Raw genomic sequence first — 72,089 nt, 5'->3', positions numbered from 1 at the left:
AGACCCACTTCAGACGTAGGGACACATACAGACTGAAAGGGAGGGCATGGAAACATATTCTATGCAAATGGAAATCAAAAGAAAGCTGGAGTAGCAATTCTCATATCAGACAAAATAGACTTTAAAATAAAGACTACTACAAGAGACAAAGAAGGACACTGCATAATGGTCAAGAGATCAACCCAAGAAGAAAATATAACAATTGTAAATATTTATGGACCCAACATAGGAGCCCTCAATACACAAGGCAAATACTAACAGCCATAAAAGAAGAAATCGACAGTAACACAATCATAGTAGGGGACTTTAACACCCCACTTTCACCAATGGACAGATTATCCAAAATGAAAATAAATAAGGAAACACAAGCTTTAAATGATACATTAAACAAGATGGACTTAACTGATATTTATAGGATATTCCATCCAAAACCAACAGAATACACTTTCTTCTCAAGTGCTCACAGAACATTCTCCAGGATAGATCATATCTTGGGTCACGAATCAAGCCTTGGTAAGGTATCTTTTCTGACCACAACGCTATGAGACTAGATATCAATTACAGGAGAAACTCTGTAAAAAATACAAACACATGGAGGCTAAAAAATATGCTACTAAATAACCAAGAGATCACTGAAGAAATCAAAGAGGAAATCAAAAAAACACCTAGAAACAAATAACAAAGAAAACACGACGACCCAAAACATGGGATGCAGGAAAAGCAGTTCTAAGAGAGAAATTTATAGCAATAGAATCATACCTCAAGAAACAAGAAACAGCTCAAATAAACAACCTAACCTTACACCTAAAGCAAATAGAGAAAGAAAAACCAAAAAACCCCAAAGTTAGCAGAAGGAAAGAAATCATAAAGATCAGATAAGAAATAAATGAAAAACAAATGAAGGAAACAATAGCAAATATCAATAAAACTAAAAGCTGGTTCTCTGAGAAGATAGACAAAATTGATAAACCATTAGCCAGACTCACCAAGAAAAAAAAGGAGAAGACTCAAAACAACAGAATGAGAAATGAAAAAGGAGAAGTGACAACTGACACTGCAGAAATACAAAGGATCATGAGAGATTACTACAAGCAACTATATGCCAATAAAATGGACAACCTGGAAGAAATGGACAGATTCTTAGAAAAACACAAGCTTCCAAGACTGAACCAGGAAGAAATAGAAAATATAACAGACCAATCACAAGCACTGAAATTGAGACTGTGATTAAAAATCTTCCAACAAACAAAAGCCCAGGACCAGATGGCTTCACAGGCAAATTCTATGAAACATTAGGGAAGAGCTAACACCTATCCTTCTCAAACTCTTTCAAAATATTGCAGAGGGAGGAACACTCCCAAACTCATTCTACGAGGCCACCATCACCCTGATACCAAAACCGGACAAAGATGTCACAGAAAAAGAAAACTACAGACCAATATCACTAATGAACATAGATGCAAAAATCCTCAACAAAATACTAGCAAACAGGATCCAACAGCACATTAAAAGGATCATACACCATGATCAAGTGGGGTTTATCCCAGGAATGCAAGGATTCTTCAATATACACAAATCAATCAATGTGATACACCATATTAACAAATTGAAGGAGAAAAACCATATGATCATCTCAATAGATGCAGAAAAAGCTTTCAACAAAATTCAACACCCATTTATGATAAAAAACTCTCCAGGAAGTAGGCATCGAGGGAACTTACCTCAACATAATAAAGGCCATATATGACGAACCCACAGCCAACATCATTCTCAATGGTGAAAAACTGAAGCCATTTCCGCTAAGATCAGGAACAAGACAAGGTTGCCCACTCTCACCACTATTATTCAACATACTTTGGGAAGTTTTAGCCACAGCAATCAGAGAAGAAAAAGAAATAAAAGGAATCCAAATCAGAAAAGAAGAAGTAAAACTGTCACTGTTTGCAGATGATATGATACTATACATAGAGAATCCTAAAGATGCTACCAGAAAACTACTAGAGCTAATCAATGAATTTGGTAAAGTAGCAGGATACAAAATTAATGCACAGAAATCTCTTGCATTCCTATACACTAATGATGAAAAATCTGAAAGAGAAATTAAGGAAACACTCCCATTTACCATTGCAACAAAATGAATAAATTACCTAGGAATAAACCTACCTGGGGAGACAAAAGACCTGTATGCAGAAAACTATAAGACACTGATGAAAGAAATTAAGGATGATACAAACAGATGGAGAGATATACCATGTTCTTGGATTGGAAGAATCAACATTGTGAAAATGACTATACTACTCAAAGCAATCTACAGATTCCATGAAATCCCTATCAAACTACCACTGGCATTTTTCACAGAACTAGAACAAAAAATTTCACAATTTGTATGGAAACACAAAAGACCCCAAATAGCCAAAGCAATCTTGAGAAAGAAAAACGGAGCTGGAGGAATCAGGTTCCCGGACTTCAGACTATACTACAAAGCTACAGTAAACAAGACAGTATGGTACTGGCACAAAAACAGAAGTATAGATCAATGGAACAGGATAGAAAGCCCAGAGATAAACCCACGCACCTATGGTCACCTTATCTTTGATAAAGGAGGCAAGAATATACAATGGAGAAAAGACAGCCTCTTCAATAAGTAGTGCTGGGAAAGCTGGACAGCTACGTGTCAAAAAATGAAATTAGAACACTCCTTAACACCATACACAAAAATACGCTCAAAATGGATTAAAGACCTAAATGTAAGGCCAGACACTATAAAACTCTTAGAGGAAAACATAGGAAGAACACTCTATTACATAAATCACAGCAAGATGCTTTTTGACCCATCTCCTAAAGAAATGGAAATAAAAACAAAATAAAGAAATGGGACCTAATGAAACTTAAAAGCTTTTGCACAGCAAAGGAAACCATAAACATGACAAAAAGACGACCCTCAGAATGGGAGAAAATATTTGCAAAGGAAGCAACTGACAAAGGATTAATCTCCAAAATTTAGAAGCATCTCATGAAGCTCAATATCAAAAAAACAAACAACCCAATCCAAAAATGGGCAGAAAACCTAAACAGACATTTCTCCAAAGAAGATATACAGATTGCCAACAAACACATGAAAGGGTGCTCAACATCACTAATCATAAGAGAAATGCAAATCAAAACTACAATGAGGTATCACCTCACACCTGTCAGAATGGCCATCATCAAAAAATCTACAGACAATAAACGTTGGAGAAGGTGTGGAGAAAAGGGAACCCTCTTGCACTGTTGGTGGGAATGTAAGTTGATACAGCCACTATGGGAAACAGTATGGAGGGTCCTTAAAAAACTAAAAATAAAACTAGAATATGACCCAGCAATCCCACTACTGGGCATATACCCTGAGAAAACCATAATTCAAAAAGAGTCATGTACCACAACATTTATTGCAGCTCTATTTACAATAGCCAGGACATGGTAGCAACCTAAGTGTCCATCGACAGATGAATGGATAAAGAAGATGTGGAACATATATACAATGGAATATTACTCAGCCATAAAAAGAAACGAAACTGAGTTATTTGTAGTGAGGTGGATGGACCTAGAGACTGTCATACAGAGTGAAGTAAGTCAGAAAGAGAAAAACAAATATCGTATGCTAACACATATATATGGAATCTACAAAAAAAAAAAATGTTTCTGAAGAACCTAGGGGCAGGACAGGAATAAAGACGCAGATGTAGAGAATGGACTTGAGGACACAGGGAGTGGGAAGGGCAAGCTGGGACAAAGTGAGAGAGCGGCATGGACATATATACACTACCAAACGTAAAATAGATAGTGGGAAGCAGCCACATAGCACAGGGAGATCAGCTCGGTGCTTTGTGACCACCTAGAGGGGTGGGGATATGGGGATATATGTGTATGTATAGCTGATTCACTTTGTCATACAGCAGAAACTAAAACACCACTGTAAAGCAATTATACTCCAATAAAGATGTTAAAAAAAAAAAAAAAGAATTGGAAGATCACTCGGGGATTAGAATTAGAAAAGAAAAAATATTTTACTGTTCATTTTATACCCTGCTGTATTGTTTGAAATTATTACAATGAGGAAATATTATTTTTAACTTTTAAAAATTGAATAAAGATTTAAAAACAACTAAAAATCCATTCAAACTTCAAAAGATGCCCCCCAAACCCAATCTCAAAATGATTCAGAATATAAAGAGAATTCATGTATATTTTAAAGATGTCCTTGAAGATGCTTGCTTTAAGTTGTTGCATAAGATACATTTATTTGTCCTGAACATTAGTAGCAAATTTGAAGGAGAGAAAATCTAATCTTTTGTTATTTTCTTTGCTTGTTATTGAATTTGAGATCCTGAAGACATTCATATTTTCTTTCACATGCACCGTATTTTTTTTTTCTTTTCTTTTAAACAGTACAGACAAACCACACTTTGTTTTCTATTAATCAAGATCCAATTGATTGATACATAATGCCATCCAAACTTGATATCCTCCTGTGAAGAAGGAGGATATCAACTCAATTTCTGTATGTGTAATTCATTTAAAAAGCCATTACCACAAAGAACCTTTCCCTACGACTTCCATCTTAAAGAGAATCACCTAGGGAGTGGGGGATCAAAAAATAGCCACATTCCTTCTTTTTCTTCCCCAAGCTACTCAATAGCAGGGGTCATGAAATATTACTGGGGCGAGTGCAAATTATTCACAATTGTCTCCTTATGCGTATTTTACAGACTTGAGATTTTATTCTAGAATACTGCAGACCTGACTCCTTTTTTCATGAGCATGCCTTTTATTACTTTGTAATTAACAGGTATTTGTCCTAATTACAAAAGTAATGTAAGCTGAAAGTAGAAAGGTTAGAAAATATCTTTAAAGTGTGATGAAAATGTTAAGTACTAAGAAAGGAAGGAAGGAAGGAGGGAGGGAGGGAGGGAGGAAGAAAAAGTAGCCTGTGACACTCAGAAACTGACCTGCCACTCACTGCTGGCCATGTTATTCTCCTTTGGGATATAAACCATCTTACAAAAGACCAACCTCAGACAAGACCACTCTGAGATCATAATAAAATGAGACAAAGCAAGGCCACTTCATCGTTTTGCCCCAGCATAGATGATTACAAGGTCACTGTGCCTCCCACAAAATATCAAACACTCCCTCCCAGCCAAAATGGATGCCTGCTACTTCTTTACCAATTACACGTCTATCCTCACTCTCGTCTGCCCTCCCTACAGATAACATTTATTAAGATGCTCAGTCATAGTACTGCCCGCACTTTCTGACAGCACCTTTGCTTCCTTAGAATCTCCCACAAGTCACCCAACCAAAACCCAAACTCTACAATAATCCTTTCTAAAACACTCTCGCTAAGACACCCCATGATTCTCCATGGTGTCTGCCCTCCTTGGCTGTGACTTGTTCCGCTACCGATGTGATCCCAATGGTCTTTGATTGACAGCACCTGTCATGTTATCACTGCAATATTCTGGTATATTTCCTCTCTTTCTTTGCACTGTGGCAGACAATAGCTAACAATAAGTAACCCTTACTGCATGACTAACCATGCTCCAGTCACTGTTCTAAGTGTTTTACTTATATTACCTAACTTAATTCTTACCACAACCCTATGAAGTAGGTATTATTATTTCTGTTTTAAAGAAGCGGGACAGAAAGGCAAAGGTAAGGCAGTTATATGTTTTAAATCAAGGATTCTCAACCATGGCAATATTGACATTTTGGGCTGGATAATTTTTTGTTGTTTTGGGGAGTTGTCATGTGCATTACAGAATGTTTAGCACCATCCCTGACCTCTGTCCACTAGATGCCAGAAGCAGGCCCTCCTCTCCCCAGTGGTAATAACAAAAGTGTCTCCAGACACCACACGTGTGCACTGGAGACAAAATCACCCTTGGTTGAGAACCTCTGCCTTAAATGATTGGGATTTAATTCTAGGTTTCTAGGTTTTTTATTTAAAATTTTATTGTAAATATTTCTGACTGTTAACTTGCTTTTTAAAAACAAAATTTTAAAGGCATAAATTTTAATGGGTACAGAAATGTATACACTCCTATTTATTTAAACATTACCTACCATGGACTATTTCCTTTGTTTTCCATTTTTTGTTATTGAAAATAATTCCCTACAGAACACCTTAGCACACACATTATTTTCTATTTCTCTGACTTTTCTCCTTAGACTCATTTATTAGGAAAAGGAATTATGAGGCTTCAGGGTATCTTTATTTCCTTCAGGAAAAAAAAGGTATATCCTTTACTTTCATTTTACTCATCAATTTGTTCCACTAAAATAATTAAACAAAATACATGTCTCTCTTCCAACTCCCTGAACAACATTAAGTTTCAAGACTACTCTTTTGCTGAAATATGTGTTATCTCAATATTTGCTGTATTCAGAGAATACTTCATTTGGAACCAGGTCTAGCTTCCATCCTGAAGCAGCGACAGGTGGCAAAAATATATGATGAATCGGATGAAGTGGTTGGAAGATGAGGCCTAGGAGACTATGAACAAACTTGCGAAGAATCTTTCACGCCAGATACACTGGGTTGAATAATGTTCCTCACAATTCAGGTCTACCCAGCACTTTGAAATGTGAACTTATTCAAAAACAGTATCTCTGCAGATGTGACTAGTTCAGATAAGCTCATACTGGATGGGGGGATGGGCATAATCCAATGACCGGTATCCTTATAAGAAGAGAGAAATTTGGACACAGAGGGAAAATGACAATGAAGACACAGATACACACACACAAGGCCACGTGAAAACGGAGGCAGAGATTGAGTGCTGCTTCCACAAGCCAAAGCTTGCCAAAGACGGTCAGCAACCACCAGAGGTTAGGAAGAAGGAAGGAAGGATCCTCCCCTAGAGCCTTGGGAGACAGCATGGGCCTGCTGACTCCTTGATTTCAGTCTTCCTGCCTCCAGAACTGTGAGGGAATAAATTTCTACTGTTTTAAGCCACTTCAGTTTGTGATACTTTGTTACAGCAGCTTAAGGAAACTTATACACTACATGAGGGTTTGGCCTTTACTTTGTCAATGAAAACCCACTGAAGCGAATTCAGTAGGAAGCTGTTAGTAGCCCAAGGGAGCTCAGTAATCTGAAGGTGGGGGAGGGGGAACTGATTCCTCTTTTATTTTCTAGGAAATAATGCTTATATGTGTGTTGTGTGTGTGTGTGTGTGTTTTATTACTCTCACCATCATTTTATAAAGGAAAGAATATTTTAGCACCAGTGTAGGTTGGAAATAAACTTAGAATATGATTAAAATTCAAATATAATTTTTATAATTTCTTCATTTCTTCATTTTGCTAAGGACTGGTAAAAATTCAGTCGGGGATCAGTACAACTTTACCCCCGCTTCATTAAATCCTTGCTAACTCTAGCCTATTCGCAAGTTTAACCATCCTCAAAGTCTTCCTTACAGAGGGTCATTGCCACATACATAGGAAGGGACCCACAAAACATACCAGCATTTTAAAACCTTCTAGCAATCAAACGTACTCTCTTGCATTTTCTCAATATTTTTACATGTACAATTGATTTAGGTTTATTGAAGAATAAATCATGAACATTTGGAACTAAAATAAATTCTGGAGAGCCCAATTCAATTTGTTCCTTAACCTAAAGAGAGGCTCAGTTACTCAGAAGGACGTAGGCCCAGCTACTCAACTAGTGCTTAACATAGCTAGTACTGCTTGAAACCATATATTTTAACTCCAAACTTATGGTTCTTTCCTCTACTACTCTACTTTGACTTTGTTGGTTTTCTGCCTACTTCACATTTCTCATGTTTTATCTCCCCAACTCAATGTCCTTCTGTTGAAAGTCTAAGACCTCTTCTTGGATATCCCTCCATGCGCCTCTTTCTAGCTAAGCACTCAGTACCTGTTTAAAAGACGTGGAAGAGAAGAAACAGATATAAAGGCCGATGATCAGCTGTGATCAAAGTTCTTCTGCCACAAGTAGTAAGTCCTTTCCTTCATCTTTCCAAAACTCTCTTTAGCTAAATCAGGTCCTTTCCTCACACCCCAGGCTCTTGTCCTCTGTCAGCGCCTCACTCTTGTTTTATCTTCCTTTGTGCATCAGTGATTCATATTTCCTCCCAGGTGTGCTATGGCTATATATGATTGGGTTGGATAAAAATGGTAAAGTTTTTCCAGACTGCTTTAATCTATCATGTTTTCTTTCTATATCCAAAGGAAGACAATCTACAAGAAGAGCAAGGGAAAGAGAAGGAATGGACTATGGGATAAAAGCTGAGGGTTTTGTTGGTTTTTTTTTGTCTCACCAGAGAATACTTTCTTTTTTTTTTTTTTTTTTATAAATTTATTTATTTTATTTTATTTTATTTATTTTTGTCTGTGTTGGGTCTTTGTTGCTGCAGGCGGGCTTTCTCTAGTTGTGGCGAGCAGGGGCTACTCTTCGTTGCGGTGCGCAGGCTTCTCATTGCGGTGGCTTCTCTTGTTGGGAGCACGGGCTCTAGGCGCGCCGGCTTCAGTAGTTGTGGCTCGCGGGCTCTAGAGCGCAGGCTCAGTAGTTGTGGCGCACGGGCTTAGTTGCTCCGCGGCATGTGGGATCTTCCCGGACCAGGGCTCGAACCTGTGTCTCCTGCCTTGGCAGGCGGATTCTTAACCACTGCGCCACCAGGGAAACCACGAGAATACTTTCTTAATCATCTAACCTGCACTGCTCTTTCAGTGTGTGTGATACACTGGGAAACACCCCAGTCAAGGGCTCTAAGGACTTAGGTTTAAATTTAAATGAGGCCCTTAATTTCTCTAAGACTCAGTTTCCACACCCGCAGTGATGGGATTCTAAATTGATCCTATTTATCTAAAAGGGTGTTTGTGAGTATCAAATATCATGAAATTGTTCTATAACCTATAAGGTGCTGCATAAAGAAAATAATGATCAGCTTACTAGTTAAAACAGGTAAATAACTCTCTACTAGGGGGGGAAAAAAAGCAAATTGCTAAAATAAAAGGCACTAAACAAATACTAAGTGCTCCTGGTAAAGAAATATTGCTTGCATTAGCCAAATCTGTTTGTCCAATTTCCTTGATGCCTTTTCTTGCTTCTCTGGAACTTTCATTGAAAAAGCAATGACATTCCTCAGTTTGCAAGGCCTGTCACGTTAACATATCAATCCAGTGATGGTTTTTCCAAGGGCCTTGTGTGGAAATGTCCATTCACGAGGAGCCTATTACGTAAAGAGCATGAAATAAATGAATATGAATGGTCATCTTTGCCATTCTCCAGCCCTGTTTGCTGAAGTAAGGAATCAGTTTTTGTCGTTCAAATTCCAACAACTTCTGATCTTAACCATTAGTACTGGACGGAAGATTGAGGCTCCGCTGATTTACTGTCAAAGCCCAGAAAGGTATTTCAGAGATTTGTCTTTAAACCTTTTGGATAATGCACCCTGTTAATAAAATAAATTTGAGTATATACCCCTAATATACACACTTCGTGGTAAATTACACATGTACTATTATATTTGTATATTATGCACTTTAGAAAACATACAAGCGACTTCCCTGACGGTCCAGTGCGTAAGACTCTGCACTCCCAGTGCAGGGGGCCCTGGTTCGATCCCTGGCCGGGGAACTAGATCTCGCACGCGTGCCGTAACTAAGAGTTTGCACACCGCAGCTAAGAGTCCACATGCCGCAACTAAGACCCAGCACAGCCATAAATAAATAAATAAATACATGTATACATACATACATACAAAAAGTTCAGAGGATGAAATAAAAGTATGTAAATACAAAGTCCTTACTGAAGAGCACCTGAATAGTCTTACCTCCATCCAGTGTGAGAACCCACATTAGAGTTGTCTTATCACCTGCTCGTGCCCTGTCTTGTCCCAAATAATAACTATGTTTCATGCTGTATGCTTATGCTAATAGGAATCATCAAGAAATCGATCTCGTCACCACTGTACACATTTGTTCATTACCCACTGGAGCACTGGGGCATTGTCTCATGTCCAGATTTCTCAGTGGGCATTGATTGGGCTGCAGCCTCTGGTGACTTATCAGTCTTTCCAGATGAAATAGTCAACCTCGCATGCCCTCCTTGTCTACAACTTACTTTTCTTTGGGGGCTGAAAATACTGCAGTTTGGTTGAAAGTACTTGCAAGCTTTTGCAGCAAAATATTTTCACTAGCAAGGGAGAAAGAAGCAAACCCAGAGTCTGGGATTGTAACCCGAATGGCAGTGCTGAAAAATACCCACGTACCTATAAACTTTAGAAAGTACTTACCAAATGTAATTTTGTAAACTACCAAATTCCTTGGCAACTTCATTTTTACTTGAATTTTATATTCTGTTCTTTATTAAGCCATTTTAAATTTTAATACAAAAATAATGCTTTAAAATCATGAACACCACATAAATGAATTCCCCTTAGGGAGATAGTCCATGCTTACTCTATTGCTGTGGGTATTCTCAGCATTCCCAGGATTTTGCTCACCTAGGTACAGAAACTTGAGAATAATGGATAAGGACTCAAATGGGAGATGGGAATTCAGCCAAGTTCCTGCTATGTCGCTCAAGGTCCAACGGTGGGACCTTTGCAGGTCACTTAACTTCTGTAAACCTCATCAAATGGTATCAATTCATGTAATGAGAAGTGGGGACAATTCATGTCTACCAACAGTCTTCTTTCCAGGTCATACCTCAAAGACCTCCTCTTGTAAATTGAAAGCATGAGAACTCAAAGGAGGCCTAGCAATCATCAAACAACATATTAAAGATAAGGAAATAGAGGACCAGAAAGGTTGACTACTTGCCAAACTCATAGAGCTAGTATTTTCAAACACTAGAAATGATAGTTTCGATTTAAGGAGGAAAACTGTTTCACAAAAGAAATTAATTTATTGAGGACTTTCAGGGAAAATTAGGAAGTATACCTCGTGTCCCAACTACAAGTCCACTGATCTTTCCACAGTATATGTCTTTGTCTCTAGTCTTTACACATGCTAGGTGCTCAAAGCATACGTGTTAAGACCACAACATAAGCTCTTCATATTAGAGCTTGATATGGCCTGATACTACTTATGCCATCCCATTTTTCACAAATCCTAAAGACACACTCTTTATTACAGTTATTTAATGTTTTTACTATACACAGAGTATGCTGATACATGTGTTTTGGATTTTGCTTATATTTGACTTTTGTGGACATGAACTGTGACAGATATTTACACTGGTCTTTGGAAATAGTTTGGAAATTTCCAACCTATATAAAGCTTTATATAATAATTGAAATGAGTTTTATAAGCTTTCCAGAGGCTTCTGTGATAGAATACAGCTGTGACATTCATGACAGATGTAATTCAAGATATCCATGAGTCCATAATTTGTACACATCATATTCCTAAAATGTGTGATATCAAAAATGTAATAAATTTTAATTAAAAAAAAATGCATACGTGTTAAAATGAGCTCAGTCGTTCTAGCTGAAGGGCGACTGAGAAGCTACTGTAGGTTGCATTCTCATCCCTGCCCCTTTAAGCTTAGTGCATTTTCTCAGTATTTTCCAGTGGCTTCAGAGAAGGTTTATACATGTGTGGATATTTTTCAGCAATGCCTCTGATTATGGGGAGTTTGAATCAAATTCCATCTGTTGATATAACCAAAATTTATTATCTTTCTCAAAAGGGCTGCTCTCTCTGTGAGTTTTCTTTCTAACTTAAGCAGCTAAAATACTCTGAGGTTTCACACTCCATTTGTGTTCTGAGTCTGACCCCCGCCTGTTCTTCAGCCTCCTCATCTTGCCTCCATCTCTTTTCAGATTCTCAGCCCACTAGCCCCCTACTGCTACTCCCCAATCAACACTCACACATGCTCAAATCTTTCCCTTCCTAAAATAAAGTAAAACAAGGTGAAACATTTTCCCTCCTGTGCACTCCCTCTGCTGCACCCCACCCTCCTTCCTTAAGAGATAAACTCCTTAATAAAGTTGTCTGCACGTACTGCGCCACTCATTCTCAGTTTCTGCTCTTACCTTCACCTACTACAATCTGGCTTCCGCCGCCAGGACTCCAGAGAAACTGCTTTCCCTCAAATCACAACCGGTCCTTAGTTGTTAAATCCACCTGACATTTTCAAGGCCTTCCTGCAACACTGTATTTTTTTAGTTGACATTTGTTTTATTGAAGTATAGTCGATTAACAATGTTTTGTTAATTTCTGCTGTACAGCAAAGTGATTCAGTTTATATATATATATATGTATATATATATATATGTATACATATATATATACACATTCTTTTTTTATATTTCTTCATTAGGGTTTATCATAGGATATTGAATATAGTTCCCTGTGCTATACAGTAGGACCTTCCTGCTTATCCATTCCATATAAAAGCCTGTATCTGCTAATCTCAACCTCTCACTCCATCCCTCCCCCAAGCCCCTCCCCAGTGGCAACCACCAGTCTGTTCTCTACGTCCGTGATTCTGTTTCTGTTTCATAGATAGGTTCATTCGCAATACTGTATACTGTGGATGTGCCTTTTTTTCCCTGGCTCCAATGACCAATATCCCTTGAGTTTCCAACCTCCTCAGACATTCTTTCTTCATGTCCTGGGCTCCCTTTTTCAGTTTACCCGTTAAGTTTTGGTATTGCCCAAGGTTCTGGTCTAATTCTTCTTTTTACACTGTTATCATACCCATGACCTCAACTATCTTCTCCACAGTAGTGAATGCCAAGTTCACCTCTCCAATCCAGACTTCTCTTCTTACCTTCAGACACATATATATAGATTGCGTCCCAGAAAGTTTCCCTTACCAGAGTGGTGGATACGCCAGGGCTCCACCCAGATCCCTTCATAAAAGCTGGCCTAGCTATCTCACTCTACTTTTTTTTTTTTTTTTTCTTCACACACACACATTGTATTTTATTTCTACAAGAGATAAATCGACTGACACCAAGCATTGTAAATGGATGACCACAACAAAAGCAACAATGATTGCAATTACCAAACACGAAACACACTCATACTATGTCATAATATTGACATTCAGTCCAGTAATCCTCCACTGTAACAGCTCCTTTACTTTGCAGTGAAAATTGATTTGTATATTTTTTGCCTCTGAGTCCTTGTGGGATTTTTTTTTTTATCCCACTCTCCTTAGCTACTTGGAATACCGGCTGCTGACGGCTCACAGCTGCATTCCTCACTGGACACTGCTCTCCTGCTCAGAGAACTGCATCATTCAAGGTTATGCCCTCTTCCAGAAGGCAGCCACAGAAAAGGACTGGTTAATGTGCGGATAAAAAGACCAGGCCCTCCTGCCTCAATGTTCAGTACTACGAAATGCCATCCAGAGCTCCTGACTGAATTGGCTGACTTCTCATTTCACATTTGCTTTTCCCTTTGTCCATTCCTCCTCTCATCACTTCTCTACAGGATTATCTCCTATGGGAACTCCCAATAAATCTTCTGCATTCAACTCTCCATCTCAGAGTCTCTATCTCAAGGAACCATCAAAAGAAAACTCACCATAACCTCCTATAAACTTATAAAAACTATTTTTTCCTTATTTAAAACTTTACTCTTTAATTAGAAACCATATAAAAAATAGTCATGTCAGGACTCAGAGGCAAAGGCAGAGACTCCAAAATAGCTGTTTTTTCCTTAACTTGTCAGGCTCGAGCAGAGTTTACACCAGGCCAGACTCATCCCAGCTCCGGCTACAGCCTACTCTCTGCGTTCCGGTCCCAGTCACGTTGGTTGGAACCTGGCTGCACTTCATCCAAGGGCCTAATTCAAGGCTCTCCATGGCTTCTTCCTTCTCCTTTTCCACCTCCTGCAATATTCACCATCTTAGTATATGGCACCATCATACAGCCAGGTGATCAGGTCAGATACTTAGGAATCATCCTTGACTTCTTCCCCGTATCTCAGCCACTCACCAAGTCAGGTCAATTCTACTTCCCAAATATCTTTCAGGTTAATCTTTTTTCCTCCATTTTTACTATAACTTCCTCAGTTCAGGAAAAGAACTTCTCTCCCAAGACTGTTGCAGTGCATCCCAAGCAGCAAGCCAGAGCTAGGAGTTGATCATCTCACCCCTGGGCTGGCCTGAGGCAGCCAGGACATACCACTCATTTGTATCTATCCAAGAATAACTCCTCCAGGCTTCCAAATTACCAACAGGGTCCTGCCATTTGTCATACAATATTATCATCTTCCGTGTATGTCACGCCATGAAAAAGACAGGAAACTGCTACTGCCACTTGGTCCTAGTTGGTCACTTTGCCTTGGGTCTCCCCTTCCCTATGCTAGATGATAAGTCCCTTAAAGACAGGAACTCAGTATCTTCTCTCTGTTTCCCAGAGTTCAGCCTAAGACCGGCACATAGTAGTCACTCACCAAATATTTGTTGAATAAATCAGTAACCTAGTCAATCCATCCTTCGAAAGAAGTAACGAAGCAGAGTTTGAAAGGGTAAGGAGGTAATAATGAAAAGAAGAAAGGGAAAGGAAAAGAAACCAGTTTCTCATCCTTCCAACAATCTTGTTCCTGGTGTTGAATTGATTGCCACAATGAGTGATCTATTTTAGAAGGAAAGAGGAATGCTGGTAAAGTTCTGGAAAACAAGGTTTTAAATTATAGCCACATTTTGTCATTTTGCCCTTTTTAGTGTGTAATCTCTAAGAGGGCTTATAATACCAGCTTGTGCAGTGAAACAGTTTACCCAACAGAGGAATCAATAAATACAAATTAATGACAATAATTAAGGAGGACAGACTAGAATTCCTAAGTAAACTTCATCTGAGGCAAATCCCTCTCTGGAATGGAAGTTTTATACACTTGGTCCTGCCTGTTGCATTATAATTCTTTTTGACAGTGGAAAAACACTGGTCAACGAGTGGAAAAAAAGGTGTTCATGTCCCAGCTCAACCATATACTAGTGATGTGACCTTGAGGGAGGTACTTAACTTCTTTGAACTTACATGTCTTTGCCTGCAGTAAGAAAGGATTAGATGGGATGATGTTTAGGTCCACTTCCAGCTCCAAAATTCTATTCTGATCTGTCCTACGTTCTTTTTAGCTCTCTCCATGTCTGCCAACCCAGTGGTCTTTTTTGCAAAGTGGAAAATGAATTCAAATTGGCTAGTGTTTTATTAACATTATCTAAAAATAAACTTCAAAACAGTGACCAGGAAATTACTCTGTGGAAGCAATGCACGTCAGCAAGCTAGAAGCTTTTTACAGGAACCAATTTCAGTCTTATTCTTCTTCACCTCTTAAAGCATGTGCTTCAAACAGGATAGATAATGAGAGAACATATATACTTATTAACCAAGCCAATCTATGGAAGAGAAGGGAAAAAATAAAACGTGGAAATTTAGGCAACTTGTTGACTCTAGGGATCACACAGAAGGGAAGTCTGAGAGAGAAACTAGATCAGAAATGGAAATCCAATTTGGCAGGCACTAACTGGATCTAACCAAGGATTAATTCACCTCTCTTCCACTACTTTCTTCCTATTAGGTAGAGATGAGGTAGGAAAGGCAAGTTTGATGTTCTAGAAGTATGTGGCCTCACAATTTCCTGGATATTCTATATCATATCACTTTTAAACTCTATGCTGGTCATCTATATTTATTGGTGAGTTTTCAGAAGACCATTATTACTGTTTTCTTTCTTTTGTTTAAAAGAGAGGCACATTCATATCAGAATGTGTATCTCCTGAGCTAATATATTTTTGATTCTTTTGAGGGGGGTGAAATATGAAAGAGAATCACCTGAATAAAAATTTGGACAATTTGTAGCATGTGGCCATCTGGCAAATGCCCCCGAGGCATTAGAGATCAAGAGAAAGGTAGACAAAAAATATAACGCAAACATATGATATTCCTAACAAAGTAAACAACACCATTAATTCCTACTTCAAGAGAATTCTCCTCTGCAACCAGGCACACTGAAAAAAGCCCAAGGGCTCTTTGAAAAAGTCTTATTAGTGGTGACATTAGAACAGCTCGACCCTTTAAAAAAAATAGGTCCTCCTTTGGGAATAGACGCATCTCACAGCCAGCCTTCATACAGGCACACACTTTTGGCCATCTTTCCACCAGAGCAGGCTCTCTGCTGGGTGAGAAGGGCGAGTCCTCTCCTGAGGTGCTATCTTTCAGCCTGCTATCTCAGTATTTCTAGGAGCAAAGTTCCCAGGGACATTTTATTTGCTATCTAGAAAAGTTTACTTTCCACTTGCCTAGGCAGCAGGTGACGTTTCCATTCAAAATACATCCCTTAATTCTCAAATCTCAATCCTCAACTTCGCTTGATAACATTATTCTAAGTACCAATAACATCTAATGAGAAGACTTAGCACTGAGTCGTTCACTTGCTATGGGTGAGACCCTACGTTCAATGTTTCACATGCAACCAACTTCCATTCTCTCCTCACCAGTCCTGCGAGGTGGGTCTATACCACCAGCAACTTCATTTAACAACAGGGGACAACAAAGGCAGCCCCTCACGTGGCACTATTCCCCGAAGGAAGACAAGGTAATCCCTCTCAAGTAGTAATGGGTAAGAAGTTCTCCAATTGGCCATGATCAAATGGAGTTTAGAGGTGAGATGTGTAACCAAAGATCACTGCAAATAAGAGGGGTGCATGTCTAGGGGTTAGAAGAGAAAGTTATGGCCAAAATGTCAAATTCAAATGCAAGCAGCCTTTTATGTATAATGACTGATTTTATTTTCATTACATGAGAATTGGAACTGCTCAAAATATCTGTACTTTCTTTTTTTTTCACATATTTATTGGAGTATAATTGCTTTACAATGGTGTGTTAGTTTCTGCTGTATAACAAAGTGAATCAGCTATACGTATACATATATATCCCCAAATCCCCTCCTGCTTGCATCTCCCTCCCACCCTCCCTATCCCACCCCTCTAGGTGGTCACAAAGCACCGAGCTGATCTCCCTGTGCTATGCGGCTGCTTCCCACTAGCTATCTATCTCACAGTTGGTAGTGTATATATGTCAGTGCAACTCTGTCACTTCATCCCATCTTACCCTTCTCCCTCCCGGTGTCCTCAGGTCCATTCTCTATGTCTGCATCTTTATTCCTGTCCTGCCCCTAGGTTCATCAGAACCCTTTTTTTCTTTTTATTAGACTCCATATATATGTGTTAGCATACGGTATTTGTTTTTCGTTCTGACTTACTTCACTCTGCATGACCGACTCTAGGCCCATCCACCTCACTACAAATAACTCAATTTCGTTTCTTTTTATGGCTGAGTAATATTCCATTGTATATATGTGCCACATCTTCTTTATCCATTCATCTGTCGATGGACACTTAGGTTGCTTCCATGTTGGGGCTACTGTAAATGGTGCTGCAATAAACATAGTGGTACATGTTTCTTTTTGAATTTCGGTTTTCTCAGGGTATATGCCCAGTAGTGGGATTGCTGGGTTGTATGGTAGTTCTATTTTTAGTTTTTTAAGGAACCTCCATACCGTTCTCCGTAGTGGCTGTATCAATTTACATTCCCACCAACAGTGCAAAAGGGTTCCCTTTTCTCCACACCCTCTCCAGCATTTATTGTTTGTAGATTTTTTGATGATGGCCATTCTGACAGGTGCGAGGTGATACCTCATTGTAGTTTTGATTTGCATTTCTCTAATGATGAGTGATGTTGAGCACCCTTTCATGTGTTTGTTGGCAATCTCTGTATTTTCTTCGGAGAAATGTCTATTTAGGTCTTCTGCCCATTTTTGGATTGGGTTGTTTGTTTTTTTTGATATCAAGCTGTATGAGCTGCTTGTATATTTTGGAGATTAATCCTTTGTCAGTTGCTTCCTTTGCAAATATTTTCTCCCATTCTGGGGCTTGTCTTTCCATCTTGTTTATGGTTTCCTTTGCTGTGCAAAAGCTTTTAAGTTTCATTAGGTCCCATTTGTTTATTTGTGTTTTTATTTCCATTTCTCTAGGAGCTGGGTCAAAAAGGATCTTGCTGTGATTTATGTCATAGAGTGCTCTTCCTATCTTCTCCTCTAAGAGTTTTATAGTGTCTGGCCTTACACTTAGGTCTTTAATCCATTTTGAGCTTATTTTTGTGTATGGTGTTAGGAAATGCTCTAATTTCATTTTTTTACACATACCTGTCCAGTTTTCCCAGCACCACTTATTGAAGAGGCTGTCTTTTCTCCATTGTATATTCTTGCCTCCTTTATCAAAGATAAGGTGACCATATGTGTGTGGGTTTATCTCTGGGCTTTCTATCCTGTTCCATTGATCTATACTTCTGTTTTTGCGCCAGTACCATACTGTCTTGACTACTGTAGCTTTGTAGTATAGTCTGAAGTCCAGGAACCTGATTCCTCCAGCTCCGTTTTTCTTTCTCAAGATTGCCTTGGGTGTTTGGGGTCTTCTGTGTTTCCATACAAATTGTGAAATTTTTTGTTCTAGTTCTGTGAAAAATGCCAGTGGTAGTTTGATAGGGATTGCATGGAATCTGTAGATTGCTTTGGGTAGTATAGTCATTTTCACAATGTTGGTTCTTCCAATCCAAGAACATGGTATATCTCTCCATATGTTTGTATCATCTTTAATTTCTTTCATCAGGTCTTACAGCTTTCTGCATACAGGTCTTTTGTCTCCCGAGGTAGGTTTATTCCTAGGTATTTTATTCCTTTTTGTTGCAATGGTAAATGGGAGTGTTTCCTTAATTTCTCTTTCAGATTTTTCGTCATTAGTGTATAGGCATGCAAGAGATTTCTGTGCATTAATTTTGTATCCTGCTGCTTTACCAAATTCATTGATTAGCTCTAGTAGTTTTCTGGTAGCATCTTTAGGATTTTGTATGTATAGAATCATGTTATCTGCAAACAGTGACAGTTTTACTTCTTCTTTTCCGATTTGGATTCCTTTTATTTCTTTTTCTTCTCTGACTGCTGTGGCAAAAACTTCCAAAACTATGTTGAATAATAGTGGTGAGAGTGGGTAACCTTGTCTTGTTCCTGATCTTAGCGGAAATGGCTTCAGTTTTTCACCACTGAGAATGATGTTGGCTGTGGGTTTGTCATATATGGCCTTTATTATGTTGAGGTAGGTTCCCTCGATGCCTACTTTCTGGAGAGTTTTTATCATAAATGGGTGTTGAATTTTGTTGAAAGCTTTTTCTGCATCTATTGAGATGATCATATGGTTTTTCTCCTTCAGTTTGTTAATATGGTGTATCACATTGATTGATTTGTGTATATTGAAGAATCCTTGCATTCCTGGGATTAACCCCACTTGATCATGGTGCATGATCCTTTTAATGTGCTGCTGGACTCTGTTTGCTAGTATTTCTTTGAGGATTTTTTGCATCTATATTCATCGGTGATATTGGCCTGTAGTTTTCTTTTTTTGTGCCATCTTTGTCTGGTTTTGGTATCAGGGTGATGGTGGCCTCGTAGAATGAGTTTGGGAGTGTTCCTCCCTTGCTGTATTTTCGAAGAGTTTGAGAAGGATAGGTGTTAGCTCTTCTCTAAATGCTTGATAGAATTTGCCTGTGAAGCCATCTGGTCCTGGGCTTTTGTTTGTTGGAAGATTTTTAATCACAGTCTCAATTTCAGTGCTTGTGATTGGACTGTTTATATTTTCTATTTCTTCCTGGTTCAGTCTTAGAAGGTTGTGCTTTTCTAAGAATTTGTCCATTTCTTCCAGCTTGTCCATTTTACTGACATATAGTTGCTTGTAGTCATCTCTCAGGATCCTTTGTATTTCTGCAGTGTCAGTTGTTACTTCTCCTTTTTCATTTCTAATTCTGTTGATCTGAGTCTTCTCTCTTTTTTTCTTGATGAGTATGGCTAATGGTTTATCAGTTTTGTTTATCTTCTCAAAGAACCAGCTTTTAGTTTTATTGATCTTTGCTACTGTTTCCTTCATTTCTTTTTCATTTATTTCTGATCTGACCTTTATGATTTCTTTCCTTCTGCTAACTTTCGGGTTTTTTTTGTTCTTCCTTTTCTAACTGCTTTAGGTGTACAGTTAGGTTGTTTATTTGAGATGTTTCTTGTTTCTTGAAGTAGGATTGTATTGCTATAAACTTCCCTCTTAGAACTGCTTTGCCTGCATCCCATAGGTTTTGGGTTGTCGTGTTTTCATTGTCATTTGTTTCTAGGTATTTTTTGGTTTCCTCTTTGATTTCTTCAGTGATCTCTCGGTTACTTAGTAGCGTATTGTTTAGCCTCCATGTGTTTGTATTTTTTACAGTTTTTTTTCCTGTAATTGATATCTAGTCTCATAGCGTTGTGGTCAGAAAAGATACTTGATATGATTTCAATTTTCTTAAATTTACCAAGGCTTGATTTGTGTCCCAAGATATACATATATATATGTACTTTTTTAAAAGACAAGGAGAAAAGTAAAAAGTAAATAAACTAATTAATTAAATTAAATTAAATAACAACAATGCCCCCCCTTCCCTCTAGAAAGAAGCACTAAGAGAAGTTATAAAAGAGCAGGAGATCACAGTTTAAGCAAAAGAAAACAGAAGGAAGCCAAGTGATAGGCTAGCTAGGTAATTGTAGGCAAGTCATTTCACTTTCCTGCTTACCTTTCAATGATTCTAGAACGCACAAATTACTCCTGTGGACATTTGTAAGAAGCCTATGAGGTGACAGCACTGAAATCTGAGAAAGTCTGAATGCCCCATAAGTGCAAGGTGTTATTGTACCAACATTCTAATTCAGTTTAACTTCCTTTCCCTGAAATTCTGTGAATGTAAACTTGAAACATAACCACAGTAAACTTTCCAGACTTTTCTCAACAACAATGCATCCTTTGTACCTTAGCTCTAATATTACAGATCTCCCAGAGGCAACTTGAAACAAGAAATGAGGTTGAAAAAATGAAGATCAATACAGACCTGATATTCATAATAAAACCAAGTTCAACTTGGGACAACTCCTACACTCCATCTGTCAAAAAGAAGATTATCACCACCCATGATAACCAGGGAACTGGGGCAACCTACGGTTAAAACTGAAGATCAGAGACCTCATTTTAAGCTATACTAAAAATCATAACTTAAGATTTTAGGAACTTTAAAACAAACACTAATCTACTAAAACATAAGCAGAATAAACCCAAGAGTTATTTCTGAAAGAAATTATAGCACACTCAACTTCTGTTTTATCTTTTGTTATTGATCATAAGATTTTTTACTTCTTCCCAAAACTCCCCTAATTAAAAATATCCTTAAACAAGGGCTCAAGGGAAGTAACAGGATGCTGTCGGGAAACAGCAAAAGATGGTACTTATTTTCTTTGCTTTCAGGGTGGGTCCGTGTGTGCATCTCTGTATGTTTCACACTTCCTAAGAACTCAGTTTGTACAAAGAACATATGGCCTTTGGGACTTTGTAAAAAGGGCTACTTAACTGAAGGTAATTAATTCTGTCAAGTATGTTTCTTTAACATGTATATAAAGATACCAACCACTTATGCCCAAGGGGAGCTGCCTCCTCTTTGCTTTTTCTCCTGTTTCTCTCTCTCTTCCATGTACAGGTTTTGGTGTATCGTACCCACAGCGCAGTCAAGGTGTGACTCAGCTTTCACTCTCATCGGAAGCCTTCCCAAGCCTATTTTTAGAAGTGCCACCCAACATTGTGTCACACATATTAAATGTACCCATGCCCCATTCTAAATATATATATATTTTTTGCTATGAAGTTTTTGCAATGGTTTAAATAATTTAGCTTTTGAACTTTGGTTATGAGTAACTCATTTGATACATGATTGACTCATTGCTTGAGAATCTGATTCAGGCTCAGGGATTATTAAGAAGTGAGTGAGAAAATCTAACTTACAAATTGTTTTCAAATGTAATCCAATTTTTCAGAGCTTAACATGGAACAACACATGAAATTGGTACAATATTGTTTCATAGATATTTAATTAAATATTGGTTAATTTTGATTTTGCAGATTTCATCTGTAGCCACTGATTTATATATAATTTTCGTCCAGGCCCTATGTCTACTACTTTGATCTTTCAGGGCCTTATATGTAGTTAATCCCTGTTTTACTTTATTACCATATATTTAGACATGTATTATGTTAAATCATGCATTCTCAATGGGGGAAATAATACCCCTAAGGGGATGAAAACTGGTTCTTGGGGAATGAAAAATCTTACTCTAATTGTGTATGAAGCACAGATACACAGACAGTACATAGACAGATATACAGTAGATCTGTGGTATAAAATTTCCATGGAGTGGGGGGCAATTAGAAAAAATTTCTAAAAAAGCTCTTGGGGAGAATAATGGCAAAAAGGCTGACACTGCTTTGGATTGTACTCATGTGCTTTATATGCATCTGTTTGATTTTCCTAACAGAGTTGAAGCTGTTTAAGAACAAGGATTACATCTTCTACTTTTCCTGAATGTTTACACCACCTGCTCAAAGGTTCCAACTTTTTTTGTGTTTTCCACCCTCCTGAGAAAACATTGTAGTCTAATTTTATGGAACTTTGAATTATGCAAATTTGAAAGAATGTCATAATAAATACCCAGGGTTCAAAATGTGAAATAATGCACATTCCTTCAAACTAAAAATGTGCCAAGAATTGCCTGGGTTTCAAAGCTGGTAAGCCACATGAATAGTTAATTGAATTTACGGCCAGGTGGTAGCACTGTAGGCACAGAAATTCCTTCCATCTTTTGTAGGCAACAAATTATGTGAAGGAGAGGAACACTTCTCTCCAATAAAATGAACTGTCATATCAGAATCTATTGAAGAATACTTGCAAGAACTCAATATATAACTATAATGATTATATATGTATATATAATTATATATAATTTACAACTATATAAAGTTATACATATATAAAAAGTAAGTCTGGAGATGTTTGAAAAAATCTGTGTAACTATTACACATAAAGTTATACAGCAGAGTCTATTTTGGTCATTAAATTATCATCTTCATTTTTCTTTCTTGCCTGTAATCAAGGATACGGCTATCACTGTGGCAGAGCTACCTGTCACGTGGGATACTGATTTGACTAAACTTCATGATACATGTAGCACTGGGAACAATCAGCAGAAGTAAGAGCCAAGAAGCACGCCTTAATGCCATCGAGAACACTGGGCTCTCAGTACCTGGCCTAGTGCTTGGCACATAGAAGAAATAAAAATGAATTATCTGTTAAATGGATATAAAATCTTGGTCACAGCAGTGCAATAACACTGGATGCTGAAAGGCAACCAAATACCTATTGTAATGACAGTATATACCCCCATTTATTACAGACATACATTTACAGCTTCACCAAAATGTGACGCCAAGCTTGTGACGGGCTCCCAGGTGTGAAAACCACAACAGTAATACAAGGCACAACTCTGGGAAAGGCATGAGAAGATCCAAGTTCTGGTTTCCTTCCACTCACTGTCACTGACACTTGGGGCAAGCTGCTTATGTCTCTGGACCTTGATTTCCTAATAAAATGAGGGCATTGGATAAGTGATCCCAAAGGACCAGCATTTTAACTGTGAAATTTTGTGAGGTTTATGCTCATTAAAAGCTTATCAGCAAAAAAAAAAAAAAAAAGCTTATCAGCAATTTCTCAGAATCTGTCCTGGGTTTGAATTTCCAACCTATATTCCTGAGCCCAATAAAGATTAGCCCCAAGGAAGCTGTTTCAATGGTCCTAGTATCTTTGCTTCTGAATTTTGCATGGTGAACAGAGACTGTGCAAAAATTGTCCACTCATGGCATGTGTGCTAAATTCAACCACATTTTACAATATTATGGCCTTAGATCTTAAAAAAAAAAAAAAGGAATCTTACTTCAAATGTAATGCAATGTAACAAGTACAAATTTTGCCTAAAGAAAGGAATGACAATTTCCTGACTCTCAAGGTGCTTATAATTATTGAAGAAACAAATACTAGGCATATAAAACAATCAAATACCAAGAAGGTATAATATGTATTAAAATTTTTAATTGAATGTGCTCAACGGCAAAGATATAAGGTACTAATTAGTGCAAAGAGTGGTCAAACTGGGAAGAGGTCATTGTTAACAGAATTCCTGAAAGGTTCAGTGAAGGAGGTGGTGCCTCAGAATGATAGCATCCTGGACTAACGCAACTAAGTTACCTTACAGGTAACTTAAACCATTCTTCCTGTAGCATTTCGTCTCCTTTTACCATCTAGCTGCTAGATAAATGTTCCTACTGATGGAGCAGCCAACACTTCATTAGACAGTCCATTTATTTTTCAATCAACCCTTAATATACAAAGTTTGCCTTATGTTGACCGCAAGTTGACTCTTCTTCATTTTCTTCTAATCTCCTGTTCCATATCCTGCTCTCTAGAGTTCCACAGATTAGGCGGAATCCGTCTTCCAAATGAAATCTCTTCAGTCCTTTACAGACAGGGCTCATACTGGACTAGTCCCTCCACCTGGGTAATCATTCCCAGTTCCTTCTACCATTTCTCTTACGTGAACCAGTCTGGTCTGGACCCATCCCATCTCTCCTCACCACCCTTATCCCTGTTCAAAACAGGCCAGTCACGACTAAGATGAATTGGATATCATACTCCCTTCCAAAGGAAGTTAGTATGAACAAATGAAGGCCATGTAATGAGATAAAATATATTCAGCACAACAGTCTGGCTTCCAAGTTGTGCTTTAAATACGGCCACAAAAGCCATGTGAGTTGGAAGAAAATGACTCACTGTGTGATTACTGTGCACCGAGCAGGCTGTACACTTCATCCTGGCACTGTTTGAAGAAACTTGTCCTAAACACCACTGGGACAGAACCCAAGGTGTTCATGCCCCAATGAGAAGCACAAATCGTTAAAAGAAAAACGTGGAAAGCAGTTTCCACGTTGGTGTGTAATTTCTCCATGTTATTGCCAGCACGGAGAAATGCTTTGAAGGTGAACAAAAGCTAATAGGAAGCACTGCACTAAACACCAGTGGTACTTGTTACTACCTTTCTGAAGCTTCCCAAGTTAATTCTAATTTCTCTAAACCCCCTCTGTAGAGATAACACGGTGCTTGAACACACCTGGGGTTTCACCCAAGTACGGTGTCTTTCATCCCTCTAATATGGTGAGCTCAAGAGCCCTCAAATCACATATTTGTGAAATTCTGCAACCAAGGGAGGTATCTGTTCTGTCAAAGCTGAGAATAAGCGAAGTCACTGATCACAGTTTCCATCTAAGTCCAGTTATGGAGAGGACAGGCACTTGGAAAGAGGAAGGTTTTTTTTTTAAAGAAATTCACGTTCTTTTATTTATTTATTTATTTATTTATTTATGACTGTGTTGAGTCTTCGTTTCTGTGCGAGGGCTTTCTCTAGTTGCGGCAAGTGGGGACCACTCTTCATCGCGGTGCGCGGGCCTCTCACCATCGAGGCCTCTCTTGTTGCGGAGCACAGGCTCCAGATGCGCAGGCTCAGTAATTGTGGCTCACGGGCCCAGTTGCTCCGTGGCATGTGGGATCTTCCCAGACCAGGGCTCGAACCCGTGTCCCCTGCATTGGCAGGCAGATTCTCAACCACTGCGCCACCAGGGAAGCCCAAGAGGAAGGTTTTATGCGCAAAATCCTTGGGCCAGAGACTGAGTGGTTAGTGTGGGGAAGGCTACCCACCTCCCCAAACTGGGGCCACCCCTTCAGAAAAGAGGCTGCAGGAAGCAGCAGAAGAGGCTGATCTCATATGAGACCCTGTGAGATGCAGAGCACAACAGAGCTGTAGCCTACGAGACAAAAGTGACACCGACTGGAGAGCAGGGCCATCCTCTCTATTTGTTCACGTCACACATCTCTGATCGAATCCCTGGACAAGGTACTTTCAGAGTTTCAGGACATACAACTTTTTTAACATTTAGTGTTCTCATGGTGGGTGCTGGCAGCAGTGGAGCGGGGAGGTACTAACAAATGAATTCATAAGCAGAAGACATCAACAATGGAGTAGGAGCAAGAGAAGAAAAACATGGTGGTTACTACATCGTGAATGTGGCTGGCAGAGAAGCCCCTTCAACACTTTCAGTGCTCTCTGCAAGACTGTCCAGTGGGTGGGATGCTGGCTACTGAGGCTACTGAAGTCAAGAGGCTGTTTAGATTCATTCCACTTATCTTTGCTTATGATTTGGTCATCTCAGGCAGGCCCTGGTAAAGGACTCTTTTGGGGGAATATATTTAGCATACTCATAAAAGATTACCTTCTATAAACTTAAAGAATAAAATAGAGATATAAAGCTGGTGGAAAAGATTTTTAAATTCACACGCAATAAGCAATATTTGAAAATCGTGGTCAAAATTCAAGAACCTGGACTTTCTGAGACCCTAGGAATCCTGGATTTCATAGATTGATATGGGGCATGGCCCTTCTAAAAATGGCAACATCACGTTTGTGATCATACAGGTATGGCATATAATGCATTGCTATTCAGCTGACATTCATCCTACTCATCTTTGATATGAGAGCCACTGAAGTCAGCTCTGCGATGGAATAAGCAGCTAAATACCAAATTAGAACCTCGAATCATCCTCTCACAGTTTTCATGCAGAAGATGTACAGCTCCCCTTTCCGAGCAACAAAGACCAAATATTTATACAGCAGGTTATAAAGCAATTGAAGAAACAGAACGCAAATGAATCATCAGGTTGAGGAGGTATCTTCCATTTTGACAGCACACTCCCCTAAAACTGGGAAATTTTTTGTGTACATGATTCATTTTCTCTTTCCCTGCAAAGTGACGTATTAGCTACCATTTATTCCTTTTTCCCTCAAGGAGGAAAAATCATTCTATCCATAGGCAAGAGTATAGTCTGTCTTTTAGTCAGTTCTTTTGCACTGACTCAATCAAATTTGTCATCCTGGTGTTGTGCTTTTTCATGGCCCTTTGTGGATATTTTTTACTATCAGAATTGACACGATATGCAACCACCAAGCTACTATTGTGGCTAAAAGTCCCTGAGCTGGGAGATCTAATGACCTTCTTGGGACCAAAGCCCAAGACTGGCTTTCTTCCCTAATTCCACTTGGCTGTCATCTAACTTCTGTCTGCTGGATTTCTTACACTGCTTCTTTTACTAAAATCTGTCACTAGAATTCTGCAATCCTATTATTTTAAAAAAGAGGAAGAAAGAAGATTTAAGTCTTTTGCATTTTTCTCTCAATCACTAATTCTTAACCTTCCTTACTGAGTAGAGGAACCTTTTAATAAAATGACATATTAGGCAGAACCTCAATCTAAAAATGGGTAAAAAGGGACACCATGTTAGCTGAGGATACTGGAGAGAGAGGCTGGGCAGCTAAAGAGTTTGGAGCTAGACCACCATCCACAGTTATTTCCCATCTTCACCCAACTACCCCCTCTGTATCTTCTAGAATACAAAATTTGAAAATGACTAATTCATAATATGGAGATTTCTATTTTAAAGAATGGTTAGACATTTTCCATTAAAAAAAAATGAACATACATGATATCATCAACCTATTCTAAATATGGCTATCACTTACCTTTGACTCCCAGACTATTAAAACATTATATTGTGATTTAACCCTAAAAACACTCATTCTCTAGTAATAATTTGTAAATTCTAAGATTTTATCTTGAATTCCCGGAAAAAATTCAAAAATTTGCCTTCATCTGCTAAAGTGTTTGGAGAACTTTGTATGTCCAGTACTGGTAAGAATGTTAATATTTTTGGCTAAGGTCTACCATGAAAGATTCAAGGCAAAGTTCAAGTGCCTCTCACTTTGTTAAGGGTCTGGAGAAACCTGGAAGAATTGTGCAGCGATTCTCGGAAGCTGAAGCATCTGTGATCTCTCTAAAAAGAGACACTCTTTTCTTGCCCTTGGAAGCAACTGCTATTATTTATTCATCCCACTCAAAAAGGCTCTATAATCTCTGCTTTGGTTCTTATAATCTTATTTTTCAAATGCATGCCATCCTAGAAGCGGCATTCTTGTGATCTGCAGACAGACACTCAGCCACCAGATAAAGCTCTCCCTCAGTAACATGAGAATGTTCTCTGCATAAAGGCATTGTGAAAGAGCAGGTGAATAAAGGAGAAAATGATGGTTATTTATACTTACAACACTGTTCCATCAGGACCCCACTTATCTTCAAGTATTAAAGAAGATCCCTTTGGAAAACGCACACTTTCTATCTTCTGAATGTTTGCTAAGCAAACCAACTGTTTTTAAGGTTTACTGGAATAAAATAGCTGTGGGTATTACTGGCACTTAACGATTCACAGCCTGAAACTATACTTCCTTTAAGAAAGGAGAGTAGAAAATGCACTTTGTTCCTTTAAAGGGTTCAGCAGGGGACCTGTGTAGAGCATCTGGAGGAGATTTGCAGACCACTGCAGACAGATTATACCCCACCTTCTTAGAGCCTAACATTCACTAGATGATTCGCCTCAAGCTAATCAATGATTTAAAAACTGAAATCATGCTTCCTGTGTTCCTCATGAATGAAGAGGCTACTAATGACTTATCATCAGTAGGGCATGTGTTCTAACACATGTAGAAAGTCAGTTATCTAGCCTTTCCTTCCTTCATTTCACAAGTATTTATGGCGCACCTACTATGCTGTAAGGCAGACGGCATCTTTTGAAGTTTGTAGACAGAGAGCTGCCATCTGACAATGTAGGCAGACACCAATAAGATGATCAGTTTGGTGAATTTGTCACAGTATAGAATTTGTGGCTCTCAGCCCAAAGGAGTTCATAAACGATGCTGCCTAATTCCTAGGTTTATCTGCACTTGTCCATGCTGAGTTACAGAAACAAAGCTCATAAGAAACTGATGGCTAAACCAGTGAGAAAAATAATTGCAATGCCGACCAGGGATCTACACAGTGTATCCCAACCAATACATTCTTTAGAATTATGTAGAAATAAGTTCAAACTCTGCCACTTGCTGTCTGACTTTATACAAGTTTAGTAAACTCTTTAGACCCTCAGTGTCCCCATCTATAAAATGGCAATCATACCTTATTCCACAAAATTGTTGCTATTAAGTTAATAACCTTTATGCAGTACCTATCACACATTAATTCAAAAAATATTTTCTGAGCATCTACTATGTACCAGACATCATGCCAAACACTGTGAACACAGCAGTGAGTGAATCAAACAATGGCTCCAAGGGCTTTTGGAGGCAAAAGAGTGTAATGAAGAGAAGGTTGATGTCCATCAGTACAGGGAGACTTAGCCACATGCTTTAGCGCCAGGTGCAGTCAGAGTGGGCATTACCTGTCAGGTGAGCAGGTTGGGTTCTGCCTAGGTTCCCTCTATGATCCTTTTTCTAGGCTTCCTTGGTTGTCCAAAGTCCCTTATGATTGACAGCTGCACTAAACATACAGCTCCAGAAAGCTAATACTAACTAATAATAACTGAGCACATACTATGTGCTTAAAATTATTTTTACTCTGGCTAGGGATCTGGTCCTCTCCCTAACATGATTTTTACATCTGTTCTATTTTAATCCAGTTAGTATGTGTACTATATTTGTTAATGTGCCACGTTAGCTAAACAGGAACTATGCTTTCCAGAATTCCCATCCCTGCAGCATTGGCTACATGAGACATCTCGCCTGAGAGCTGGAAGACAAAAGTGAAATAGTTGCCATCTTTTTAAACTTGAAAGGTAGGTGTACGGCACAAGGCAGTGTTACAGCTCCTGTGTTTAGTTGCTGGATGAAGGTCACCAGCTTCTCCTGCAGGTTACTTCTAACACTGAAGTTGGAAGCTTAAAAGCAGTGAGACACCTGTGTGGGTTCATCTGTCCCCAAGGACTCGGGCCCATTCTTGCAGGTTCCAGCTTGCCCTTTCTTCCTCCGCTTCACATCCATTTTTCCTTCCTAACACTACACGCTTGGCTGACTTCAAACTCCAGCTCAAGACACCAAAGCTACAGCTCCCACTATTATGAAAGTTGAATCTCTCTATATATCCTAGATATGTCATCTAGAGCTTCTGCTTCTCTGACTGATACAATGTTCATTTCAAACCTTATTTCTCTAAGGGCAGTTGTCCTCCTTTCAAAGTTCCTGGGACTAAGGAAAAAGCCACTTTGATGAATCTCTAGCCTTTAATGTTTTTGAAAAAATACTTTATTGAGATATAATTCACACATCATAAAATTACCTTTAAAGTATACAACATATACTTTATGTATTTATGTATTTATGTGGTATTTAACATATTCACAAAGTTATAAAATCATCACCACAATCTAACCCCAGAATATTTTCATCACCCCCCAAAACCCCACCCCCATTAGCAGAACTCCCCATTTCTCCGTCCCCTCAGCCCATGGCTACCACCAATCTGCTTTCTGTCTCTATAAATTTGCCTCTTCTGGATATTTCATATAAATGAAATAACACGGTATATGGCCTTTTCTGTCTGGCTTCTTTCATTCAGCATAATATTTTCAAAGTTCATCCATGCTGTAGCACGTATCAGCAGTCACTTCTTTTTATTACCGAATAACATTCCATTGTATAAATGTACATTTTATTTATTCATTCCTCAACTGATAGACATCTGGACTACTTCTAATTTTGGCTATTATGAATAATGCTGCTGTGGACATTCACGTACAAATTTTTATGTGAACGTATGTTTTTAATTCTTTTGAGTATATATACTCAGGAGTGAAACTGCTGGGTTTTATGGTAACACTATGCTTAACACGTTGAGGAATTACCAAAATGTTTTGCAAAGTGGTTGCACCATTCTACATTCTCACCAGCAGTGCCTGAGAGTTCCCATATTTCCACATCTTCACCAACCCTTGTGATTATCTGTCTTTTTGATTATAGCCACCCAAGTGGGTGCGACAGTCATCTGATTATGTCTATCTTCTCTTTTAATATGACTCTAGGTGGCCAGACTGAAGAGTGTCATCTGTATTGTCTTAGGGCAAAGTTTTTTGTTGTTATTTTTTTCTTTTTTACCTTGAAACTTACAGAGGTAATAATAATGATGATCAGTATAGTTTGTATTGACACGATGCTATATTATGAAGAAATTCATTCATTATAATATACTATTTTCTCCATGATCCTTCAAGAAAGACAATGAAGATGCTGTTATTTTCACAGTATCTCCAGTATATGACAATGCCAGGCACACAACAGGATCCCCGTTGAATGGCTAAATCCCATTCATTTTATACATGAGGAGACTGAAACTCAGAGAAGGAAACTTTCATGTTCAAGGTTGTCCAATTAGTAAGTGACAGAGTTTCCTAACCTGTGAGTGGGTGCACTTTGCACAAGATTAAACATAATTTATAACTAATTAAAATGAAGAATGGTGTTCAACACATAAGTGATGCACATTAGATCAAAAGATAAGATGCTATTCATGCTATTTCTTTGAGAGTATGGCTTTATTGAAAAACTATACTAAAAATCACAATTCAAAAAGTGAGGCCGGGACTACCCTGGTGGCACAGTGGTTAAGAATCCATCCACCTCCCAATGCAGGGGACCCGGGTTTGATCCCTGGTCCGGGAAGATCCCACATGCCATGCAGCAACTAACCCCACACACCACAACTACTGAGCCTGCGCTCTAGAGCCCGCGAGCCACAACTACTGAAGCTCGTATGCCACAACTACCGAGGCCCGCGCACCTAGAGCCCGTGCGCCGCAACAAGAGAAGCCACCGCAATGAGAAGCCCGCGCACTGCAACGAAGAGTAACCCCTGCTTGCCGCAACTAGAGAAAGGCCGCACACAGCAACGAAGACCCAACGCAGCCAAAACAAATTAAAAAAAAAAAAAAGTGAGGCCATAGTCAACAGCTGTTCTCACTCTCTCTCTCCCTCTCTCCCTCTCCCTCTCCCTCTCCCTCTCCCTCTCCCTCTCCCTCTCCCTCTCCCTCTCCCTCTCCCTCTCCCTCTCCCTCTCTCTCTCTCTCTCTCTCTCTCTCTCGGCTTAGTTGATCATGAGTACAGTCTTTTACATTAAAACATTGTCTAGAAAATTCCTTCATCTATGTCCTATATAAGCATTTAAGAGGTAACACTCTGTTTAAAAAATTCCATTAAATATATAAGATAACATATGAACAAATAAAAAATGATAGGAAAATAAAGTACGGCTACTTTAACCATTGATGGTTGCACAACATTTTGAATTTACTAAATGTTACTGAACTGTCCACTTTTCAAAGGTCAAATGGCTAATTTTATGTTATGTGAGTTTTACTACAATAAAAGGGCAGTTGAAATTCTGAAAAGAAGCCTATTCCACATCTTAGTGATGAGTTCTATTCTATCAAGATTGGGCAAGGACATGAGGGAGTGACTTACAATATGGCTGCCAGAGAAACAGGCTCCTCATTGAAGAAGACATCCAACAGCTGTAGAAATATATCATGCACACTTCCCAGAATCCTTCCTTCTTGTGATTTAAGCCAAGTCATGAGAGCCAAAGAAAGATATTCTTTCCAAAGGCACATACATATACACATTTTCACACCTTCTTACACAGGTGCACGGTCACACATTTAGCATGCACATGAGGCAGAGTGAGAAATTCACCGAGATCACTCAGGACACCTTCTCTCTGATAGCTGATGAGTCAAGGCTGGCGTGAAGTCAACTGCAAAAAACCTCCTGACACAAAGCTGAAGCTCTGAAGCTCTGCTGGGGTCTTTGTGCTCTCAAACGCCTTTGATTCTAAGAGAATATCCACAGTGAGTCGAAAGTTGTTTTCTATGCAAGCCAGGGAGAAACTAGACAGTTAACTGAAGCTGAGTTACGTAAGAGAAACAAACACACTGTGCCCAGGATTTACATTTCTCCACACCTTCTTTGGAGCCCTGAAGCTCATACTAGTAGGTGTTTTATCAGCTACCTATTAAATTAAATTTTACTCTACCATGACCGATAATTAGAAACAAATTTATAATCCATTGGCTAGTCCAAAAGTTTTGTTTTTAACTTGTAAGTATGTAATCCATGCCCATCAGAGGCCCTGCATTATTCCTTGTCCCTGGGGTGGGAAGCTGCTGCAACCAGAGGCTCCTGCTTAGCGAAGAAGCACTCAGGCTTCTCCTTGAGCAATGCTGGACCGTGGATGAACCAGTGGAGTTTAACCCACTCACACAAGGTCAACCAGCAGACAGGTAGTTTAGAGACCTATGAGGAGAACTTGCTGAAAACAAAACAAAACAAACAAACAACAACAAAAACTCTGTCCCATGAAAACAATGGTAATTAGCTGGTCCAAAAAGATTTTCGCCTTTGGAGTCTGTATAAAAATATATGGAAGGAACCAGCCAGCTGATAATAAAAGGAGAAACTAAAGAAATTAAAGGAGAGAGAGAAAGAAAGAGAGAGAGAGTGAGGGAGTGAGTGTCTGGCTAAGAACGCAGCAAAGCCCAGGGAAAGCACAGAGAAACACAGCTTGCAGCTTGCTTGGGAAGAGTTGGCATGACATCCTTACAGAAACCCCTTCTCTGTTTCTTGCAACATAGAACACAGGAACTCACATAATAAACAAAAGTAGACTGTGAGAAAAATTCTAATCTTCATGTTTCATGTTCTAGTAATGCTTAGCTAGTCCAACTACATACATAACCATAGTCCAAAGACTTGGTTGAAAATACCTGAACTATAGACACAGGGCTGGGGAGAAACGAAATTGTCTGTATATTAACTCCTTTCTACAAAATGCTAGCAAATAGCCCAGCATTAAGGGAAGCTTTCTTATGCATTAGGTATGTAGAACAAAGCAGACTTGAGCACCTACCTGGAGAATTCTACTGCTACACGAACGATTGTAATATGCTTAATTTTGAGAAAACAAAGGTATAGCAGAAAAACAGTAAATGCTTACGGAGCACACACTGTATACCAAGAACTATGCTAAATTGCCAAATTTAATCTTGATAATAATCCCACTGGGTATCATTCTCATCTCCAAATTGCAGATAAGTATACTGAGGGTCAAGAGGTAAAGCCAGCAGCCCAGGTCACAGAGCAACTAAGAAGCCAATGTGGGGATCCTGACCTGGTTTGTACATCTATAAGGACTGTATTTTAATGGTTACATTCATCTGCCAATAATTTACTGTATGACCCTGAGAAACCAATTAACTACCCTGTGCTTCCTCACCTGTAAAATAAGAATATTATGTGCTGAATTGGGTGATTGGGATTGACATATATACACGGATGTGTATAAAATTGATGACTAATAAGAACCTGCTGTATAAAAAATTAACATAAAATTCAAAAATTAAAAAAAAAAGAAGACAGCGATAAAGGTGTAAGATTGAAATCAAAAAACTAAAAAAAGAATATTGGCATAGATAACAACCATAATTACATTTGGCTTGAAAATACCCAAAGTATGGATAAGTAACTTTTGAGTTTAAAGAGGAAACAATTATTACCAACACCAACTAACATTTATATGAGTCCTCACTATAAGCAAAGTCTGACACATAGTAGGTGTCCAATAAAGATTAGCTGAATGAATAAGAAACATATACTAGCCTTATTAAACATATTATTATATCTTCACATCTTTAAGACTGAGTTACCACTACTATTCCTTTTTTACAAATGCAGGAGTTGAGCCTTAGAGAGGAAAAAGTGACTTGCTTACAAGGCACACAGTAAGTGATATAAAATAGCTTCAACACAAGAAGCCTCAAATCAAAATGTTGGAACTTGACTGAAAAGATAAAAACTGCAGGAGTCTACAATTTCAAGTTGGTTTAATCTTTAGTATAGGATTGTTTAAAATTTTTTATACCAACCCATGAACAAATAGAGAGACAGGATAGATTTCAGGAAATCTACAGTTATGAATAGGAAATCTGTTATTCAGGGTAAAATTCCACTAAGTCATTACTGTCTCATTTCTGGTCCTGATCCATAAAGTAGGGACAGACTCTCAGCATACAGGTAGGTAAAAAGGTTCCTAAGTAAAAAGGTTAAATGTAAAGTAGAGATGGAAGCTATCTGAGAGTCATAGTGCAATACAAACGCAAAGCTATCTTTTTGAATGTTTTAAGAGGTTCATCATCCTTGATAGCTGCCAAATAAGAGACTCCTGAAGCTTTCAGACTTGTGAGGTTAGGACTGTTTTAAAAACGAAATGGGAATGTATTCCCTTACCAAGTGGTTTTATAAAATGAGCACAGGACTTAGTTAACTTTCTCAGGAAATTCAGACTTGCTTGGTCCTTGATCCAGATCTGCATTTACTATTCAAGGAACTCAGGCAAATCATTGACCTTCTCAAGGCACTACTTTCCCAGGTCAGAACTGAGCGTCTAGTCTCCTCCCAGCCCAAAGAGTTTCTGATTCCACTTCTGAATCTCAATTTCAGGGGCTCCAGAAACCCAATACTTCAATGCACATTTTTGATTAGCATATCTAGCTAGATGTAAAAAACTAACTCAATTTTTGTGTTTCCTTTGTATTTTATACCAACTTTTGAAACATGGGATGTATCCCGAAACTCCAGCATTAGATGATAAAGTACAATTATAAATACTTCGTTAAATCCTTTACTGAATAGAGAAAACATAATTTACCTACTATTCACATTCTCAAAGGGTTTTGTATACTCTTGTAAAATGCCCTATCGAAAACCTTACTTTTTATACTTTGAACTGAAATTTTTACTAGGACAGTTTCCAACATCTACTGAAAGACTACTTGCAAAAAGATAAAAATGTGTGTGGGGTTGGTGGTGGGGAAGCAATCGTTATCTTCTTGCTGCTATTGTTTCTAATCAGCTCTCTCTCTCTGTACTCTATTTTACGGTGTTTTTATAAATTGATATGAAAAAGGAGTGTCCACAAGGCCTCAATTGCAAGAATCTTGTAGAAAAATTTAATTACTGGCTTTCAAAGATTGGGGAAGTTAGATTATTCTGGAATATTAATACCAAATGAAAATCTCTAATATCATGGAAGACCCAAATGAACAATGCAAATTTACTTTTAGCAGATTACATGTGGGTAACCAAAGAAACATAGTTTTTGTTGAGTTAGGGAAAGGCAGCCTAAATTAGTAAAAGATAAATCATAAATTTTATAAAGAGGCATCGTTTCATCAATTCAAGTATGAGTAGCAGTTTTACCATGCTGTGCTTTCCTTGTTAGAGTTCTTTTTTGGATAATCCTGATTTAGTGAATAGTTAAGAATTCCTTCTAAGTTCCATGTGAACTGCCTGCAAAAGGGAATTTCCAAAGTGTTTAAACTTTATTTTCCTTAGCATTTGTAATAGTTCTCCTTCAGTCTTCATGTACCATTTAATTGGTCATCAAATTATTTTCGGAAGATCCTGCAAAGGTAAGTTTCAACCTCTTTGCCCTTCATAAAGCATATCATAAATTCTAACTAGTTGTGATCTGAAAAAAAAGCCTAAACAGGAAATTACTCACAGCAAAAAGCAGTTTTAAATCATCCTTATTTATTTTTCTCAAGGATTCTAATGCTACGAAAATGTCATTCCCAGTGCATGGGAAGAAACACATTCTTTTAGGGTGGAAGTGTCAATTAATGTGCGTGACATAGAACAAGAAAAAGGTTAGAGCTGATGCTTCTGCTAATAGCATTTCTAAAAATAGAGGGTTTTTGAAACAATGCTTTGTCATGTTACTTCCTCAAAGCCCTAGGATTAGTGCTACGATACACTGATTGGTTAAAATAAAATCACCTGTTACACAGATATTATTTACGTGTACTTCTGTATCAACTAGTTCAATCATTTATTTCTCATCAAAATTGATTTCTTAGTAGGCAAGCTGTGATGGCTTTTCTCCTTCACATAATTTCCCCCAAAGATTTTCTAGGGTTATCAACAGGAACAGATTTCACTCTGAAGTTATAATCAAAATGGTCTATACAATCGTTAGCATAACATACAAATCTACCTATATCTCTTTTTTCAGTGTTGTCTAACGCCATGTTCCCATGACAACTTCTCCCATAAGCACACTCAGCTTTAGTCTGGTCCTCAAACGCATGGAGCTTTTCCATAACCCCATGTCCTTGCTTGTCTCTCCATGTTCCTCTGCCTAGAATGTCCCTCAATTCTCCTTCAGGCAAGCTCTAGCAAGTCATTCAAAGCATAGATCAAATATCACCTTTTCTGGTAATATCTTTCCTGACTCTCCTAATTTGGTTGTCTCCTAAACAGCCATTTCCAATCTCTCTCTTCCCTGCCAGCCTCCCATTTCAGAAGCTAAAAATTAGATACTCATCTTCCCAGTTTCCTCTGCAGCTTGAGGTAGTCATGTGACCCAGTTCTAGCCAATGAGACGTGAACAGTATCTGCGTAGAGGCATCTAGGGGCAATTTTCCATCCTAAGAAAAAGTGTGTCAAGAGAACTCCTTCACTGACCACCCTGGTTGCTTGTCTTCTTTGAAAGCAACCTTACGAGCCTGTGATTTCTGAGCCCGGGGAGCCATTCTGCAACTCTGAGAAGAGATTGCTGAAATGGTGAGGGTGGCAGAGAGGAAGTATGGGAAGAATGCATCTTTATGATACCATGTTGAATACAGTACCAACCCTGAGATCATCTATCAAAAAGGCCTGAATTATCTAAGCATTATTGGTTCTCTGCTTTTGAGAGAATCTAATGGATATGCCTAACCAGGGGAAATACTCCCTGGTGTAGCTCCCAAAGCATTCTTATGATCTCTCTCTCAGGGCATCTATGCATATTGTGTTGGTATAACATCTTTTCAAATGTGTGCCTCATTTAAAAGACTGTAAAGAGATAACAAGCACTGGCAAGAATGTAGAGGTAAAAGAAACCTTGTGAACTGTTTTTGGGAATGTAAATTTGCTCATTCACTCTGGAAAACAGTATGGAGTTTCCTCAAAAAATTAAAACTAGATCTACCGTATGATCCAGCAATTTCACTTATGGATATACATCCACAGGAAATAAAAACAGACTATTGAAGAGATATCTGCACTCCCACGTTCATTGCAACATTATTCACAATAGATTAGAAATAGAAACAACCTAAGTGTGCATCAACAAATATATGTAATACACATATATGCGTAATGGAATATTATTCAGCCACAAGAAAGAAGGAAATCCTGCTATTTGTGACAACATGGATGGACTTTGAGGGCATTATGTTAAGTGAAGTAAGTCAGACAGAGAAAGTCAAATACTGTATGATATCACTTTTACATGGAATCTTACAAAGCTGAACTCATAAAAACAGAGAGTAGAATAATGGTTACCAGAGGCTGGGGGCTGGGCAGGGGGTGGTGGGAGAATTGGGAAGACAGTGTTCAAGGGTAAAAACTTGCAACTAGTAGATATGTAAGTCCTGGAGATATAATGCACAGCATAGTGATCACAGACAACAATAATGTACTATATTTGTATTATAAATATCAAAATTGCCAGGAGACTAGATCTTAATTGTTCACACCACAGAAGAAAAAAAAAAAAAGGAAAAGATAATTATGTGGAGAGATAGAGGTGTTAGCTACACTACAGTGGTAATCAAATTGTAATATATGGATCAAATCAACATACTGTACACCTTAAACTTATACTGGATTGGCCAAAAAGTTCGTTCGAGTTTTTCCACAACATCCTATGGAAAACCCCGAAGAGACTTTTTGGCCAACCCAATACAATGTTATATGTCAATTATATCTCAATAAAAATAAATTAAAAAATAAAGACTGTAAACTTCCCATCCCCTAGCATCATCAGATCAAGCAGAGAGCAGAAAATAAAAGTCTGTTGAATAAATAAATGGATGAATAAACAAATAGATGGATCAATAAGCAAATATAGAGGCATAAGAAAAGAACCAGGTGCTGTTCATATCACTTTTACTACTCTATTCTTTTTTTTTTTTTTTTCAGATTTTCTATTAAAGAAAAGTGTTCTCTAAGTTGTAGCTTACAGTGGTTCCGGCATCTTCTGATATTCACCTGGAACATCAGGGACAACTCACCCACAAGTTAACTGCTCAAAAGTATCCCTGGCACAAATTTCTTAAACATTAGCAACTGAGAAGAGAACAGGAGGAAAAGGTGCTGATATAAAGTTTCAATGGAACAGGCTTCAGAATTGAATTTTAAGAGTCCAAAGCACAAGTATCAAGATGGGATTTGTGTTCTTTTATCGACCTACCCATTCATCTATCGAGAATTTATTGAGCATCTGCTATGTATTATGTTATGGACTACCTGCTAGTGATTCTGCACGATTCAGATAGATATGAACCTTGCCCTCACAGAACTAGGAAATGCACCATACATCATTATCAGCATTTTGCTCAAATACATATGTGAATAACAATATGTAGTTTTGCTGAAAATTGCTTTCAAGAGGAAACAAAGAGTCACACATGTGATAGGATATTGAACCCAGAAAAAAAAATTCTTCTAGATTATCAAAAATACTGATACTGATACTGTCTGCATCCCACATGTTAGGTTTGGGGGTTATTTTTTTTCCCCAAACATGAATTCATGTGATGGATGGGAGGAAAGATCCTGCCTCCTAGGCTGGCAAACCCCACAGTGACCCTTGAGGCATCTCCGAAGACCCTGGGACTCAAAGGACCACAGGTTGAAAATGACAAATTTATTCCAATTCCTTAACTTAAAAAGCAGGACAGGAAAGTCCCAAAGTCTAGAATGTTCAAGTGAGCACCCCTAACCGGCGACAGAGCTGGAACTAGAACCCAGATGCTTTGCCTCTCCTTTCCAGCACATTCTCTTCTATCCCATGATCAACGGACCTATACTGAAAGCCGAGAGAAATTTGGTAAAGGACTAAGGATCTAGATGTTTTTCTGGAACATATTAATGTATCACAGGAAAAAAGGAGTGGAATGTAGGAAAACCCATCAGCTTGGGGAGAATAGAGGGTTCATGATTTTGTCTCACCAGCTAAGGCAAAGTGTGAGAGAAACAGTGTGTTTAGGTCAAAGGCCATACCTCTCAGACAATGGCTGCAGGTCAGTTCTCTCATGGAAGTAGGGAAGTTTAACGAGAGCGATGTCAACGTTTTTCATTTTCTGGGCTCTGTGAGGCTTCACGCTGCCTATTACTCCCTGAGATATACCACTTTATACTCGCTTCCTTGCAACGTGCTCCTGCTTTGCTGTATAAAAGCCGAAAGGGGAAGTAATCTCTAAATGGGTCTGCATCCCACAGAGCATTCACTTAGATGACATTCAAATCTGTTTTTCAGGTTTTTTTGGTGCCATTACAAGAAATCATATAGTCATTACACTTCAAATTTGACAGTTCTTTCACAGCATGAAAGGCAGAAATTAGGTCCAAATGTATTTATATAAATGCAAGGTTTCACTTACCACCAGGACATTTGTGAAGACTGAAAGATGACAGCAGATTCGGATGTCTGCACTATTGTTATTTCATGAACCCCCAACCACGGATCACCAAGCTCAAATACTTTAAATTCAAACAATAAGCCCATTAAAGAGAACTTTCAAATACTCTCTCTCCCTCCAGTTATTCAAAGAACTCCATTTAATTCACTTAGTAATCACATTTCAGAATGAAAGAGAAACTTTTGCTAAGAACAGGTTTTGAAATGTATTTGAAGACGAAGGACCCAATCAGGCGGCACTTAATTAATCAGATCTCAAAACTTCCCTCAGAGCGTTGCTACCTGTGAACTGAACACAGAATGTCAATCCTACTTGGGAAAAGTGTCCACTCATGTGGACACTGCTCTTGCACCTGATTTTGTAGGGGTAGGAAGACTATGTTCCTGTAAAGCATCAAAGGTCCTGTAGCCCCTTTATGCCTCCAATGGCAGTGGACAGGAGGGGATCCATGAGCTTGGATAAGACTCGGCTTCCTCTGACTCTTGCCTCTATCTAGTGACCTCAGCACCTGAGATCATACCTCCCCAAGCCCTTTATATCCTGAATAGGAGGCAGGAGGGAAGCCCTTTATTCTCAAAGTGCCCTGACTCAGGCTGCCTTGCCTCCATCTTTCGGGTTCAAAAGGGCAACCAAATCCTCAAGCTCCTAATACTCATACTTTCATCTACTTCCATCTGACCCAAGTCCAGCAGCATGAATCTCTGTTTACATCTCATTATGCCTTTATCCCTGTTTACGTCTGTCACCATAAGAAGCCCCCTATTCTCAAGTCCTCCCTTCGTCTCCTAATTAATCCCCAGAAGTAGTGTGGACATATGTCCCAGGTTGTCATGGATGGAGAAAAGCATACAACCATGATCTCAGTAAATTCTACTGTAGAAATCTCAAGGACCCTCAGCACAGCAAGGCAAACATTCTGTATTTCCCTTCATGATAACTCGCTAACCCTCCTGGACAGAGATTTATTTCTCAACATGTCTCACTCTTAAAACCGTCAACACTTCCTTTTCCATCCTCGCTCGTAGCTGATAGACCTTGCCTACTATTTCCCTGAAAAACCAAACAAAAAAAAAACCTGAAACAACTGGAACAATTGGAAGAGAATTTCCGCAGAAAGCCACCTCACTTTTCCCTCAAATTCTATCCTCATACTACAAGGACATAATCATATCCTTTACCTCCCCTCCTGCTGCCAAGAGAAAAACTGCTTGTATTTCCAAGGTCAATGCATTACACTTGTGTACTAGATCCAATCTCCTCCCACCTACTCAAGGACACAACTCCAGCAGTTCTTCCTTCTGACTTCAATTTCTTCCTCTCTGTTGGATCAATTCCATCAGCATACAAAAACATGCTGTTATATCAGTAATGTTTTTTTTTTTTAATCGCTTAAGCCCACTTCCCTTTCCAGCTACCAGTTCCCTTTCCAGCTACTACTTCCCTTTCCAGCAAAACTCTTAAAAGTTGTCTCTACTGTTGTCTCCAATTCTTCCTCTCCCATTTTCTCTTAAATCCCATCAAGCTTTCAATTCTTTCCCTATTGGTTAATGCCTCCCACATTCAGGAATCCTAAAGTCAATTCTCAGTCATCATAAAACTTGACCTATTAGCAGCATTTGACACTAATTGACATCCTGTCTTACTGAAACACTGGAAGGGTTTTGTGTGAAAGATCAGAAGTTCAGTTCAGTTTTGGACAAGTAACATTTCAGATGTATACGATTAGACATCCAAGGGGAGACATTACGTAAGCAGTCTGGAGTTCAGGGGATGGGTCCAGGCTGGAGATCAGAACTAGGGAGTCATCAGCATGTAGACCTGTGATAAAAACCATGAAACTGATGAGAGCACTAAGGAAGTGAGCAAAAATCCAAGCATGGCTCAGGGGAAAAGGGAGTAGTCAGACAACCTAGTAATCCACAGCTCAAAGACATGTGGACATAATGGGAAACGAGACTATGCAGAGCCTTGTAGGAATGGTGAGAACTTTGGGAAGTCAATCAAGGGTCAGATGGAGAAACGTTTTACTCACCAGAGATCCACAGGGGCCTGGGGAAGGCAGGCTGGCCAAGTGAGGCCCCTCGTGTATAAGAAATAGAAGGGAAGAGAGCATCATACTTCCCAGGATTTGCACATGGTGGGGTGAATCAAGGGTAAGGAGCAAGTCTTAGGGAGGTGGATGAGATGGAGAGTAAGGGAGAGACAGAGGAATAGGGAAATATGTGTGATCCCTGGCCTGCAACCTCTAAGAATCTATATCAAACTTATCAGTATACAGAATGTTCCGTATGAATGGACTTTTTAATGGAAATTGCAGAAATAACAGATTCTGTCTGGCCATAATGTATGTCTAAGAGGGAAAAGGCCATAAGGACGCAGAACTATTGGAATAAAAGAAGCACAAGTGAAGTTTGACAATCCCAGGTGGAGCTGGGTTGGGGATAGGGTTTGAGCTGGCCCAGGCCTTGAAATGGAGTCAGGCCAAGGGCAAGGAGGCTCACACGGTATACAAGTTCCACGTACAGTATCTTATTTAATACTCACCTGTGTCTATGATGTTTGAACTAGTGTCCCATTTTACAGATAAAGAAAAAATTAATGAAGTCATGTTAAACTGCGCTTATTCCTCTGGCTAATGTGTGGTCTGCTGGGACCCAAATCCAAGCTTTCTGAACCACAGAGACCAATCCATGCCTTTCTTTCACTATTCCTCTCTCTGATAAATGATCCTAGTAATCAAACGGAAAAAAAATAAAAATGGAGTCAACTGTACAAAATGTAGTCAATTATAATTATAATCATAAGGAGTTTTCTCCTTATAATTATAATTCAACTTATAATTCAACTCCATCCTGCTGAGTAGCCAGAGAATCATAGGGTTAAGGTTTCAGCATCATTTATCTCAACATCTGGAAGACTGAATTTTTTTTTTCATTGTTTTATTCCATATGTTAGGGACACTTTCGTTTACAGTTGGTGACATCCAGACCATAAATATGTATTATTTGACCTAAATATTTTCCTGTTTCAAAGTGAACTAGTTGCTAACACTTAAAAAAATCAAAAGAATTTATACAAATATCCCACATTCTAGGCCATCTTGACAAATCAGAAGGTGGGGCTATACAAAACCTGCATTCCCAAAGGGCAACGATGGCCTGGAGCTGAATCTCTAGTCTTTACACGGAGCAGGTGTCCTCCACCCACCTGCCCACTCCCTGGAACACCAACTCCTTCACTCTCTCCTGTCCTGCCTAGCCCCTGTAAGCACCCAAGTTTGTCATTCCTGCCTAGATCCAAGACAGATTCTATGTCTACCTCATTCTTCCAATAAACTCAAAATACAATTCAAAATAAGCAATGACCCAGATGTAGGTCCCAATTCTGTCACCACAGTTTCTCAGTTATTAAAAGCAGGGGAAAACATGTTTGAGGAGTTTTCTCTCGTTAGCTAGAAAAACACAGGTGGGCCTTGCATGAAGCGGATCATGCCTTACCACTGGGGTGACTACCAGGGGTTATAGTTCCTAGCACTTCTCCAATATGGGAATTCTGTGGGCATCAGCAGTCAACCGAAACATCATTTATCTGCCAGACATGGAGCATGTAGGCCAAAGAACCTAAGGTTAGCTAGGAGCATTGTCATATTGCTTTCATTTCTATTTTGTTGGACAAAATAAGAGGGTGACCAGATAAGAGCTCAGCAAACTAATATTGAAAACAGAACACCCTTAAAATTATTTTCTTCTGGAATTTGGCAACTCCTTTACTGCATTTATAGTTATCACCACTAGCAGGATGAAAAAAAGGGGGGACATGAGTACTATTTTTGCAGAAATTGGAGTCTAGGCAGTCTAATAAGCCCACCCCCTCATTTTACAAAGAAGAAAAACTGAGGGCCAAGGAGATAGACGTTTACTGGCCAAGACCACTCAGCTCTGTAAGACAGAGCTCAAAAGTTCTATTTGACTTTTAGCCACAAGGAACAGAAAGGACAGACTTGGGCTGAGTGAGTGGTCACCAGACTGAGATGCATACATGAGAAAGCAAGAAAAACTGAGCTGGGCTTCCAGAACAGAAGCCTCCAAGAACTGGTTTTATATCCAGACTCCATCTAGGGCCATCAGCAGTAAGGGTTTGAAGACCTCTGCTCATCAATATTATTCCCCACATATTAACCTTTCTCTTTTCTCTTCCAACATGAGTCTTAATCCTCCACAGGATATTTGTTGTTTGGGGGGATATCTAGCAACCTTTTTCTCATGCTTTTGGGACACCCTAGTCTTTTGGGAATTCCCCTCCTGCACGGTGTGCAGACATATGAGGCTGATAATCATGTTGTTCTGCCAATGGTATGGGTATATGACCTAAGCTAGGCCAACTGGACTCTTTCTCTACCATCAGCATCACCCCAGATGATAAATCTTGACCTGAGGGATGCAAAGATGGGAAACCATAGGTTGGGGCTCATTCCTAGCCACAGTGAAGACAGCCTTGGTGAGACCATTAGTTCTTGCTATCCCATGGCTACTCCAGAGTTTCCCTGTGTCCTTTCCTCTTTTTGAGCCTGGTTCTCTATCCTTCTATTTTGTGAACTTTTACATCTCTCCAACAAATCACTCGTCTCTTTAAGCTTGGCCACATCAGGTTTCCCGAACCCAAAGAACCTACACCAGTAAATTGTGTTGGATGTTTGTCTGTCTCCACAGAGCTTTTGCTCATTCATGGCGCTTGTTCTCTGATAGCTTTAGCTTGCCCATGGCTCATCATGGTTTTCCAAGCCTCACTACATAGCCATGATTAGGAAATCTTAATGTAAGTAAGAAGGAGTGTTTCTTAAACATGCCTTTCCATCTGTGTCATCCATGAATCTGAAATAAGGAGATGGGGCCCAAGAATCTGCACTTTGATAAGAATTCCAACTGATTCTGATGTCAGTTGTCCCTAAAATATGCTGTTCTATAGCAAGAACTCTCAACATTTGCTCCCACTTGGATGACTACCTTCTTCTCCCAGTATTTCGTAGCTCACATTTGGGAGAGAAAAAGTCTGTTTGGCCCCAGTCCTCTTCACGTGCCAGGTCCAACCAGTCTGTGGAATGGTTCAGGTGACCACTCTCTGTGCACTGGCCATGAGATTTTGGGGGGAGTGAGGAACAGAGGCAAGCAGTTCACACCAAGCTGTCCCTGAAGGAGGGTCTGTGGTGCAGTTTTCCTCACCAGAGGCTATGAGTGACAGGCAATGCATTTGATTCTACAAGATCCCTGAGCAAGAAAGCAGGTTCCTGACTACCTTTCCAGTACTCCTTCCTCCCGCCACCCACCATTTAGAAGGCCTTTCTGACTTGATTCATCCTTTGAAAATAAGATCCAAGGTTTAATGAAATGTGTTTAAATGAACAATTCACCTACCTAGGAGGTACAGACCTCTAATGAATAATTGGAAGGCTGATTCCTTAAACACCCATATTCTCTTGTTAATCACTTTAACTACCACCTTCTGACTCTTCTATGCAGCAAAAACTCAAAGAACCCTACCTCTCCAGAGAATGGTAACGCTTTCCTGTGGAGCCCTAAACTTCTTTATAGAAAACTAGGTCTTAGCGTACTAGAGTAGGTCTCATTTTTAAGGAAACATATGACCAAAAATGCCCAAACTTCCAAAAATTACATATGAGAAAGGAATCATTCTCATTTTAAGAAATTAAGACCAAAAAATATCTACTTTGGGGATTTATTTAAACAGTCCCTAGGTAGGTGAGCTCATTTACTAGCTTCTTTCTGCATCTAATGGGCCAGGTACTCAGCTAGGAACACAAGATGCCTAAGATAAGTTAAGTTCCTTGCCTTTCAGGAACCGACAGCTTAGTGATGGAGACAGATATAAAAAAAGAATAAATAATACACAAGGAGAATTAATGAACCAATGTATGAATACAGTGTTATGAGAGTGTATTATAAAGAAACCAGTCGTTCTGTGATTAGGGGAGCTAGGAAAGAGAAAAGACAGGAGTCTGAACAGGGTTTGAGAGGATCAGCAAGGTCACCAGATGAGGAGAGTGGAGGCTGATTAAGATAGACTCAAGAGTCTGTGCAAAGGTACAGAAATGAAGGAGAGAATCCAGGGTAAGACTGGACGACAAGGGTGGAATTGGGAAGATTTGTTGTGAAGGACCGATATGTTTCATAAATGGAGAACCACTGAAAGCTTGTAATCTACTGAAAGTTTTAGAGAAATAACTTTGAGAGGAGGAGAGCGGATGGGGTGAGTAGGGAGAAGCTGGGGGCAGGAGGGCCAGAGAGAAAATTGCCTTAGGATCACAAGAGAGATCTGCAGGAACGGGGATGGAGAGGAGGGAACTATTCCAGAGCTATTTCAGAGCTTACACAATGGACTGAATTTGCTTACAGAGTTTCACAGCTGTTAGCAGCATAAGCTTTGGCGTCAGATGAACCTGAATATAAACTGGGGCTCGGCCAGCCACTAACTGTACTAACGTTACACCAGTGATCTCATCTCTCCTCGCTTCACTTTCCTCATCTTTAAAATGAAGATTGTGTTATTGAGAGGATTAAACAAGCTAATGGTGTAAAGCACTTGGTACAAATTAAAGCCTAGCATAGAATAAATGCTTAACATTCACTGAATGCTGGTACTATTACTATCATTATTATAACAAATATTCTAATGAATAACTGATTGAGAGACATGGCAGAGAAGGGCATCAGAAATCACTGTCGCGCCTGGAAGTCTGGTAAATAATAACGTCATTAACAGAGCTAGGCAATAACTATAAGAGCAAGCATTTACTGAGAGTTTAACATAAGAGGTTAACATAAGAGGTTGACATACACAAATCTCCTTCAATCCTTACAAGAATCCCAGCTATTATTATCTGCCCGCCCTTTACAGGGGCAAAAACTGAAGCACAGAGAAGTTGAGTAGCTGGAGTCACACAGCTGATAAGTAAGTAAAGGAACATAGACACTGATTCAAGAGCCTGAATGTGCACGGAGAAGGCAAGGGAAGTTCTGGGATGGGGTAAAGGGACCTTGGTGAAGAGAGAGAGGTAGTATTAGCTAGCTGGAGTTTTTAACATGCTCAGAGACACTGAAATGGAATAATGTAGTAGTAACGTTGGAAATGCAGGTGTGTTCATAAATCATTTTTCTACTCAAAAGAAAGACCAAGGAACAGAGAACTTGAGATAGTAAAGCATGAAGAGCTACTGCTAGCAGAAGATTAATCAGAAAGGCAGAAGTGCCTGAAAAACGACTTTGCAAGGCAGAGAGAAAATACGACTGGAATAATACAAGCTTGATTTCCGTGCACACTTCTCAGGAAGCAATCCATGTGTGAAGGAGAGAGGCATATGTGTTATGCCATTCTCCCAGCATTTACATCCCCAGTGTCAGCTGTGACATTCACATGGCTTGCGTGGTTCCTTGAACAGTGCTGTCTCAATGAAATAAAAGTGAAACCAGGACTTCTCCTATTGAGGCTGCCCATCAGGAGATCTCAGATGGCAGAGAAAGGAAGAATGTGGCTTCCCCACCAAGGGCTTCAGGGAAATCTACAGCCAGCATGCCCTGTCTGGTTCTGAATGAGAGCGCTCACTTGACAGTCGCTTCTGAGGGGAAGAGCCCGAATCAGGGAGCCCTTCTAATGAACACTCCCTGACAGAAGGCTGCAGGGAAGGTGGAATCAGCTGCTGGTGCCTGAAGCTTGCCTTATAAATCCCTCCCCATCCTAAATGTGCCACTATTCTTGAATGCCCAAGCACCTTCCTTCCATCCTGGGCATGAAAGCATCCTTTTCTAACTACCCTGGCTTCCTGGAATGTTTTCCTCTAGAGAAGATAACCTCTGGGTAATCTGCCTGACCCCCTTCTGAGGCTGCATGCTAGTGCCCACACGCCCCTCTCTAGTCTAGTCCGTGCCAAATCAACCCAATTCTCTGGTTCTGATTGGGCAAGGGATAGACATGTGACCCAAGGTCTATCAATCAGCTTCTCTCATCTGGGAATTTAGAATCTGTGAATGGTTTGAGCTAATATTGTCTGAGAGCTAAGGACACCCTTTGGGGGAGCCTCTGTTTGCCGTAGAATGATTGATGCAGAAAGCAGACACACAGAGGGCTCCAGATCCTCCTTCCAAGGCCTAGCTGAGCTTCCTGCTTTAAAATTTTATGAAATGACCCTGTATTTTTCCAATAAATTAATTTTTTTGGATTAAATTAGTTAGAATCAGTATCTGTTACTTGTAACCTAAACAGCCTCCACTAAGATATGCAATAAAGAAATTTATATAAATGCAATATTGCTGGAAATTTCACTCTCCAGAAGCCCACGATAAGGCAGAAATGAGCCCTCTCTCTCTGCAACAAATTTTCAGGCAAAAATGACAATGATGATGAAAACCAGAATCCTTTATACTTTTCTAAGTGTGTGTACTAGTTTACGTTATTTAATCAGGACTGTTGGTGTGGCATTTCAGACTCCGCTAGTAGATGGTGAAACTGAAGCACAGAAAAATACCCTAATTCACCCAAATTTTTTTGCGTTCCTGGATCTTCCATGTAGTCATGTTTGGAATAATTGGTTTGAAACTTTATAGTGTTATTTGAGATCGATATTTGAGAAGGACGGATCACTGATTATGAAAGGCTCATCACCACTTGATCTTTTCTTTTTTAAAAGTAATATAGCTAAATTCCTCTGAACCTACTTACAGTGAAAATAACATATTCAACTTTACCTTTTGGAGAGTGGCTGTTCATACTGTTAAACACCAGAGTTGGTATTTAATATGCGAGATTACTGGCTGTACAAAGTTCAAAGTATGAAAAATAAGCATTCTGTTCATAACATACCTGCAAGAGCACAAGAATGTATGCATCGTGTTATCACTATTATTTTTTACTTTGATCATATCTAGACACAATACTGCACCTCCTAACTCAATAATCTGTTATGTTTTCAAGTAGTTTCTCTCCATCTACCAACTGCCCTTCCCCTCTCCCCACTCACTTCTCTGGACTTTTGTAACACCTGATTTTAAAAAAAATATATTTATTTATTTATTTGGGCTGTGCCAGGTCTTAGTTGTGGCATGCAGGATCTTCACTGAGGCATGCATGCGGGATCTAGTTCCCTGACCAGGGATCGAACCCGGGCCCCCTGAACTGGGACTGCAGAGTCTTACCCAGTGGACCACCAGGGAAGTCCCTGTAACACCTGATTTCTGATGCTTGCTTATACTGCAACAAATATCATATTGCATTAACATCCATTCAGCTCTACTAGGCTGGGAACTTGTTGAGGGTAGGGAATTTATCCTTTGTCTCTGTATTCTCAGCCCCTAGTACAACGTCTAGTTCATGAGCAATTATTAACTATCTGCTGGATGTTAAGTGAGCATATGTCTCAAGGACAAAGAGCAGCATGTCATTTTAGACTCTGTGGGTATCAATTCATGTTTATTAACAAAGTATATACTCTTTCCCTCATGACATGCATTTATGCTAAATGCTATGGGGAGGAGAAAGCTGAGGAAAAAGCATACTACATTATTCTTACTGTGATGAAGGTTACAGAGAAAGTACTTACACAAAACGTCATGACTATTTTTTCCAGCTCTACTGAGCTATGACTGACAAATAAAGAATGTATATACTTAAGGAGTACAATGTGATATTTTGATAAAGATATACACTGTGAAATGATTACCACCATCAAGCTAATCAACATATCTATCACTTCACACAATTACTCTTGTGTGTACGTGTATGTGGTGAGAACATTTGTGATTTACTGTCTTAGCAAATTCCAAGTACACATTACTATTCACAATAGTCCCCATGCTGCACATTAGGTCTCCAGAACGTATTCATCTTATAAATGAAAGCCTGTACCCTTTGAAACATGTCATGACTACTGTCATCATCATCGTCATCATCAACTTATTTGTTGATCATTTAATATATATCAGGCTTTCTGTTAAGTTCTTTACATGCATTATTTCATTTAATTCTCACAAGCCCTTATACAAGAAGTGCTATTACCAAGCCCACTATACAGATTAAGAAACTGAGGCTCACAAAGTTTTAAGTTATTTGCTCAAGATCACAACTAATACGTGACAGAATAGAATTGTGAACTCAAGTCTGCCTATCTTTAGAGTTAATACCTAACTAGATGCCAGAAAGAACTACACCAACTCTCAGCGTATAAAGAGTACAGAGAAGGGAGAGTGGGATGAAGCAGGATTTTAAAAAAACAACTCTTGATAGATCTCAGAATATTTCAACCTGAGCATCCTTATTTGGACTCAGGCGTATTGTAAAACTGCAGAACTTCTAAGTAATCTCTCTTAAGAAAAGCCCTTAACTAATGGTACAAAACAGTTTCTTTAGAAGTTGAAAGCTTGATGACGAGCCAAATTTACTGCCAAAGGTTAAATTGGAAGGCTCCCAGGCATCATGGCAGAGAATGGGGCAGGCCTTGTGTGGGATTTATTGTTCCTGCGGACAGCAGAAGCCCTTGCACCACTAATCAGATCATACATCAGCGGAGTGATTACTGTTGACTCTTCTAGACACACAGAAGGACAAACAAGTGGCTTGAAAATAAACGAAAGCAGAGTCTCTCAAGCTCCCTCATCCTGCACAGGAGAGCTATGAATCACCTTGGTAAAGGATTCATCATCTTTAGGTGTCACCTGGGTCATAACAGAGGTGTTAAGTTGTTTGCAAGATGGCTTATATCAGAGATACAAAAGGAAGAAGCCAAGAAGAATAGGGCAATAACAACATCCAGAAAGGATTAGTGAGAGTGAATTCCCTTTATGGGCACGTTTACATCATGTGATTGGAGAGAGTGCTGAATCGAGAGCCGAGAAATCTGAATTCTACTCTCAGTTCTGCCATTAATTATCCCATAGGATTTTGCTGAAATGTTCTTAGCCTTCAGTTCCCTATTTATTAAATAAGTGGTTGGCTGATGAACGCTTTAGTTCTTAATTTTTTTAACTGGTATTGATTACAGGTGGAAATGCCATTTATGGAAATTGTGTAGGTTGAAAATCAGTGAAGTCAGACAAAGACAAATATTGATATCATATGATATTGCCTATATGTGAAATCTAAAAAATGGTACAAATGAACCTACTGACAAAACAGAAATAGAGTCACAGATGTAAAAAAAAAAAAATTATGGTTCCCATGGGTAAGGGGGAAGAGGGATAAATTGGGAGATTGGGATTGACATATACACACTCTATATATAAAATAGATAACTAATAAGAACCTACTGTATAGCACAGGGAACTCTACTTAATACTCTGTAATGACCTATATGGGAATAGAATCTAAAAAAGAGTGGATATATGTATAACTGATTCACTTTGCTGTACAGCAGAAACTAACACAACACTGTAAATCAACTATACTCGGATAAAAATTAATTTTAAAAAAGTCAGGACACTTGGGTTCTAGGCTGACTGCCCAGTTGAAAAATTCCCTTCCCCTCTCTGAGCCTCAGTTTCCCCATCTCTAAAACATTGGATTAAATGGTCTCCAAAGCTTCTTTTAGCTATAGAGGTCTTTGAATCTGTATTTTTTTAATATCACAATACTAACTTTAGGAAATAACAGAGGTGATCATTTTGCCTCTAAGAGGAAGGAATATTTTCTGCTCACCCAGGAGTCAAATACAAGTAAAATTCTGAAATAAAAACAGCAGAAGGATAGATCAGGCTCTGACAACACTAACAAATCTATGTCCTTAACCGCAGGGGAAACGTACCGGCTAGATTTTTACAGGCAGAATCAGAAAGAACATTTCCAAAGCTTTCCTGGTGAGAATACAAATGCAAATGCAGGTTTGCTAGCTGGAGTTCAGCTGTGTAGTCACAAGGTCAGAACTGCTGGTACAATTGTGTGGGTGCAAACTCAGGCATAATGACAATGTAAATCATAACATATCTTTATCCTACCATCTCCTCTCCCATAACACGGTGCCTTGAAATAGCGTGTGTGTGTATTAATGTGTTTAAACCATACCTAGATATCTCTGACCGACGGGTTTTGGCAGTGCCCTGTGACACATGCCAAGGGAGATACACGTGTTAAAGGATCGAAGTGAATTTTCAAACCGCCTATGAAATAGCAAAATTCAAGACTGATGCACATACCACCATCTCCACATCTGCGGGAAACTCCATCCACTCAATACTGAAGTCAGAGTACAAGCTACTAAGACAATTCTGATTTCAAGAACATTCTTTCTAAGAATTTTGAAAGCAATGGTATCACTGGAAACTTTAGCGGTACTAGCATTTATAGATATTTCTATGGGCCAGCCAGGCAAGATGTTAAGCACTTTTTAGGCATGTTCTCATTAAATCCTCACAACCACCTACAGGGTAAATATGAACTTGCTCCCATTTTAAAGGTAAGAAAACTGAAACGCAGAGGTTAACTTCTTTGCCTCAGGTCACACATATATTCAGCAGCAGGGCTGGCTTCTGAACTGAGGTGCAGCTAACTTCAGAGCTCTTAAATCTTGCATAGCTGCTGGTCTCTCAGAGCTCCTGTAGTTCTGCTAGTTACTTGCTATACAAACATGAACGTGTTATGCAAAACTCCCCAATTCAGCTTTTCCAGCTAGAAAATGGAAACAAATACAATAATAAAATCTCTGTGTTTCTCACTCTAAAGGACAACCTAAAATATAAAAATATAAATTAAACCAAACTCTGCAATGCCTATGAGAGTAGAGGCAAGCCAGTTTCCATTTTCATGCCTGAGTTTTCCAATCCATCAATTTGTTAAAACAGCTGCCTGATTTTACAGAGATGTGTTGAGGGTGACTTTTTTAAAAGTAAAAATTCCCTGGAAAATTGCAAAGGTATATACAATTTGTTTGCACTATTTTCATCATCATTGGAACATAATAAGATAAAATGTAGTAGCTGGAAAAGAAAAAAACAAATCCTTTACTCCCTATATTTTATTTTAAAAATATCTTCCTTTAAAACTATCTCATACGATGAGGGACTTTAGAAGCCTGAAAGATTACTTTGCCAGAAGGGACATTTGCATCCAAAGGAAATTCTATGATTACTCAGTTGTTCTAATCACCCATCTTGGAGGGGACAACACTATCAACAGAAGTTGTCAAGAATGTTTTTAATCAGCATCATTTTGACCCTGTCAATGGTACAATCAGCAATGCCTAATTCACAAAGCAGTGAGCATTAGCACCCATTAGCACCCACCTCCCAGATGGGAAGCATGAAGAATCTGGCTACACAAAAAGAGAAATCACTCTGGTGTACAAAATAAGCAGCTGACACTTTTAGAAATACAGTTTGCTGTTTGACATCTTTCATTAAATACGTGTGATGAGTTTTAACTTTGAAGTTTATACATAATAGGAAAGTTGATCCTTAGAATGAAAAAAAAAGTCTAGATTTTGTCTAAAACCTGGGTAATTTCTAGAGCAGGTAGGAAAAGATTGGTCAATTCAATCTGGCTAGCCTCCAGTACCAAATACTTAGAAAAAGTATTTGGTTATTTCTAAGTTTTACAGATGTGGTACATGATCATAGTTATTTCCTTTTTGAGTACTGACTGTGTTTTGGCTTTGTTGTGTGAAATGCAAAATTTACCATTCTTAAAAACTTAGCTATAAAAATGCAAACTCAATTATATTTGTTAGTGGTCACAAACCAAAACCAAGTCAAACTTGCTAGAAGTAGCAAAAATTAACATGTTCTTCAGCTTAAGATATAAAATAAGGCTGAGTTTTGAACTTGCTTCTTGCCTCTCCAAATGTAACAGAGTCCAGGTTTATATATATATATATATATATATATATATATATAAAATACATAAATTTATTTATTTAATTTATTTATTTTTGTCTGCATTGGGTCTTCGTTGCTGCGTGTGGGCTTTCTCTAGTTGCAGTGAGCGGGGGCTACTCTTCGTTGCAGCGCTTGGGCTTCTCATGGCGGTGGCTTCTCTTGTTGCAGAACAAGGGCTCTAGGCGCACGGGCTTCAGTAGTTGCGGCGTGCGGGCTCAGTAGTTGTGGCTCCCAGGCTCTAGAGCGCAGGCTCAGTAGTTGTGGCGCACGGGCTTAGTTGCTCCGCGGCATGTGGGATCTTCCCGGACCAGGGCTTGAACCCGTGTCCCCTGCATTGGCAGGCAGATTCTTAACCACTGCACCACCAGGGAAGTCCTATATATATTTTTCTTGTATGTGACCATTTTAATTGTATTTGATCTGAAAATAGCACCCACAATGTTATATGGGTTAACAAGAATCTGAGTCCTATGCAACGTGTGACAGACACCATTGGTTGGCAAATTTAACAGCCATTTCTCCCTTTCTTTCTTGCTAAGAGAATCCCAATTTGTTTACCCTCCACCAGGTAGAAACATCCTTCAGCGATGCTGGATTACTCCCTAGCTGCAGGGGGAAATCTTGATTACTCTAATCCAGGCAGAGGGGTTTTATTTTCCTTGCAAAAAATTGCTTCAGGCGTGGACTTGTGATGTAATGTTGACCAGTGAAATATAAAGCAACATCTGTTTGGGGACTTCCAGAAATATATTCCCATTCTGAGTAAAGGAAAAAAACTGGATGTTCCAATTTTCTAACTGGTCACTGTTTTGTGGTTGTGACGCTTTGAACTGCTTTGAACTTGGCAGCCCACGTAAGAGGACAGGAAGATGGAAAAAAATCTGGGTCCATGACAAGTCACTAAACTGCTGAATCTACCAAGTCTGGAATCTATCTCTAGATTTCTTATAGAATGAGACAACAAATATTCTTGCAGCTGTCATTTTCAATTGTTTTTGCTGTTACTTGCCGCCCAAAGCACTCTAACTACTATAAAAGTCCACCCCCAACACTAAAAATTCCAGTTCTGCCATAAGCCCACTGATGAACATATACAGTCTTAAAATAATTCAGTCACCCACACTAACGGCTTCCTCTGCGTCATATGGTTAGGGAAACATTTTTGTATCATAAGAGATATAGTGTTTTGGGGAATTTTACCTTGTCTGCTAAACAAAAGGTGATTTTTACTTTATTAAGATATCAGGAAAGACAAATGGTATCAGAAAGAGTTTGCTCTTAACATGTAAGTTCTACATGATAACCCTTTTGTATAGTCATAATGCATATTCTGAGAAGTCTTTAAGCAATAAAACCACATTAACTTTATAGTACTTAATCACGAGTTTGTTTCCCAACCTTATTTAATTGTAGAATCCCCTTCTCCTTACATTAAACATATTAAGTGACCCAGCAGAATGAATGCTTCTCAAAACAACCTTGAGAAGCATTAATCTACACTAAGAATTTTTACTTCAATGCAACGGAACAAAATATATTGAAACACTTCACCATTTAAGCTTCCCTAGCTGTAGTAAAATGTTTTTAAATGAGAATAACTAACAACCATTGAATGCTTACTCTGGATGGGGCACTGTCAGAGCCACTTTAACTCATGAATGGCAGATACTCGGTTGCAGAACCTCATTTAACCCATGAAGAAAAAGAGGCACAGAAAGACAAGAGGCCCTATTATCTTTTGACTTATATCACTCACACTCTTCACATTTCCAGAAAAGGAAGAACCTTATCTTACACTTAACACTTATGAGCGAAATCCTATTGCTAGACATGTGTTCCTTGCACTGACTGACATTGGCTACCGGTAACTTGGTAAACCCTCTTAGAATCCCACGTGGGAATTCGGTGTCAACTAGCATCTGAAGACCTGGGCTGATGGCTCCAGGATGTGGCAGTGTTGATAGGATCTGAAGACACTTCTAATTAAAAACACAGTTGTAGTTAACTAATCCTGACACAAACAGCTACAGTCTTCCTCTTAACAGCATTTGCATTTGTAGAAATCCTTTGGCGTTGTTTAGGTTTTAATTCACCTTTCATGAATGAAAGAAAAGATAGTTGACGTTTAAAAGGTTTCTAAGCATCTCAACCCAGTGTGTTTCTTGAAGATTCGGAAGTATTCCAAAATGCTGAGTACACAGTGGGCATAAAAACAGACATTTGTCAGCTGGCTTTTACCGCTCCATATTTTGCAATAGTCTTTCTAACCAGTAAATCCACTGCCTCAGAAATACATCTTAGTTAAGTACAGTGAAGATCATCAGATAAAGGTAGAATATCCATGTCCTTACACTGCCTCAAAGTATTTTAATAGCCTCTTGTCACTTGGCTAGCAATCAAGTGATGAAATGTCTTTTAATACCCGAAGTAAACCTACACAGCCAAACACCACGATGGAGTTCGATGGAGCTATAAGTACATTTCTCCATGTACTTACATTAACATAGATAGACATCGTCAAGGAAGAAAGACAGTCAAGTTTTAGATGAAGAAACTATAATTGTAGCTCGGAAACAAATATATAAAGTTTCTTCTAAGGTCAAAAGGCTTGGCTTACGAGTGTATTATGTTTCAAGTTAAATTCTAATGTTCTCCTTCACACAAAGTATTGTATTAAGGTACTTTAAGAGGCAGGCAGATAGCACATAAATATAACAATCACCTCCATTTATGCCTTTTTCTTTTCAATGTGTTTCGCATCTTTTTTGATTTTTAAAGAGTATGATACTGTTGCTGAAATGGGAAGACATACAGACGTTCTTGTACTGATGTCATTCTAAATATAGAGGGAGATGTTTTGGAAAGCTTCAAAACATCTTTCAGAATTAAGCTGGAGGCTGGGGAAGGGGTAGAGGTTATCAGACCCAATTTGCAGATGATATCTGGTATGTCTTCAATTTTTATTTGCTTATCAATCCTCAAAACATTAAAATGATGTGCATTCCTTCATAGCTACATCTCTACAATCCTAGCAGGCCCCTTGAAGTATCATCAATGTATAACACAAGTATCATCAAGGTATAACACAAGTGTTGCTCACAGAAGTGAGTGTTAGGAGATTTTGCCCACTCCTCAGAAGGCTATGACAGAACCGTCACTGGACCTCCAGACATCCTTGCCTCTGGGCTGGACGGCTGCCATTACAGCTTTGAAAAGTAAAAAAGCCATACAACTTAAAAAAAAAAAAAAGTCAAGCCATCTTGAAAATCCAAATTCTGCTTAAAAATAATATACTGGTTTCTGAGAAACAGAAACACCTTTAACGTGTTGCAGCTTGACGGTAGGCAGTTGGAGACCTAGAGAAACATCACAAGTTTTGCAAGAGCCCTTAAGAGCAAATGTACCAGGTTAAGTTTGAGATAAGTTTCCCAAGACAAATGCTCTGCAAACTGCTCATTTCTATCAACCTTATTTATATTATCTTCTTTTTTTAAAGGTCTGTGGAGTTATAATCGACATACATTAAACAGCATATATTTCAAGGGTATGGTTTGATAACTTTCGACATATGTTCACACCTACAGAACTATCTCCACAATGAGGACGATGAATAAATCCATCAGACCCAATAGTTTCCTTATATCCCTCTGTACTCTCTTTCTCCTATGCCTCTCCAATCACCCTCTTCTAACCCAGACACCACTGACATGAACTATACCCTGCTAGAAAGTAAACTTGTATCTTCTGGGATTTTACGTACATGAAAATGAGTACATATAGTATGTACTCATTTTCTGTCTGGCTTCCTTCACTCAGCACAACCGTTTCGAGATTCATCCATGATGCTACACGCATCGGCTGTTTTATTGTCAAGTAGTTTTCCATTGTATGGATATATCACAATTTGTTTATCCATTTGTCTGTTGCTAGGCATCTTCGTTGTTTCCAGTTTTGCGCTATTACAAATAAAGCTCCAGGGAACATTCATGTATAGTTCTTCTGTGTGGACATATGCTTTCTTTATTCTTGGGTAAACACCTAGAAACACAATGGCTGGGCCATATGTTAAGGAATGTGTGTTTAATTTCTTAGGCAACTATTAAACTGTTTTCCAAAGCAGCAGTACCATTTTGCATTCCCACCAGTTATATGTGAGACCCAGTTGTGCCATATACGCAAAAACACTTGGCATAGTTGCCCGTGCACCACAACTACTGAGCCTGCGAGCCTAGAGCCCATGCTCGGCAACAAGAGAAGCCACTGCAATGAGAAGCCTGCGCGCTGCAACGAAGACCCACCGCAGCCAAAATAAATAAATAAATTTCTTTAAAAAACTTGGTATTTTCAAGTTTTTTAATTTAACTTTAAGTTTTCTAGGGGTGTGCCATGACACGTCCTTGTGGTTTAAATACACATTTCCCCAATGAAAATGATGTTGAGCATTTTTTCATGTGCTTATCTTCCACTTGTGTATGTTCTTTGGTGGAACATCTGTTTAAATCTGTACCCCATTTCCACTGGGTTACTTTTCTTATTATTGAGCTACATAAGTTATTTACATAGTCTAGATACAGTCCTTTGTTTGATATCTGTTTGGCAAGTATTTTATCCCAGTCTGCATCCTGCATTTTCGGTTTTTTTAACTGTGCTTCGAAAAGAATAAAGACAATTTTTTCCTTTATAGTTTTTTTGCTATTCGTGTCTTGTTAAAAATCTTTGACAAAACCAAAATCACTAAGCTTTTTCTCCTATTCTTCAAGAAGTTTCTACAAATCCAATAGTTTTTGTTGTTGCTGCTGTTATTTTTAATATATATCTGTCCTCGCACTACGGTAAAAACTGCTCTTTCCTTTCTTTCATATCTTCATGAACACCCATTTCCTACAACTGAGTAAGGCCAGAAGGTGTTGCTCATTTTTTATTAGATGAGGAGTGCGCTTATCCCCTTCTTTTGAAAAACTAATTCAGAATAAGAAAAAAATGTGCAACATTGTGTAAAGCGTGTACGGTCATAAAAACTACTGTTGAATTCCAAGAAACCTCCTGCTGATATAAGCGATGGTGTAAATGTTCAAAGAAGTCTAGGGTATAGTGCATTGTTTCCTTAAAGTGTGTTGGGACTATACAAAAATTGATCCTGGCTGAAAAGAAAGAAGATTTTAAAGATTAAAAATAGATGCCATGTTCAATCTTCTGAGACGGTATTTAAAACTGAAGACTAAATACTTTAAAACTTTGGATAAGTTGCTTCCTGCCTTCCTTTAAGAAGTATTTTCCCCCTGGGGAGTCATGACATTATAACTGCAAAGTGGTGTGCTTTCTTAACTTTTTAAGAGGTATGTACTTACGGAAATATAAATATTATGTGTTTATTCTTTTCATGATAATTTTTCAAAGCGAAATGGAGGCAAATGATTTAAAATAGGAAAGAATAGTATTTCAATTAAATTCAACAAAATGTTGGTTTCCTACTATGTGTATAACCAAACAAAGCACCAATGTTGGCCATGAAGAGACAGAAAGTGGAATAATAAATGAAATCTGTTGTTTAAAATATTAACTACTTACGGGTGTCCTATTAGTTGAAAAGATGTATAACCTCATGTAATCCACACCTAATGAAGAGGTCAGGATATGTAGAGATGATTTGTGCCTGGAGGGAACAGAAAAAAATCATTTACATCAAGAAGGGGTAGAGAATAAGGATTAACAGAGCATGGTTAGTTTAGGGATTATCTCAAAAGAAACTATAAGAAGACAAGGAGGCCAAATAAAGAGTTCTTTTATCAGACGCAAAGTGTCAATGACAAGTAAGCATGGCAACTCCATGAGTCATTGTGCTAGAGCCTGGATTGACAAGGATGGAGGAATACAATTAAAAATTGTCCTTAGAAGATTAGCCAAACAATAGTAAGAAGAGTGGCTCAGAGAGAAGAAGGAATAAAGAAAAAAATACATTTGCATGTATACTTTGCATGGAGGGTGACCAGGCTAGGTAGGAAGGTCCAGCGGAAATTTTAAAAAAAAAAAAAAAGGGCGAATCAGAGCTATTTTAAGGAATGATGCACTCTGCTTCACTATATGTTCCATGATTATTAGGAGCCACATTTTCCTTATTCGTCCTTACATTCCCAGAAGTTAGCACGATGAAGTAATGAATAAATGAATATTATCTCTACCTTAAGAACGCTATTGGTCTTAATCCACAATTACAGTCATAGAGTTCAACATTCCCCTCTTAATAATTGATAGAACAGGTAGACAGAAAATTGGTAATGCTACAGAAGACATGAATAACACTATCAACCAACTTGACCTAATTGATATTTATAGAATACGCCACACAACGATAGCAGAATACATACTCTCAAGCGCACACAAAATATGTACCAAGATTGACTATATATGGGCCATAAAAAAGTCTGAATGAAGTTAAAGGTATTTAAATGATACAAAGGTTATTTTCTGACCAAGACAGAATTCGATTAGAAAGCAATAACAGAAAGATAACTGAAAATTCCTTCAAATATTTGGAAACTAAATAACATACTTCGAAATAACTTTTGGTTAAAAAAGAAATCAAAAAAGAAATTTAAAAAGTAGTTTTAACTGGATGAAAATGAAAACATATATCAAAATTTGTGGGATGCATCTAAAATAATACTGAGAGGGAAGTCTAACACTGAACACCTATATTAGCAAACAAGAAAGGTCTTAAATCAATGACCTCAGATTTCATCACAATAAACTAGAGAAAATAAGAGCAAATAATACCCAAAGTCAGCAGAAGAAGGGAACTAATACGAAAATAAATTTTAAAAGGGCAGAAATTAATAAAGCAGAAAAAAGAAAGAAACAGAGATAAGAAAATCAAAACTGCTTTGTTAAGAACATGAGTAAAATTGAAAAATCCCTAACTAGACTGATGAAGAAAAAAAAGGGATGACAGATAGTTTATTATCTTGATTGTGGTGATGGTTTCATGAGTGCATATAGATATATGTCAGAACTTAACAAATCATACACTTTAAATACATGTATCTTATTGTGTCAATTATACGCCTCAATAAAGCTTTAAAAAAGAAAGTATTGTCTTAATAAAGGTCTCAAATGGCTTATATTTCATATCATGTCTTAGTACCAACTAAAAATGTTAAATCCACATATAGCCTTTTTTTTTTCTAGAGAATTCACGTGATCATGTGAAACAGTTGTGGCTAGTGAGATGTGAGTAGAAGTATCTTGGGTTCTGGGGAAAGCCCTTACTTTACAAATAAAACTGAAATATATCCAACTAGGACAGTCCCTGAAGCCGACTCTTGCTTCTACTTTGAAGCTACACATGGTGTCTGGAAGTGTAGCGACCATCCTCTGACTCTGACAAGCAGTTAAATCAATGCCAGTCACCACCTCTCCATACGATGCTTCTACCATGAGAACAACACAGCTCAAATGTTAATTTCACTGTTTGTCAGGCTGTATTTGCAGGAAGATACTTACAGATACACTTCCCATATTCTTATGGAGAAGAACATAGCCCTTGCCCATCCTTCTTGGCTTATCAGTGTGCTAATAACACTCTTCTACATCTCTACCAGAATTTTACTCCCCTGATTCTCTTTCTGAATCTTTCTGGTCATTTTTTCAGTAAGTCTTAACAAACTACAAAGGTATTCTTGAGAACCCTTGGTATTCTTTCACCAAGCTCTGAAAGTTTAAAAGTAATTCAATGGTCAATAAACACATAAAATATGCTCAACAACATTAGCCACTGGGGAAGTGCAAACAAAACCACAACGAGATCCCACTTCACATGCACTAGGATGGCTATAATCCAAAAGACAGATAATAATAAGTGTTGACAAGGATATGGAGAATGGGACCCTATACTGCTGGCAAGAATATTAAACGGTGCAGCCACTTTGGAAAACAGTGTTGAACACAGGGTTACCATTTGACTCTGCAACTAAACTCCTAGGAAACAAAAACATACGTCCTCACAAAAGCCTGTATACAAATGTTCGTAACAGTATTATTCACAGTAGGCAAAGCGAGAAACAACTCAAATGTCAATCAACTCATGAATGTATATATAAAAAGTGTTCTATCCACACAATGGAGTATTATTCAGCCATGAAGATGAATGCAGTACTGATATCTGTTAAAACACATTTGAACCTTGAAAACATCACGCTAAGTGGAAGAAGGTAGTTACAAGAGACCTCACATTGTAGGACTCCATTTATATAAAATATCTAGAACAGGCAAACCTATAGAGATATAAAGTAGATTAGTGGTTGTCAGAGGCTGGGAGGAGGAGGGTAATGGGGAGTGATTGCTAATGGATTTGGGGTTTCTTTTTTGGGGTAATGAAAATGTTCTAAAATTGATTGTGGCTATGGTTGTACAATAGTGAATATACTGAAAAACCATTGAAATGCATGCTTTTTAAATGAGTGAATTGTATTAGGTATATGAGTTATATCTTAATCTGTTATACTTTTTTCAAAGTAATCAAACATTCTTAGCAGGAAGAATTTGGTTTTTACTCCCCACATAGGGACTTACACTTTAGGTAGGTTTGCCTGTTTTCACTCATCTCCTAGTGACAAGTTTTGCAAAAGAACTGCTACCAGGAAATGCGCAAGGAACAGAGCTCAGAAACAAGTGTAGATTTCTGCATGTCGCAGTGAGCCCTGGCCAAAAGCCATTTACCACTTACTATTTTAATTTGCAAATATGTAAAAGTATGGCCATGTCATATTGATGAAGATAATTAAGAGTACCTCACATCTGTATCATGCTTGCAGTATAGAACCAAAAGGTCTCTTTCAGCTCTAAAATTTTATGAGTTTACAATGTCATCTGATCTCACAAATCCAAAGAGAAATCAGGCTTAAATTATCATATAATTGTTGTCATTTAACATGTTTGTTTGAACAATGTTTTTCTGAAGCTCAAAATCTTGGATTGTTATATTTAGTCAATGAATATACGGAAATCATGCATTTACACTGCAAGCTGATTTCTGGACAATCCTATGGTTAAAAATATGTAATGTGGCAGCCAAAACAATGGTCAAGATACGGAAGTACTTTTCAAAGATACAGAGAAATAAATAGACACAGAAAGAAAGATTCACTTAGCTGATTACCTAGAATGCTGTCTTAAGAATTGATTTTAAAGAGTCAGAAATTACTCACGGGCAGATTATTTTGAGTAAGCGTTAGAATCCAAAACATGAATTCACATTTTCCTTTAAGCATGCCTTCATTTACAAGTCCAGGCTTTGAGTCCCCAAACCACAGCTTTATCAGTTCACCACTCTTCCATCTTTTTCCCCTGATAATTTCATCATGTCATAAAATAAGGCAGTCTTAACTCATCTTCTATTGTCTCAGTTTGTCTCTGTCTTTTTCTCCTTCCTTTGTTATTATAAATGCATAACACCTTAGGCCTGACCTGCCTTAATAGATTCTCGAATGCGTCTCTCCAAAAGAATATAAAGTCCATTGCAGAGAGTCTGACAGGAGGCAGTGCTTTATAAAATTCCAGTACACAGTAGAAAAAAAATGCATCCTTTTAAAGTTGAAAGACTTTTTTCCCCTCTACAAAAGATACTCAGAGAAAAAAAGCTCCTTTTTAAAATGCCTTGCCCTGTCGCTTCATTAATATTTACGTTTTCTCTTATGCTTGTGGCTACTTATTGGCTATCTAAGCGTGTTTCTACCGTAAGGGGCAATTTTTTCCCTAGCTTTTCATGGGCCTTTCAAAAAGTAGATCAATATTCACTCAGTGGGTTTTTGAAGACACCTAATTGCCTTTGATTCTTCTTTCCTAAATATCTTGTTTGATCATGACCTTCCTTTGAACTCCACTTGCTAAGGAATGGGTCTGTGCTTCCTCTCTGACATCCTTCCCTCCCACCCCTTGTGGTTCTTTTGTGCTGATGGAGTGCTGGCAGGCCTGGCTGTGAAATGAAGGTGGCCTGGGCTGCTGTCGGCCCATACGGTGCCAGCACCTTTCCCAGCAGCAGCCACAACCCTGCAGGTGCCCAGCCTAGTGGGCAGAGTGACGGCAGGACTCAATACCTCTCACCCCCCTCAACTAAGGGCCCCTCGGCAGAGCAAATGCTCAACCTCCATGAAGGTCTTAGGGGGTGATCGCCAACCTAATCTGTCTTCCATTCAGCCATCCTTCACAAACCCTTTATAAGCATCTGGCTCCATTCAGCTGCTACCCTGACCCTGCTAGCATCTATAACCTAACAGGCTGAAATCCCAGGCTGAGCATCCCCTATCCTATGGATATGTCTCTCCACAGCTGTGGATACGAGGCAGAGGCTCAACAGGTAGAAAAGGATCACACACGCTGACGTGCAAGTCTTACTTTCATTATCTGTATCACTTTGAATAATTTACTCAGCCTCTCTGAGCCTCAGGTTCCTTCTCTGCTAAACTGGGAGAGGAAAACCCATCTCACGGTGTTGCAGAGAGGAACAAGTGACAAGTAGTATGTAACGAGTTTAGCATGGTGCCTGGAGCAGAAAAGCCTCTCAAAAATGGCAGTTGCTATGACTCTTGTGCATGTTATTTTCAAGTACATTTATTGATGGATAAACTGCCAAAAATCAGCAAGGTATTTCCACTACGGAATTTGTTGCCATAAAAGGCATTTTTGCCTCACTAGCATGGCATTTTGCAAAGTGAAAATTCTTGAGGCCCAAAGGACAACTGTGAATGAATATTTAGAAGTCTCCAACTCAAATGATGCGTTAACTCTGAATTTAGCCTTCTTTCCAAAGAAATCTACATTCATCACACAGAAGACTCGGAACAGATTTTCACCTTGATTCTCTAACATTCAAATCCTTTGATAAGAATTTTTAACTCTCTGTGGATCAACATTTCTTGAGCAACTACATGTACCAGGATTTTTCTTTTTTTTTTTTTTTTTTAATAAAGCAAAGGTAAATTTATTAGAACTTGCTGAGGTAAGGGAGAACACCACCTTGAAGGAGTTTTAACACATTATTTTATTTATTTATTTTTTTTTTAGGTATTTTATTCTTTTTGTTGCAATGGTAAATGGGAGTGTTTCCATAATTTCTCTTTCAGATTTTTCATCATTAGTGTATAGGAATGCAAGAGATTTCTGTGCATTAATTTTGTATCCTGCAACGTTACCATATTCATTAATTAGCTCTAGCAGTTTTCTGGTGGCAGTTTTAGGATTCTCTATGTATAGTATCATGTCATCCGCAAACAGTGACAGTTTTACTTCTTCTTTTCCAATTTGTATTCCTTTTATTTCTTTTTCTTCTCTGATTGCCGTGGCTATGACTTCCAGAACTATGTTGAATAATAGTGGTGAGAGTGGACATCCTTGTCTCGTTCCTGATCTTAGAGGAAATGCTTTCAGTTTTTCACCATTGAGAATGATGTTTGCTGTGGGTTTGTCATATATGGCCTTTATTATGTTGAGGTAGCTTCCCTCTATGCCCACTTTCTGGAGAGTTTTTATCAGAAATGGGTGTTGAATTTTGTCAAAAGCTTTTTCTGCATCTATTGAGATGATCATATGGTTTTTCTTCTTCAGTTTGTTAATATGGTGTATCACATTGATTGATTTGCGTATATTGAAGAATCCTTGCATCCCTGGGATAAATCCCACTTGATCGTGGTGCATGATCCTTTTAATGTGTTGTTGGATTCTGTTTGCTAGTATTTTGTTGAGGATTTTTGCATCTATATTCATCAGTGATATTGGTCTGTAATTTTCTTTTTTTGTAGTGTCTTTGTCTGGTTTTGGTATCAGGGTGATGGTGGCCTCATAGATTGACTTTGGGAGTGTTCCTTCCTCTGCAATTTTTTGGAAGAGTTTGAGAAGGATGGGTGTTAGCTCTTCTCTAAATGTTTGATAGAATTCACCTGTGAAGCCATCTGGTCCTGGACTTTTGTTTGTTGGAAGATTTTTAATCACAGTTTCAATTTCATTACTTGTGATTGGTCTGTTCATATTTTCTGTTTCTTCCTGGTTCAGTCTTGGAAGGTTATACCTTTCTAAAAATTTGTCCATTTCTTCCAGGTTGTCCATTTTATTGGCATAAAGTTGCTTGTAGTAGTCTCTTAGGATGCTTTGTATTTCTGCGGTGTCTGTTGTAACTTCTCCTTTTTCATTTCTGATTTTATTGATTTGAGTCCTCTCCCTCTTGTACCAGGATTTTTCTACGAGCTCCTATATACAGTAATCTCATTTAAATTTCCCAACAACCTTGAGTACTTGGCATCATTATCCACATTGTAGAGGTAATGAAACTGAGACTCAGAGGGGTTTGCCTTGCCAAGGTCACACAGCTAATGAGTCTCATTAGAATTCACGTTTTAGGGGGTTTCCCTGGTGGCGCAGTGGTTAAGAATCTGCCTGCCAATGCAGGACACACGGGTTCGAGCCCTGGTCTGGGAAGATCCCACATGCCGCGGAGCAACTAAGCCCATGAGCCACAACTACTGAGCCTGCGCGTCTGGAGTCTGCGTGTCTGGAGCCTGTGCTCCGCAATGGGAGAGGCTGCGACAGTGAGAGGCTTGCGCACTGCGATGAAGAGTGGCCCCCGCTCGCCGCAACTGGAGAAAGCCCTCGCACAGAAACGAAGACCCAACACAGCCAAAAATAAATATAAATAAATAAATAAATAAATTTATTTTTAAAAAAAAAGAATTCACGTTTTATGACTCTTAAAGAATTTTTTGCCATTATACTACTCTAATTTTCATTTCGACAAAAACCTGAATACCCAGGCAATATGGGGTGCTGAGAGAGAAGTCCCAAGGGAAGAGAGGGTAGGCATTAACATTCCTGCGTGGCGAAGCAAGGTTGCTAATGGAAATTTTGGCTAACTGAGGTCTGCTCGAATGGTGGTAACTCTCTTGGACAGCTACCAAGTGAGGCTTCAACTTCTCCTGCAGAAGGAGAACTCAGCCTCCAATGGCTGAAACCACAGGAAATGCCCTAGAGGCACCACAGCCTTTGCTCAGGCACCTGAAGGAGTATTCAGGGCATCATCATCGTCACTTTGTCCTGGATAATGACAGGCTCTGATGAAGCTGCAAGCTCTTGGAGATCTTCCCAGAGTCTGGCTTCTGTGAAGGGGGTATCTGCTTGGTTTGGAAAAAGACGTCCAAGCTCTTTTCAGGACAGATTTTTTTACCTGTAAAGTTCTGATATAGATTTGTTGCTCCAATTACAAGAACATTTCAAATAACAACAAGTGCTGGATATCAACATTTTCCTAGACTACATTATAAACCTAAATCTTGCCCATACCAGACCAGCCATGTTTTCAATGTTAATGGTGGTCTACTAACAGACCAGGAAAAGTATTTCGCAGTTATGGCAGTTAATTCTCCCAGTATAGCATCTGGCATTACACGGTACTCAGAGAAGTACTTAATAAAAAATTTAGGACAAACAGGAAGATAGCCAAACTACTCAACAGTTGGCAAAAGAAATGTACACGATGTACATTACCATTTCCTTACAAACGCATAGCATCCTTTAACATTCATCTACAATTCTGGGAAAGAATTCTATTCAAAGACTTTTCTCTGTTGGCTGCCTCTCTATTTTAACCGCAGAGTTATTGGACTTTTAAAATTATGCTCCTAGCATTAAAAATATGATTAAATGTGGGGCAGGATTTTAAAGATGTCAATAGGCTATAGAGTTTTCTATGGGGTGTGTGTGTGTGTGTGTGTGTGTGTGTGTGTGTGTGTGTGTGATGTCCTGGGCATTGTGCTGGAGTTTCATATAAATTATCCCATTCAATCTGACTGGAGATGTTCTCATTCTTCTTGTACAGATGGAAACTAAGGCTGCAGGTACCTACTCCCCCCGGGGAAACAGTAACTCATTAACTTCCCTTCTCCTTCCCCAGCCTCATCTTTCATAAGCAGCTGCGTCATCACATGCACAAAGTTATGGGTGCCAGAGAAGGCAGACTGCCCTCAGCCTTCCTCAGGGACTATCAACTCCCATCGCTTCAATCAACTGTCCACTTGCCTCTTCTCTCCTCTAACACAACCGTCCAGCTCTTAATACTACTTTCTTTGGCAACTGTCATTTTCTCCTAACCGGATTTTCTAACTCTCCTGATTCCCCTCTCCAACTCATCCTTCATGCTACCCTCAGAGTTTTCAACATGGCAAATCTAATGATCTACTTCTTCTGTGGTTGAGACTTGGGTGGTTCCCACTTACAGGCACCACAATGACCAAACTCTTCAGCTTCCTTTCCATCCCTTTGCTACCATTCCTCCCTTGACAGTCTATGCCCTGATCAGCCATTCTTTAAACATGTTCACTTCCAGGTATGAAATTTTTATCATAACCCATCTACCTACCAAAGGCGCAATTCTCTACTTTCCTGTTTTCCCCTCAGTCCCCCACTCCACAGCACAATGTCTGGCTCACAGTAGATGCTCAAAATATAGCAATTCCTCTTCTTTTTATCTTCCTTGCTTGTGGTCCTGCAGCATTTTGTTTATGGCACTGACATTCCTTTTAACCACCGTTAGTTCTCTCACCCAGCTCCCCGAGCAGAGATCCCCATCCACGCATTTCTTGTTATCTCATTGCCTGGCATAAGGTCTGGCATATAACAGTCCCCAGTGAAGGTCTTCTGAATAAATAAGGACTTTGGCAGAGAGGCAGCACATCCTAAAGACAGAGGAGCAGGCTCTAGATCTCTTGGACCACATTCTGGAAGTACTTGCAGAGCCCTGCAATTTCATCAACGGTCTTTAACAATGGACATCTCATCAATACAGGGGGGAATCATTACATTAAAATAGTTTTACTCCAAAATGTTATAAATCTGTAAGCTAGGGCCTCAAATATCAAGAGGGATGTCACGCTGATTACCACAAAAAGCCCCTCATACTTTATAGTGGGAGTTGACAGCAAATGCCTCTGTTGGGTTCTCTCCCTCACTCCAAAACTTTTCCTTAAAGTCTCTCTGCAGAAGTAGAAAGCTAAACCAACTGTGCGATACGCACCATCCCCACCTTTACCCCGGCTGAGAATACTTAATCTATTTTCTGAGCCTGCAAAGATTTTCATCCCAAGTAATTTGCTTTGAAAGCAACAACTGTGAAAATGGACTCTCTTCATTCTGCTGATAGTGATAAGCTAGAATAATAATCAAGTTCAGTGACCTCTTAGCAGAACCAGCAGATATGGAACAAGGGTCACCTGCAAAAAGACATCGTCTTGAGAGCATTTCAAGAGGACATTTTCACATGGCTACTCTGAAATCACTTGTGTTTTTTGTTTTTGACATGGGAGCAGTATACCTCCATGGTAGATTTCTTAGTATTAAGAATTCGGGGCAGGTGGAGAAGGAGTCTAATGAAATGGTATTTAAGGGAAAGCTTCATTTTAAGGTATCCTTTATAAGGATAGAGCAGATGGTACCATCATCAGAATATTAAGATCCTTGATTCTTCTCCTTTTCTGCCCCTCACTAGACATTTGGGGTTTCTTCTGGCAAACAAAGAAGAAACGAGAGAAAGGGACATGAAAGTCATGTTTATTAATTAACAGATCTCTCTTTAAAGTATTTGGTGAGGGATGAGGCAAAAACTGATCATGTAAATAAGATTTGGGGAGTTAACTGGTGATTCACCAATGATGGTCAAGAAGAAATTAGCAGCCCATTCAGTGATACTGTCACCCTAATAATTGTAACAGATATCAAAAAAAGATAAAGCAGAATTACCACCAACCCTTTAAAAAAATATAACAGACAACATTTATTAACAAACACTTATAGCACTTACATTTGCCAGGCACTGTTCTAAGCATTTTACAGTTATTAACTCACTTAATCTTTATAACAACCATGAGTTGCTAGTGAGTTACGTGGTGTTATCATGACCCACATTTTACAGATGAGGAAATTGAGACACAGAAAGTATAGGTAATTGTCCAAGGTCTCACAGCAGCAAGCAGAAGAGCTAAGGTTCAAACCCAGGCTGTTCAGATCCAGAGTAGGTGCTCTAACATGTGAAAATGTCCTTCTGAAACACTGTCTCCCCGAGATCATATGTTGTGCCCAGTTTTGTGTTACACAGTTTATAACCATTATGTTATTTGATTCTTTCAATCACTGTGCAAGATAGTTTTATGTCCCCTTTTTATACATGAGAACACTAAGCCCGGGTGGGTAAAGAAACCCGCAAAAGGAACAAAGCTTATAATTGGCAGAGCTAATGCTTAGACCGGGTCTATCTGACTCCAGAGTTCAGGCTCTAAACAACTACTCTCTGCTGTAAACTTAAGTTAGAGAGTCAGTACCCACATCTATATAATGGGTACAATAACAGTGTTTCTGAGTCACAGTATCATTAGAATGACTAAAAAATTTTTAATCATTTTATAAATTGCAAAGCTTTACGCAAATGTAAGGAGATAGTGGAGTAACCAAGGGAAAGTAAGCATCCAATGACTAAGATAGATAGACTAAATCCATTCATTCATGCAACAATTATTTTTGAGCCCTTGCTATGTATCAAGTATAATAGCTTAGGTGCTGGGCACCCAACAGTTCTCAGAAACAATTAGGAGGGTCCCTGCCTTCCAGTAGGGCTCCTAGCAAACAAAGAAAAGACAAGAAAGCAAATGACATGAAAGTCACATTCATTAATTAGCAGATCTTTTCAAAGTATATGATGAAATAATTCATTACAATATAGTGGGATAATCTAAAGTGTTGAAATCCAAAGACCCCTTCAACCCTGAGAGTCAACAACTTAAAAGTTTTTAGCTTCATAACAAGAGATAACCTCTATTTTTCCTTAATTCACTGAGACCACCAGCCTAGGATTACCAGCCACTTTGCTATCCACCTTAGCAAAGTTCAATCTCTGTAATAATTATTCTTCACGTTCCCTGCTGTTTCAGAAAGATCACTCTTTTGCGCTCAAGCTGCTCCTCTACCAAATTCTGAATCCTGTTTGCCCTTGCCTGTTTCTCTGATATCCATCACCCAACACATCCACATGGAAATGCTTTCCTTTCTGTCACCTGACACACCACTCTTAACCACTTTCAACTAACTAAAGCCTCCTTTCACCTAAATTCTAAACCAATTCAGTTAATAATCCATGCTAACTTAAAGTTATTTTAGGTTTTTTTTCCCCCTTTTATTCACAAATCTCTCCCACAAGCAGTCCTTTTGCTAAGCCCCTTCATGGCCTTCGACACAGTTACCACTTTTTGCCTCCTGCTTCCAACACTATCTCTGCTGAGTCTTCACATGAAGCCCTATTAAGATGGTCTTCCTCTGTTCCCAGAATGCCCAACTTCACTTGTGAATTTGACATTGCACATTCTGAACACACTCAACTCCTTGATTTTCCTAAGACTGCACTAAGATGGAGGAGTGGTGTTGAAGTCAGAGAGACTGGGGACCCAGGACTGGCTCAGTCAACGTGCTAGCAGAATGACCCTGGATGAGTTATTTAACGTTTCTAAATTGTGTTTTCTTCACTTCAAAAACTGGGACTCAAACCTGTTCTCATCCATAAAATTGTTCTGAGAATTCAATGACCTACTGCATGTCGAGCCAGACACATAATAAGATCTCAGTAAGGGCCAGTCATTATCATGATTACTATTCCTACCACTATGAGGATGACTACAATTACAACTGCTGCTGCTGTTACTAATGTGCATCCACCTCCTAAGCCACTCCTCTTTCTCCTAAATTGGTTCTTCTTCTCCATTCTATCCTAACAGTAGGCACCTTC

Source organism: Eschrichtius robustus, chromosome 2, assembly GCF_028021215.1.
Source record: "Eschrichtius robustus isolate mEscRob2 chromosome 2, mEscRob2.pri, whole genome shotgun sequence".
NCBI classification, from domain to species: domain Eukaryota; kingdom Metazoa; phylum Chordata; class Mammalia; order Artiodactyla; family Eschrichtiidae; genus Eschrichtius; species Eschrichtius robustus.
The sequence above is the reverse complement of the archived record's forward strand: the minus strand, read 5'-3'. Positions refer to the sequence as shown.